Consider the following 60,948-nt stretch of genomic DNA (forward strand, 5'->3'; position numbering starts at 1 on the left):
GCAAGGTGGATGGGGTGAAATTGGTTTGGGAAGTGCAGCCCCATGCATTCCTCCTGGGTGTGCTCAGGGACCAACGGCGAGATTTCTTGTGGGCTGTTTCCAAAACTGACTTTGAGTTTTATAGCAAACAGAGCTGTTACTGTCAAGGTGAGAGGTGAAATTTTTTTTAAAAAAAAACCCTCATTTTACACTCTCTCGCATTGGATTTACGATAGGAGAGAGAGGGAGTGTGGGCAGGTAACCTGGAGTGGATGCTGAAATGAGAATTGGTTTGAGTGCCTGAACACTGAGGAAGCTTTAGGGTTGTGGGTAGGTAGCCAGAACGTCTTCGAGAGTGTGCTGGTAGTGAATCATAGAATCATAGAATGGTTTGGGTTGGAAGGGACCTCAAAGATCATTTAGTTCCAACCCCCCTGCCATGGGCAGGGACACCCTCCACTACACCAGCTTGCCCAAAGCCTCATCCAACCTGGCCTTGAACATGTCCAGGCATGGGACATCTACAACTTCTCTGGGCAACCTGTTCCAGTGCCTCACCACCCTCTGAGTGAAAAATTTCTTTCTTATATCTAACCTAAATCTCCCCTCTTTCAGTTTAAAGCCATTGCCCCTTGTCCTATCACTACACGCCCTTGTAAAAAGCCCCTCTCCAGCTTTCCTGTAGGCCCTCTTTAGGTACTGGAAAGCTGCTATAAGATCACCCCGGAGCCTTCTCTTTTCTAGGCTGAGCAGCCCCAACTGTCTCAGCCTGTCTCCATGGCAGAGGTGCTCCAGCCCTCGGATCATCTTAGTGGCCTCCTCTGGATCCGCTCCAGCAGCTCCATGTCCTTCTTGTGCTGGGGACTCCAGAGCTGAACACAGTATTCCAGGTGGGGTCTCACAAAAGCAGAGGGGCAGAATCCCCTCCCTCGCCCTGCTGCCCACGCTGCTCTGGATGCAGCCCAGGACACGGTTGGCTTTCTGGGCTGCCAGCGCACGGTGCCGGCTCATGTTGAGCTTCTCATCCACCAGCACTCCCAAGTCCTTTTCCTCAGGGCTGCTCTCCATCCATTCTCCACCCAGCCTGTACTTGTGCTTGGGATTGCCCCGACCCATGTGCAGGACCTTGCACTTGGCCTTGTTGAACTTCATGAGGTTCTCACAGGCCCACCTCTCCAGCCTGTCAAGGTCCCTCTGGATGGCATCCCTTCCCTCCAGCATGTCCACAACACCACACAACTTCTTAATTATTAGAGTTAAGGAAGGATCAGAAAACTCTACATCTTGATCTGCTGCATGCTGTGCTCTCACAGGGAGCCTAATTCAAATGCTGGTGACCTTAGCTGGAAGTAGCCATGGGAATTCGGCAAGGTGACTTACAGCGATCGGAGGGAATGCTGAACTGAACAAAAAGCCTTGACTCATACTGCTTCCTGCAACATCAGTCTTTAGTTGGTGTCTTCATTTTGGAAACCTGGTGAGTTTTGGCTAGCACTTAGAAAAGGTACAGTGCTGTCTATGGAGCTTCTTGGCTGCTCAGTAGAGACCATGAAATGATTTTTAGCATTTTAAGTACAGAGAGGAGATGCAACCAACCTGACAAAGCAGTCTTGAGATTAATAAAACATGCACACTGGCAGGCCATCCATCAGCGAAATCCAAATTCTGCTGAATTTGCAGTTCATATTGTAGCTAATTTTGTGATGTAGATGGTCGTCCACTGGGAATTGGATTGAAATAAGTCAGTCACTTGTTGCAGATGCTGACAGGGCTGAGTATAGGAGCTCAGTCAGTCTCCGCTGGATCGGATTTTGTGGCTGCAGCCAATGTTGATGTTTCAACAAGTCATAGAATGGTTTGGGTTAGAAGGGACCTTAAAGATCATCTAGTTCCAACCCCCCTGCCATGGGCAGGGAAACCCTCCACTACACCAGGTTGTCCAAAGCCTCATCCAGCCTGGCCTTGAACACTTCCAGGGATGGGGCAGCCACAGCTTCTCTGGGCAACCTGTCCCAGTGCCTCACCACCCGCTGAGTGAAAAATTTCTTCCTTAGATCTCATCAAAATCTGCCCTCTTTCAGTTTAAAGCCATTGCCCCTTGTCCTGTCACTACACGCCCTTGTAAAAAGTCCCTCTCCAGCTTTCCTGTAGGCCCCCTTTAGGTACTGGAAGGCTGCTGGAAGGTCTCCCCGGAGCCTTCTCTTCTCCACTCTGAACAGCCCCAACTCTCTCAGCCTGTCTCCATAGCAGAGGTGCTCCAGCCCTCAGATCATCTTAGTGGCCTCCTCTGGACCCTCTCCAGCAGCTCCATGTCCTTCTTGTGCTGGGGACTCCAGAGCTGAACGCAGTATTCCGGGGGGGGCTCATGAGAGAGAATGAGGTTTAAATAGGTAGCAGTGAAGGTCCATGTGTCCTCCTTGAAGCTGCTTAAGTAATTGTAGCAAGAACACAGCATAAGAAGATGCATGCATCAGAAAGACTTGTACAAAGGTGTTGAGGAATACCTTGCCTGCTATTTCTGGTCCCGTTATTAACTCCTACTCTTAATTACATAGTGCCTTAGAATAGGCCTGCTACTGTAATAAGTGATGTTCTGCTATTTCCTTTTATTCAACGGAGTAAAAATAGTTCACTTGGCTCATGGGCTTTATTTAACTGAGCGCTAGCGCAGAGTTGTGTCGTAATATATTGCAGAAACAGCAGTTCCTTTGTACCAGTCCTACAGAGCTTCCTTTTCTCTACTGACATACAGTAAGTATGGTTGGGATCCGAGTAAATGATGTGATAAAAGGCCTGGTGGTACCTCCTAAAAACAAACTGCTGCTCATTAAATTAAACAATGATGGGTTTTAATGGACTAGTGAATGCTCTGCAGTCCATTTGGTACAAGTAAGGCAGTCTAGGAACGCAAGACCTTGCCACAGTATACTCGCTACGCTTACTTCTGTACGCACTGGGATTATAAAGTAGGTACAACAGGGCTTTTTGCTAGATGGTGTGTCATGATAAACACAGAGCTGATGCTCTACCAGCAAAGGAGGCTCTACTGTGAAAGCTCCATTAGGTGGAAATCCTAAGCTACCTTATGCTTTTTCATTTTGCCTTTTAAATGAACTGCTTTTAGAGCATTGCACGTATCGTAATTGAAGGAGTAATCATTGCAAACGTGAAGCAGATTTATGAGCAGTTTTCAAATTGTTTGTCTTTACTGATGCTAAATTAGGTCTTTCAGTTCTGGGTAGCTGACTGTGCTTCCCTTGTCTCTTGATTCAGTTTGTCTACAAAAAGCTCATGTTTGATGCAGAGCTCATGCTGTCTTGGGAGAATTATTCAGTCTTCCTCTTTCCCCAGCTTTGAAGAAGAACCAAAACTTTAAAGAAGCAACGTGAAACTGAAGCAATCTTTGCGATTTCCTTTAGTTGAAAACCAGTGCCAGGATGAAAATCCTGGCTAGCAGTTAAGGGAATGTGACAGCTCTGCCAGTCGTTACATAAATACGACAGAGCCCAGGGCTTCCTGCCGTCATTAGCTGCACGGGACACAATGGAGCTATAGACAGGAGCCAGCGCTGCTCTGATGATAAATGTTTGCATTTCCAATTAGCGCCCAACTGTCGCGGCGTTTCCCCCTCAGTCTAATTGAGGCTCTTGCTAACGATGCTCGTGGTGTCTTCTTGCTCTTTAGTTTCCCAGCGAGAAAGGAGTTGGATGAGTTTTGCTCTGCAAAACATCGGTTTCCTTTTCACAGGGCTCTGTCTTGGTGTCTCTTTTCCTCAGAAAAAAACTCACCTTTTACAGGTTAATGCAAACTTTCTGCTATTTACGCGCTGTGGCTTTTTGCTAACCGCTGCGTTACGGCATCCTCTGTGCGCGTGGGATGTTGTTGGCTTGACCTGACCATGTTCTAGTTTTCTGACATCTTTCTTCCCCCCACCCCCCTTGCCAAATGGCAAACGTCAAGTCTCTCCATTTAACAAGGTATGTTTGTTTAGAATATGTTGTTTTAGAAATGATCCCACATTGGGGGATAGCAGGGCTTAATTCTGAGCCCTGCGTTCTTCTGGATTGGAAACTCTTGAATGGAAAAACAGTTAATAATTCAGCTGCTTTCAGTTGCTGGTGCTGCTAATGTGCAGTTTGGACTTAAAGCCAGGAAACTGAGGTGGAGAGTAGCGAAGAGTGTGTTTAACTGTGGGTGTTAATATATTTTTCTTTATGCTGCATCTGATCATTTCCTCTGGAACACAGATTTCCTTCAGGAAACCTGCTTATATGAGCTTTGGGTATGCTTTAACATAAGAGGCCTTTATTTTTCCCACTCTGCTTAGCAAGCTCTGACTTCAGTCACTGCTTTGACTTGTGGGGTTGAAGCTCTGCCTTCCCGTGAGCAAAAGTGGAACCAGAGCCAAGGCTGCCGCGTACCGCGCTGGAAAACGGAGCCTGTGCTGACATCTGCAACAGCGAACTCGCTTGTTGGGGCACGTAGCTGGGGGAGGGGAGACAGCACTTCTGGAGATGAGGAAATAAGGAGGATGATTTGTGAGCTGAGAAGTTTTAAAACTGATACTCTTCGTTCCTTTTTTTTTTTTTTTTTTTGGTTAAATGTGGATGCAATTTATTTCTCTCGGGCTGTTTAAAAGCGCCATTAGAATGGGGTAAGTCCTCGGTCAGAATGAGCAGGCTGCTGCCCAGGGTCTCTGCAGCTCTCAGGGCTTTACCTGCCAAACTGGAGCAGGAGTATCACAGAATGTCACAGATTGTCAGGGATTGGAAGGGACCTCAAAGGATCATCTAGTCCAGTCCCCCTGCCAGAGCAGGACCACCTAGATCAGATCACACAAGAACACGTCCAGGCGGGTTTGGAACATCTCCAGAGAAGGAGACTCCACAACCTCTCTGGGCAGCCTGTTCCAGTGCTCTGTTCCCCTTACTGGGAAGAAGTTCTTCCTCATGTTTGAGCAGAACCTCCTATGTTCCAGCTTATATCCATTTCCCCTTGTCCTATCATTGGATGCCACTGAGGAGAGCTTGGCTCCATCCTCATGGCAGTCACCCTTTCCATATTTAGAAACACTAATGAGGTCCCCATTATGGGGACTTCATCGTGTCCCCCAGGTACTTGGGCACAGCTGGCATTGACTGCGAAAGGGTTACTGTTGATGCTTGATGCTGCCAGTTATTTGTGACACGACCGGAGCTGAGTCGACGTGTGGCCATTTAACCTGGCACTGCCTCTCTTGGGCTTGACCTGCCTGCATGCCACTGAATCATAGAATCACAGAATGCTTTGGGTTGGAAGGGACCTCAAAGATCATCCAGTTCCAACCCCTCTGCCATGGGCAGGGAATTCTGAAACAAAGCAGATCCCCCTGAAACCCTCTGTGTGTTTGGGTTACCATCACAGCGGTCATGCACGGGCCCACACTGTGGAGGCTGGCGAGAGCTGGGCCTTGATTATTTAAAACAAAACATGGAGAAGCTTCCTTAACTTGAGTGAAAGGAGAACTCCGCTCTGTTGCTAGGAATTGAGCGGTTATAATTAGTCTGCTCTGCTTCAGAAGCTATCTGTGCAGTGTGATGGGTTAGTGTATCTGCCCAGGAGGAGATTTTGCAGCTCTCCTGCCCAGAAGTAGAGCCCGCTGCGGTGGTGCCCATGTTCTCCTGCAAAAATACGGGCTGCAGAATCCCACCCGGCAGTTCTTGCGTTTAGCCCAAACAGATGGGATTGAATGAAAAGCTTTTTTTTTTTTTTTTAAAGGACCCTCCAGTCTTTTGGCTTTTAAAATTCCAAGCCAAGGAATCCCCCAGCATTCCCGTTGAGTTGTAACTGGTCAATCATCCTTTATGTTCAGCACTCTGGAAATAACGCTGGCGGTGGAGCAAGACTGTAACCAGTAGCTGGCCATCTGCCACCAGAGCGTCTGCCTTCCCCCTCCTCACTCCCACCCACTCTGGCTGTGCCGGTGGGTACGTTCTCCTCTAACTGTGTACTTGGTTTTAGTGATTATTGTTTCATTTAATTTAGCAATTTCATCTGCATCTCTAGGTGCTAGCAACATCTGCAGGGGTCTAACAGGTCAATTCTAAAGATAGGTGAGCAAACACTGCTGTTTCCTAATTATTTATTAGAAATTTGTGAAAACCTGTTTTGTTTTTTTTTTTTTTTAATTCACATGCAAATGTTGGGTCTGGGCTGATGCATCGATGGCCCTTGATTTTTTGTTTGTTTGTTTAATTGGCACACTTGCACAGCACTCAGCTATGCAGTAACTGGCAGGGGAGACAGCTAGATGCTATAGTTTCTGTTTTTTTTTTTTTAATCACCTCTAAATGTGACAGTGAGCCTGTCCTCCCTCAGGGTGTGTGTATTGCTGCTGCCCTTTCCGTGACAGCATGTGTCCCAGATCCCATCCACTGTCAGGTGGAGGAAAAAGATACCTCTTGCCTCTTTTTTCAGGTGGAACACGTTTGGGGTGCCCTTCCTTCGATGTGAGACTGTGGTTGAGACTAAGTCCCACGTAAAGTAAGGAATTAAAAAAGAATGAGTGTCTTTTCTTCCTGTGTCAAAACCCAGCTGGTGAGCTCTGCCATTAATTTTCTGCTGGGATTTGGATGAGAGCGTGACACACGGGGAGGGAATCTGCTGCTTGCAATGTGTTTGAACAGAGCAGGGTACGGCCCCTGCTCCTTCCCACCGGGACGGTGCAAGGAGGAAGAAGGAGATTTTAAGTGTGATGTGCACGAGCAATCTCTGGCCATGAGATGGAAGGGTGCAGGGATGCTGGTGCGGGGTCAGGATCAGCTCAATTAAAGGTCAAGACTCCTTCTGCCTTTTGTGTGGACAAGCCACCTTTTCCTCACCCTGGCAACAGAAAAATAGCATCTTGGAAAAACGTGAGATTTCCTTCTGGGAGTAGGCAGAGAGGGAAAAACAAGTTGCTGTGCATCTCCCTCCCCCCTCCCTTGTTTGATATAGTTTATTCATCTATAAGTTGTAGTGAGTAACTTACAGCTGCTGTCTTGCCAGACTGTATGAATTATAGATGGCTCTTTTATGAGTGTTCATGTTGACTCCAGCAATTAGTATGCGTTGGACAGAGTTATCTTTACGGCATCTACTGTAGCGTAGGTTTCAGCTCCTCTGACTTTTTAATTGCTTTCTGTTTTAGCAATCAGTCATCTGCTTGTCTTGCTAAGGAATGCAGAGAAAACACAACCAGCTTGATAGAAACTTATAGTTCAGCGTGAAGCATCAGGTTTGAAATGATGTGGTTTGCCAGAAGGAAAAAGGACATAAATAGAGGATCTTTGTTCTCTCTTTTTTTTTTTTTTTTTTTCCTTTTGTGTGTGTGTGTTACAGTAGTGCCAGAAGGCTCCGCATACGTTGGGGTCCCGCTCTGCTAGAAGAATGGGAAAACTACAGGCATAAACTTAATGATTTCAACCCATATAGAAAAATAGAGGGAGGTAGATTCAGGTTGGATATTAGGAAAAAATTTTTTACCATGAGAGTTGTAGAACACTGGAACAGGTTGCCCAGAGAGGTGATGGATGCTCCATCCCTGGAGACGTTCAAGGCCAGGTTGGACGAGGCCCTGAGCAACCTGATCTAGTTGGAGATATCCCTGTTCCTTGCAGGGGGGTTGGACTAGATGACCTTTGAAGGTCCCTTCCAGCCCTAACCATTCTATGATTCTATGATTCTATGATATCTACTTAACACAGATCAGCAGACCTGTGCGGATCTTTGCACGTCTGTGTACTCTTGGGTGAGTACTCTGTGACCACCTGGATGCCACTGTTGGCACCAGTGGGTGCCACGTTCTGTTCAGGACCTCTGCTCGCTCCGTCTTGAGCTGCCGAGTGGTTTCCGGAGTCTCTTGTCCCCTTGTGCGTGGTCGTCTGTTACTCCTTCCTGTCTGCAGAAGTGGTTTGTAGGTGTGAAAGGAGAGTGTGTCAGTTCTGCTGTTGAGGCTGGGGTAATTTAATTTAGCTAATGAGCTTCAAAAGTTGATGGGGAGGGGCAGGGAGCATTTGAAGGCCTCTGTAACTTGACTTATGGCAGTCATAGGTTACAGTATGTAATAAAACTTTTATTTTCATAAGTATTGTGGGCTGAAACAACCCAAACTTTCAATACTCCCAAGCAGCTGCAGAAACAAGAGTCCTACATCATGACTGTGCCTTCCTAGTGGTGTCTGTAGGGTTTGGTTTGAGTGCTGGTATTTTAATATATGCAGTAGTTGAGAATGATTGTGAATTTGTCTGCAGCTAAAACATATTCCCTCATCTGGCTGCAGTTGAAAAGTTCATGTGCTGTTCCGTTGCTTTCACTTTTCACTTACTCACACCATGGAAACATAGAATCATAGAATGGTTAGGGTTGGAAGGGACCTTAAAGATCATCCAGTTCCAACCCCCCTGCCATGGGTAGGGACACCCTCCACTACACCAGGTTGCCCAAAGCCTCATCCAACCTGGCCTTGAACACTTCCAGGGATGGGGCAGCCACAACTTCTCTGGGCAACCTGTCTCAGTGCCTCACCACCCTCAGAGTGAAAAATTTCTTCCTTAGATCTCATCAAAATCTGCCCTCTTTCAGTTTAAATCCATTGCCCCTTGTCCTGTCACTACACGCCCTTGTCCAAAGCTCCTCTCCAGCTTTCCTGTAGGCCCCTTTAGGTACTGGAAAGCTGCTAGAAGGTCTCCCCGGAGCCTTCTCTTCTCCAGGCTGAACAGCCCCAACTCTCTCAGCCTGTCTTCGTAGCAGAGGTGCTCCAGCCCTCGGATCATCTTCGTGGCCCTCCTCTGGACTCGTTCCAGTAGCTCTAAGATGAATTTCTCAAAGCACAGTTGTGGTGGTGTGAAGAAGGAAGGAAGCTCGCTCCGGTGACGCTTTGCGTTCCCGCTAGGATGGATCGTGCTGAGCAGTGACTCACTTCGGTGTCCTGGCACTGATGTTTACTGGCCGGGGTGCTCTGAATTTGAGCAGGGCCTGCACAAGGGGGTTGTTTAAAGCCTGTTTATGTGTGAATTGGCAGGAGATTATTTTAGGCAGAAGAGAATTTGCACAGTCAGCTAGACTATGGTGAGGAAGACTGTCACCTCTGCAGCCGGCCACCTGTAACCGCTTGGTACGGCTCCGGGCTCTCGGCTGTCCTGTAAAGCTCTGGAGAGGTGGGTGTAATTCTGTTGGGACAGGGTTTCATCCACATGCTCTGATGCCAAGAGAAGTTTAAAGTATAATGATGTGGAGTTTGGGGATAGACTGTCTCTGTATGGCAGTGGGAGGATGCATGCGAGCAGATTTTTGGTTTTTCCTTTAACTATGTAGTGGGAAAAGACCTTTGAGAACTTTCTAGGATAGTACTGCTATTACAGGGGATAACTTCTGTAGAACCAGTCTATTAATTTTGCTGGTTGAAGGATTTCTCTCATCTCTCTTCTCCAAAGAGATTAAATAGCCCTTGTAACTGCAAACATAAGACTTTGATGAGGAGAAAGGTCTGGGAGCTTGAGTGATGGAGAAGAAAGGAGAAGGTGTACTGTAGTAACTGCCTGGAAGTTGCAGTTACCAAATAGGCGTAAAACAGTAGTGTTTGTTAAACTACATAACTTCTCAGCAGTTACTCGCTTGTTCAGGGAATAATGTAAGGTAAACAAGAGCTTGTGCTGCCAGTGTTTCTAGCCCTGCGGTAAAACAGCAATTCACTTGTGCTCTACCCTTTCTGGCTGAGGGATTTTAAAAAAAACTCTCTTATATTGAGGAAACTGTGAGCAAATGTCCCTGGGGTTTTGTACTGATGGAGCTGAGAGTGAGGATGCTTGACATCTTGGCATCCAGAGGTTTTTCTTATGTTTTCATGGTCCATCTTTTTTTTTTTTTTTTTTCCTGCTTGTGTTCTTTTTCCTTCCCCCAGCACTAGGCCAGCCTCTGCCTGTAATCTGGAGCGCGTTTTCTTCCTCTTCTCACTTCTTTTTCTCCAGTCTGGAGCCACATGCTGCTCTCTTCTCTTCCTTGTACCGCCCTTTGGTCTGATGTTGCAGCCGTTCTCCAATGCAGTAAACTTTACTCTGTCTCCTGCTTAATCCTGTGCCTCTGACAGCAGGTAGCAAGCACTGATTCTCACCTGCTCACCTCTCTGCTCAGTGGGATTGAGACAGTTTTCCCTGCCATCTCAGCCATGCCTGCGTCTCCAGGAAGTCTGGCCAGCGGCAAAATCTTTGGATGCACCTTTATTCAAACTCCTGTGAGATAAACCCAAGGTGCTGCAGCAGCAAACGTGATGCCCGCTCCTGGGGAGGGCCGTTTGACAGCCACAGAGCTGCTGACGCTCGTTTTCCTTCTGCTTCCCTATTTGCAGCATGTTCCCAGCACCCTTCCAGCAATTTGCTTTCTCCTGGTTAGATAAGCATCAATGCAGGGAACGCCGCTCTCGTGGCACCTCTGCTGGTGCCGTTTCAAATGCTTTAGTACCAACTGCTGACGCTGCGACGTGCAAAGCCCATCACCGAGGCCTCGGTGTCTTCATGTTACACAAGAAACGAGCGCAGCAGTGGCTGCCAAATTTTAGCAGTCGGGTTTTAGGTTAGATTTTTTGCCACTGCTTAGACAAGGGGAGCAGTTCGCTCCGCTTCGCGGCTGGCTCTCCAGCTGTCGCGTGGTTCTGCTCCATCGTGTGCTGGAGAATGGCATGAGGCTGAAGCAGGAGTCATGGGAGAGCCACAGGGCATGTGCCAGAGCACACCCAGACAAGTGCACAGCTAATTTCCCTCCGCCCCTCCCAAACACCGAAACTGTCCCACTGTTAAAGTCAGTGCCCCAAATGTCTGTCATGCAAAATTCCGTTGCGCAGTTGTGTTGGGAGGCAGCGGGGCTGGGGTCGAACCCCTTGCAAAGCTCCCCGTGTGCGAAGGCTTCTCCAGAGCCTTACGGGCTGTGCAATACTGCCAGCCCTCTGTTTAAGAGCATGTGTGAAGCAACTGAGAACCCAACAAGTGGAGGAGAAGGTGGAGCTGCAGACCAGCCACGGTTTGGCAGGTGACAGCTAGGGAACCGCTGATTTCAGCAAAGTCTAACACAGCTGAGTGCCTTCTCTGGGCAGCATTTGCCTTTCTTAATTCCCTGCAGGTGTCAGACCGGCGTGCCCCAGGGTCTAAATCTTTCCACTTAACACTAAACATCAGTAGCTTGGCCAAAGAAGACTTTGAAGACTGGTAGGGTGGTGTTGTGTGGTAGTAGGGCTGTCATGTGGTTGTGGATCTGTATGGAGAGCGATCCAGTGTGGTTCCTCTGAGTCCACCCTATGGAAAAGCAGCTCCCTGGAAGGCAGCAGCAATCTCTGCTTTGAAACCAGACTTCTCACTTGTGGAGAACAAACTGCTTTTGACTTTCTGCCACCCGATAGTTCTCCCTGAGCGAAACATCTTCCTTTACTGCTGGTGAAATGCATAAAGCTGTTGAGCTGCTTTTTCCACCCAAATAGAAAGTGTTCCTGCTTTGGTCTTTGTTCTACAGTTAACTCCCAACTTTCTTTTGAGAACAGAATGCAGATGAGTTCCAGTTTCCAGAAGAATCTTGCTGAAGCCAGGCTGTGTCCGCAGTAATGCTGATCTCATTTGGGTGGAACAAGCTCGTTGTTGCAGAATAATCTATTACCCTGTTCCAAAGCTTCCGTCTTTAAATCCGCGCAGCAGGGATTATTTACTTAAGGATTTATGTGTGTGTTGGAGATCTAGTTTTGTTTGACCCTTCCAACAGAGCAAAATGCAGTTAACCTTCCGGTGGTTTGAATCGCACCTGAAGTGTGCCTCTACCTTGGGAAAGGCTGGGGCCACCTTGGGACCAGCAAGAGCCTCTGAGATGACGTGGGTGCAGCTCTGCAGCTTTCTGGCCATCTCTGCCTCTGAACCAGCTCTTTAGCAATGGAGCCTGAGCAGCTGCATCCAAACTTTTGGAGTGCAAGCTTCAGTCTTTCTGCATCGCGCTGTGCTGGAGACTGATACAAACACTTTGATGTAGTTTTTAGTGGAACTAGTGTGGGATCTGAGAGGTCTTGCAAGCTCAGCAGCTTGTTTGCTGTTCTCGGGTATCTTTGCTACCTGGTATTTACTGCTTTTCCTCCTCACCCTACACTTCTGCTCTGTGGTTTGCTTGAGAATTAGCTGTATCCTGAAACAGGCTTTTCTTGATGATGAGTAACTCAAAACACCCCAACGTAGTCTTGTTAACAGAAAACATTTGGAGCTTAAGTGGAATTTGTCGCGCTGACACTTGGTCCGTGTCGATAGGGGGTTACAGGCTAATCTGCAAGTACCTGCGTGTGGCTTGTTTGGCAGCATGTGATTCTAGTTTGCAAGAAATAAATAAACAAATAAATAAGGCTTCTTATTTCTCTTTTCCTGTTCCTAGTAACGGCCTCCCTAGCCGAAGATGTCTAACAATGGAGTTGAAACAGAAGACAAACCACCTGCTCCTCCGATGAGAAACACCAGCACTATGATTGGATCGGGAAGCAAAGATGCTGGAACTTTAAACCATGGCTCGAAACCTTTGCCTCCCAACCCGGAAGAAAAGAAAAGGAAGGATCGATTTTACCGATCTATTTTACCAGGAGATAAAAGTACAGGTTTTTTTCTTTTCTCTGGTTGTAAACCTCCTGTCTGAACGTTGCTCTGAATGACCTTAGTTAAGCCCCTGCTGCTTAGTTATGGTTTAGGTTTTAGAAAATGTTGTGTGTTTGTTTCCTGCACAACTGTCTTGGTCATTTTTGGGTACATAAGGTGCTGGCTGTAGATCCGTTTTTTCCTAATGATTAATCCTGCCACATTTAATCCATCCCACTTGCTCTGGTTTGTGCCTTTTTTTTTTTTCTTTCTTCCCCTTAAATTATGAGAACAGTGTCCCTGAATAGTGGGACTAGCTCTGCCACTTCCCAGACTGTTAATGGTCTTGAAAAACATAAATTTTTGTACCAATTACAAGCTGGCCATTTAAAGCTGGTGTTGGCAGTTCCTTTGGTGGAGAGCAGGGACAGGTCTTTTCCTTGTTTGTTATTTTTAAACAGCAAATAATTTGAGTTAAGCAGGACTAACAGGCCATCTCCTGCCAGGCCTGTCATATGTTACTGCATGGTCACTTACTCTGTGCTAGTGTTTGGGTCAGGGCTGTTAAGGATAATCCAGTACTACAAATTCTTGCACACTTCTTGTGAACTGAAGGAATTTTCTCCTGTTATAGGCACTGTAACAGATGGAAATGGAGACAGGAACTGTGAACTGTACATGAAATTCTAATTTTTAAGATCAGGATATTTTAAAAACCTCTCTCTCCTGTGACTCTTTTGAAGTGATATAAGAAAAAAAAAAACCCATCTCCTGATATATACTGGTTTCTTTTTATATCTGACCTATTTTTTTGAGTTCCTGTTTCTAATACATCAGCTTTTTGTGGAGTCTGCATTGCAATGGTATCTAGACACTGGATAACTAAAGTCAAGCCTAGGTATCTTTAACTTCCTGGGCTTCAGGAGGGAGACTGCCTCCTTCATTTTTGTTAATGAAAAGCCTAATTGGAGTGATACTTCCACTAATTTCAATAAACAAGATCTAGGTTCATTTTCTGCAAATATTGCAGCGTTCATGATTATTATTATCTGATACCTTTGGCAACTTCGGATTGCTTTACAAATGTGGATTTCTGATTCTGCAATCCAGAAACCCATGAACTCCATGCTCAAAGTTTGCTGGATCTCGGTCAGAACTCGCTGTTATGAGTGTTAATCCTAAAGAGCTGCGGGATTTTTGTGTCAGCTTACTTAGAAGAGTGGGGTTTTTAAATCTCTGAGTTCAGCAGCTACAGAGAACAAAGAAGTCACCTGAAACTTAGGAGAGAGTAAAAGAAACAGAGCCTGAAACGCTGGTTTGAACCGAATTTTAAAGGAGAGCTGCAAAAATGAACAGTTCTGGTAAAATCAGCAGACAGACTGCCCCTGATTTGAGGGTGCCTGCGTTTAGTGAAGGTTGGCCAATGTGGCAGATGCTTTGAAACATGAGAGATTTTTGTTTAGCCAAGCCCAGCAGAGCCTTCTGTTGCAATACACCTGCCCAAACAAGAGTGGTTGCTTCTGTCCTCTAATTCCTGTCAAGCAAAAAAAGTCTTTAATGCTGTCCCCTTTGCTTTACATTGGTTGATTTTCATCTTATGAAAGCTGCTTCTCATCTCATGATGACAACTAAATTCCCAGTGCTTCCTGCTGCTTAAACGTTAATGAAATTCCCAGGTGTTCAGACAGTCTCTTTGGTTTGTGTCCGAAGCAGTTTGGGTGTTGTTTGTTAGTTTGGCTGGACTAAAAGGAGGGTTGGTTTCTATTCAGTTAGAAGAATGTAATTTTGGGCAAATCCATGACCTTTGGATCCTTACCCAGGAAAGGCAGTGCTTTGTTTTTGACCTCTGCTGGGGTTGCAAAGAGCCTGCGAAGATCTGAAATGCTCAGCAATTGGTTTTGGTAGCAAATATGGATGTGGGCTTTTATGCTGTAGCCTGAGAGCTGCTGAAGTTGATGCTGATGAACCCTTCGGAGAAACGGTACCTCTTTGCCCTGGATAGGTGCTTTAGGAAGGATGGGTGGGAAAGATGGTGAAATGGTTGTGCTTTATGCAAAGGTGCAGCTTAGAGATGTGGACTCCTGCTGTGGAGCAGGCGACAGGCCTGTTGAGAGCTTGTGGGTCCAGATCAGAGGGAAGGTCAACAAGAAGAGACATCTTGAGGGCATCTTTTACAGGTCGCTGGGTCGAAAAGGGCAATTCTACTTGAAGACACTTTAGAAAGTGTCTTTTCCATTGTGCTACCCCTGGGAGCCCTTTCTGTGGTGACAGGGGGAGCACTTACTCAACCTTACCAGTGGAGAAGACCTTTCTCATCTCAGTAGGGTTCAGGCTGGGCTCACAGGCTTACTTCATGGTGAGACATCATGCTTCCTAGTTGCAGCTCAAGTTGCCGGGGCATCATAAGGAAGACTTTATGGGTGGCTCTTGTAACAGTGTCAGATGTGTGAGGTTTTGAACGAGGTGGTAAGGTGTTTGTGGGAATACAGCACTTGGTGGTAGGTCAACCTTCTTAATAAATAAAAGAGAAATCATATATCTGATTCTTTTTTTATTTAAGATTCTTCAAGGATTTTTGATGCATTGCAAGGTAATATCTCTGTGGAGGGGGATTAAGCGTTTAGCAAGACTGGGAGTGCCTGTCTAATTCTTTTTGTCTTATACCTCCTGCTATGACATAAATGTCTGCTACAAAAAGCAGTTATGTTATTAATGGTTTAATATGTTTAGGCTTTTAGATCTGTCAGATTTTGGATCAAAAGCTTCTGAAGTTCTTTGTCCTCTGAGACTGCTGGAGGAAAATCTCTGAATTCATGTGCCAGCTTCATGTGGGTTCACATGATGATGAATTCAGCCTGGGCACTATAAAACCCGGAGTGTGGCAGGCAGGCAGATTTTAAAAAGTGTACGGAGCAATTATGGTAACATCATCACTAAGGCAAAGTGATATTAGCGTGAGTTTGTGGTAGCTGTCCCGAAGAGTCGTTGAGAGTCAGGGAAAAGGCAAAGGGCTGAGAAGCTGTAAGAAATGGTTGCAGGAAGCTAAGATAACTGGCAGAACATGAACTGCTTCAGGAGTATGAAAACAATGCAAGTCATAAATGCAGAGAAATCTCTGTGTTTCTCTGTTGCAGTGTAGCCACACTGAAACTCTCCACCTATGGGTCGAACATGGACAGAGAGCTGTGGACCGTTGGTGTGACAGAGGCCAGAATGTTATTTAGTCCATCCTTCCAGAGCTGGTTTTATTGCTCTGTGTAGCTGAGGTTCATTCAGGCCGTCATCTCCTGCTTTGGCTAAGTTAGCAGTCAGCAGCCATCTCAGTTTGCTGGTGGAATGGATGCTGGAATGGTTGGTCGCAGAGAAATTTGTTGGGATTCGAATGTGCAGCAGGGAGCTCCGGCTGAATGTAGGAATAAAAAAGAAACACCTGAGTGTATCGACTTCTGAATAGCAACTTAATGCCCTGAAGGTTTTTTTTAGGGATACATTCAAATCCACTGCAGCAGTTTTCCTGGACCGTGTGTGTGTACATCACCTGCGCAGCACTCCTGCATAGTGGTGCTGTTACAGGTGACCTCTTCTTCCTCACCTGAGTGATGGGCTTCTAGGCTGAGCTGACACCTTACTCTTTGGCTTGGAGGACCGGACTGATCTTGTAGACAGGAGTACAGAATATGGTGCCTCTGATGGCTCTCTCTGCCTCTCTTTTCCTCTTGCTTTCCATCCACCACTAATGCATGCAGCTTTTTCTGTGTACCTGCTGGATGCAGCTGCTTGTTCCTTTTCTGGCAGGCCTCTGTGCTGCAGATGCTCACCATCTGCTGACCAGCAGCTGCTTCTGTCTCCTTCTAGCTCCCCGCTCTGTAGTGGCTCCTGCAGCATCGCAGCTTTGTCTCCTCCTTCCCCTGGGCAACTCTGTCACTCTTCTGCAATACAGCTTCCCCCATCCCCTTTGTCTGAAAGAGAGATCGAAACCAATCTGTTCCATCTTTATGTCCCAAATGGAGCATCTGATCCGCTTTCTTTCTCTAAAATTACTCTGTGCAACAGTAGCTCTGTAATGACGCGGAGAACAGTGCCAGAGCTGGCGCTGGAGGAAACAGGATTTGGTCCTTTGGGGCAAGCCCTGACCATCTCTACACGATTAACCACCAGCAGTGTCTTAAATATTGAGCATTAGCCTCATAGGTTTCTGAAATCCCTGGAGTTTGGCATTCGTATTGCCGAAAATGCACTGCGGAATGTCAGCCACCAAACAAAATTCTTTTGGCTTTAGGTACCGAAGGCAACAACTGGGAAACATAAGTGGTTTAGTCACCTTCTCCTGGTTCTGCTTATTTTATAACTGCAAAGAGCAGCAAATCCAAGTAGAACGTGGTTCTTCCTTAAATCGACCTCAGTTTCTTGAATACAGTAAATATTAAAAGGAAGGTGGAGTCCTTAATACGTCATGAATATGGATGAACTTAATCCAAGGCACAACGATAATCTTGTTTAAAAGACTTGAAACTTTATCACGTGCATCTGCTTTGGTTTATTTCCTTTCCTGTTTCTTCACGAGTTCTGCTCCTCACCTGCCAGATTCTGCCCTCTTGCTCTGTGTCTTCAAAGCTTGTTATTAAAACCATGTTTAGTTCATTTTGTGAGCAGGAAAATGTAAATGGTTTTGCTCAGGTAAGAATTTGTAGAATAAATGCACGTGTTAAATTTGGTTTTCTTCATAAACTCTTGTTTGAAGGATGCAGGATGAAGGAAGCAATTTCTGAGCAATATTTGTAGTTAATTTTGTCCCTGTCTTAATAGGAGAGGCAAGTGTGTGTTTAACAGCACATTTTTTTTTTAAAAGTCACTTAAAACAATGAATAAAAAAATGTGTACAAAACTGCCTGGCTCCCACTTACTGCCACTGTAGTGCTTTTGATTCTGACCTGTATAATTTTGAGTGAATATTTTAGGTAAATAGTTCTCGTGCTGTTGAGTCTGGCCCTACTGATTGATACTTGACATACCCAAAATATCAGTTTCCTTGTCTTACCCTTGTCCTGTCTAACAGGTCTTTGATTTTTGTTATCCACTCACTGTGGCTGGTCTTAAGCGAGATACCAAAGTTTTGAAACGTGGTGTTTGTCTGCCCCAGATCAAAATCCTATAACTAGCGAAAGGGTGCTGTGGTGGGGTAGATACTTTGGAAGCTATTGGGGAGATTTTAATTCTTGATGGATTTATGGATTATTTTGTTGTTGTTGTCTCTTCCAGCCAATAAAAAGAAAGAGAAAGAGCGGCCGGAGATCTCCCTCCCTTCCGACTTTGAACACACAATTCACGTGGGGTTCGATGCAGTCACGGGAGAATTCACAGTAAGTGAATCTGAAAAAGAGAACTATGTGGTTTGGCTTATTGCTGGGAGGAGCCAGGACCCATTAATCTTTTATGTAGTAACACTGGAAAGGCTATTAACATCATCTAGTTTGATCTCCTTTGAAACTCATCTGCAGAGGTTACCCACTAATTCCTGCCGAAAGACTGTTTGTCAAAGTTGGCACATCCCAGGAGCCCTGGCTGCCAGCAAACGTTCTTCACTGAGAGGGTGGTCGATCCCTGGAACGGTCTTCCCAGGGAAGTGGTCATGGCAGCAAGCCTGTCAGAGTTCAAGGAGCATCTGGATGATGCTCTTAGTTGTAAGGTTTAGTTTTAGGTAGTCCTGTGAGGAGCAGGGAGTTGGACTCAGTGATTCTTATGGGTCCCTTCCAACTTGAGATATTCTGTGATTCTATGTGGACAGCAAAACATGGTGTATCTGTCCTCCCTTCCCCTCTCCTCCTCTTCTAGAGCTGGATTAAATCTACAGCATAGTCCATGTCTACCAAGTGGGGCTCTGAGAGTTCCCCTTTAGGAGACATACAACTGTGCATAATTATTTATGACAGAATGTGTATGTGCTGTCCTAAGGCTAAATGTCAGATATTTTTATGGTTTTTTTTTATTGATGTGCAAAATACTATGAAGACAGAGTTGTATTTCATCATATTCTTCTTAATTTTATTACAAGATAGTATTTAATAGCCGCAGAAGTTGTTTGTGAGCAAGCTGGTTTTACCCAGCTTTAATATACTTCTTTTGCAGAGACTTTGCTCTCCTAACCTGAATTGTGTTTACAGTTGAGTTTTGCATGTCAGCCTCTAGACTTAGAATCGTAGAGTCATAGAATCATGGAATGGTTGGGGTTGGAAGGGACCTCAAAGATCATCTAGTTCCAACCCCCCTGCCATGGGCCCAGTTTAACCTGGATGTACCAGTGGGGCATTACCTGAGTGGTGTACCCAGCCATCCTTTTGAACAGGGAAGGTAACTTTATTGATAACGGATCCCAGTCACTTGCCACTTTGTCTGTACAAACTGTTACTCTTGCTGGTGATGAAAGGCACCAGTCAGGTTGTTCTCCAGATGTATTTTTTTTTCCTGGCTGAAACAACGTCCTTGTAATGAAATTCTAAGCTTCGTGTGTGAGGTTAACATCTCTGCTTTCCCAGCTCTGGTTACAATAGGCACCAGAGTGCTATGATCAAAGAGTTCTAGTGCTACAAGAAGACCCAAATCATAGAATCATGGAATGGTTTGGGTTGGAAGGGACCTCAAAGATCATCCAGTTCCAACCTCCCTGCCATGGGCAAGGAAACCCTCCACTACACCAGGTTGCCCAAAGCCTCATCCGCCCTGACCTCGAACACTTCCAGGGATGAACGTTGATGTTTGTTGCACTAGATGCTATACAGTGTATGTTACTTCCATAGTCTTTCTTGGATATATGTAAATACATGAATACCTGTGCATAAAGGTTTGTGTTTTTTTCCTTGAAGCTCTTCCTGAACTGCAGCATTTGGGTCTGCTCCTTTCTGTCTTTTGACTTTTGGTCTTCAAAGGATGTTGGGTTCACCCAGAGCCCCTTGAGCAGAGTGGCATTTGCATGTCCACTGAAGGAACACGTGACTTGTAACTCAGACAGTGACTAGGAATGTATCGATCCATCGCCGCTTTTCCTTTCCTCTCCTCCGTTCTCCATGTTTCCCTCACGGCACTGAGTGACCTCAGGAGCTGCGTGGCAGAACTGCAGCAGCGGGTGTTTGTTCTGTGAACCACAAAGGTTCTGGGAGCTGACTGGGAGCTAACGAGGTCCTTCTGCCCACAGGGAATGCCGGAGCAGTGGGCACGTTTACTGCAGACTTCCAACATCACTAAGTCGGAGCAGAAGAAGAACCCCCAGGCAGTGCTGGACGTGTTGGAGTTCTATAACTCAAAGAAGATCTCGAACAGCCAGAAGTACATGAGTTTCACAGGTACACGGTGATCGTCAGATCCGGCCGCTTTGTCCAACTTTGCATTAGTCACTGCATGTGGGATTTCTTTCATTTAATCAACAAATAGATCTGTCTTTTCAAGGAAAACACGAATGAGATTCTCTGGCTGCTCAAGCACCCCTCTTCCTTTAAAATGCTGTTCCATTAATCCTGATGCCCAGCATAGCTGCAAAAGAGGAGGTCAGTCAACTGGCTAAATCCCCAAAACACATAGGTTTTCTGAAGCTTACATCTGGAAAACAGATCCCAGAGTGTTGGTGTTGCCTTCACAGTGATGAAACTCCCCAGAGAAAACAGGCAGCTCAATTTTGCCCCAGTTTCAGTTTCCACTGTGGGTGTGGATGTTGCTTCGTGCGTGCTTGGGCTGAGGGTCTGTCTGCTCCCATGTGCCGTGATTGAGGAATACACCTCAGCTGCTCGGTGCTTGATAACTGCTGGCGGGATTCCTCTAAAAATCAAAGCTTCCAAGGTTTTGTGCCTTCTTTGCATGGATTACCTGCCTACTGGAGTAGAATCATAGAATGGTTAGGGCTGGAAGGGACCTTCAAAGGCCATCTAGTCCAACCCCCCTGCAAGGAACAGGGATATCTCCAACTAGATCAGGTTGCTCAGGGCCTCGTCCAACCTGGCCTTGAACGTCTGCAGGGATGGAGCATCCACCACCTCTCTGGGCAACCTGTTCCAGTGTTCTACAACTCTCATGGTAAAAAATTTTTTCCTAAGTAGTCCTGCAACTACTACTGGTATTAATTAGGAAGGCTCCAGGCAGGGATAAAAGCACAAATCTCCCTCTTACGTGCCTGGATAGTCAGACAAGAAGCACACCAGTTGACTCGTGGGATCCTCTGTTGCTATTCCAGGAAGTTTAGGTGGCTGAGACTGAACATCTTGCAGGTCTTGGGCTAACCACAATGTGTCTGCTGGTGATTTAGCCCATTGGAAATATTTTGTGTATATGGATGGATGGGGGACAATATTCATTCAGGTGTTGCTCTGGGAAATTCCACCCTCCTGCAGTGGGGATTTGGGGCTCCTGCATTTGCCTACAGAATTTTTTACCCCCTATTCCTGTATCTGCCAGGTGTCACCTTGTTCTGGGGAGCTGAAGAGAATGCCTAGGTTTGGACATTTTTTCCAGCCCTTTCTGAAGGGAGCTTGTCCCTTTCTCTTCTCCCCATCACTGCTGCATTTACAACTCATTAATAACAGCATTACTGTCTGTCTCTTTCAGATAAATTGACGGAGGATTACAATTCATCAAACACGTTGGTAAGATTTGTATTCACTCTCTGTCCCAAGTTTGGGGCTTTAAAAACTTGCATCAAGTAGTGTTAGCTGCATGTAAACTTTTAGTTTGCTTGGTGTTTTAAAATCTGAACTATATATATTTATATAGTGAATATATGTTTATTAAAAACAGGCAAATTATCCTAAAAAGGCATGTTGCTCTCATTTTTCATTTATTTTTTTTTTTTCAACTGAGGGAGAATGAAGTAGACAGAAGAAACTATTGGTGAATAAGTGAAGTACTGAGTAGACATTACGGAATTCAGGAATATAAATAGTTCTGTTTTCATAGGAGTTGGTCTGTTCCTGTGCATAGAATTTGATAACTGTTCTGCTTTCAGGTTTTATATGTCTCTATAAACATCCTTGATCTAACAAAGTTTAATTACTAACCTGCAAGGTATGATTGACCAAAACTAATGTAGATTAGTGTTGATTAACCAAACTAATCTCCAGCAGAAAAGGAAATAAAAGGTTCTCCTCCGTTCTGCTTGACCTTTACTCTGTCCTTACCAGGGCAGGCACCACTCCTATTTCTTTTCCTAGGAGACATGAGCTGAAAAGCTCTGCAACATTTCTGCGTGTGTGCATGAGATGGAAGAAATAAAACTTTCAATTTAAGATGATTCATAAAACCCCACAATTCCCTCATCTCTTGTTTTCTCACTGCCATGCCATGATCTAGAGTTGGCTTTTTCTGCTCCCTTCCGGAGGCAGCATGTTCAGATCTGACCGTTTAGGACTCTCTGTGAAAAGATAAGGAGAATGTTTCTGCCTTGTTCATTACGACGTGTCATTGTACATCCATCCTCGGGAGCTCAGAATATCTGAGGCTGCTGGATTTTCAAGTGAATCCTGAAAAAAGCAGTAGTTACCAGTCTACTGAAATAGCCTGATGTTTTTGGAAGTCATTGGGTAGCCTTTAAATTTGAGGATGTTCAGGACATTCCCAGTACATAGGTGTGTTTTCTTGTTGCTTTTAACAGGCTAAACTTTTGTGTTATATCAAGTATACTTTAGCAGTTATACGTCAGGATGCTGTGACTTCAAGTATTTTGGGTTCAGTGAAATATTACATTGGTTTCCCTTTCTTTCAGAGAGAGTTTTTTTAATACTTTTCCCTGCCACTCTTAGGGCACTGATGATGCACAAGCAGAACTGGTCTAGTGGGTAGAAGATCTCGCCAAGTTTATTTTGAAATGTTTATAGTGTAAAGGACGTCATGAACTTCAAATGCGGTTCCGAATTTAAAAGGTTAAAAGTGACTTTGATTTCTAGTCTCAGTATTGCAAAAAATGCCAGGTAATATTTTTTAACCACTTAAATTTTTTTTAAAGAAAATCATCATTCCTATTTTCCATAAAATTTTCTTTTAGAAAGCAATTTTAAAAGGGATTTGAAGAGATTTTGCCAGATTCTGCCTCCAAAATCTCTCATTACTTAGTTCTGAGTCACAATACTGAAGCTGATGTTAACTCGACCTCTGAACTTTTAAAGAAAACATTTTGATGCAAATTAAAGCATTTAAAGGCTGAAATCTCCAGTCTGCAATCAGGGTTTGAAGCAAGCAGCAAAAAAAGAGAGGCAGCATAAATAGAGACAGATGTTTCCAAGCCCAGATGTTGTCCCCAGAATTGCTGGGTCTGCCGTGCAGGTGTTGGGAAGGCAGTGAGAGAGCCCAGGTGGGTCTCAAGTCCTTGGGAAGAAGTTTGCCGTCCCACAGGCAGGTGACAAGTTCTATCTGGACAGTCGTGTCAGGTAGTACTGGACTGCCCCTCCATTTCCCACAAAGGCTCAGGGTCGTTGGGGTTTGAATTTGGCAGATATTATAACTTACCAGCCTGTTCTGATTATTATTTTTCTGCACTTGCTTCAATTTAGTCTCTGGTAGGAGCTTCATCCAATGTTTGTGATTTTGTTTATAACAAGCCATTGGGTTTTTGGTTTTGCTATTTGTGTAACTACGTGCAGAACGTGAAGTCTGTCTCCGAGACCCCTGCAGTGCCCTCAGTGTCTGAAGATGAAGACGATGAAGATGATGCTGCTCCACCCCCCATCATAGCTCCGCGACCTGAACACACAAAATCCGTGAGCAGAAATGTTTCCTTCAGCCTCTACTGCTGCGGTCGCGGTCAGGTCTTGGCTGTGGCTCCTCATCCATGTTGCATGGCATGGTGCTGAGCCTTTCTTGGGAGGAGGAGGGAGGTTGGAGCCGTTTCTTCTGGCAGAGCACCTTCGTATTGTCACCTGCCTAGTCGTGGGGGGACAAGAGAATCCTTTCTTAGTGACCTTAGCCGTTAACGAAGTAGCTGTAGAAATGCATCCCTAACAACAGCAAGAACAATAACAAGATGAATACCAAGTGTTTGTCTTCATCTGATTTGTATTGATGTGTATGTTTTTCTCAACAAAATTAGATATACACCCGCTCTGTGGTGGACCCCCTTCCTCCTCCTACCAGAGACGCGGCGACCTCTCCTATTTCTTCTCCCTCGGAAAACAGCGCAACAATTCCTGACATGCTGGTCAGGAACATGGAGAAACAAAAGAAAAAGCCAAAAATGTCAGATGAAGAGATCTTGGAAAAATTAAGTATGTCCTTTTTTTTTTTTTTTTAAATTTTAATTAAATTCCAGGCCCTGCTGTGTTGATTTCTCAAAATCTTAATAAGCTGAAATGTTTTGACACTCCTATTTTGAGATCCCTTACTAAAGACATTGCATTGTGGCTGCGTGCCAAAATTGGGGGCAGATGTATGGGGGGAGCATAAGTGTAAGCTGAGCACTTGTGATGCCAACTGAAGTCCCTGGGGAGTTACAGATCCTCAGGATCTGCAAAACAAGTGCTGCACAAGTAACATCTACCTAACTATGACATCTGAGATTGTTCCACATCTTGATATTCTGTAGCTCTGGCGTGTGATTATATTGAAATGTTAAATGTAAGGTGAGCAGAGCTTCCTACTGTGTCTAAAAGATGGAAAGAAAATTAATGCATCCCCAAGTTCACCTTCCACAATACCATGATGTAAAGTGACTCGGTTATTTTTAAGTGCCCTGACATTGTGTGAGTACCCAAATTAGTAGTTTTTCCTGAGAAACACGTCTCTCTGTTGTGTCCTAGTGTCTTTAACAGTCCCTACCTTCACTTCATGAGTCTTCTAAAGTGCTCCTCTGCTGCCTGATGTTTTTGAGTTATGCTGTGGCATATCCAACAGCTGAACCAGCTCTTCTGTGCAACTGATCATTATCCTCAGCCTGGGCTGGTTTTTATTAGGGTAGAGCATTTCTAATTCTTTGAACAACTAATCCTGTATTAATTACATAAATGCCTTGCTTGTCAGTTGATGTAAATTGTGTTAGCATCCCTATGGTCAGGCTGGTCCCCTGAAGGTCAGTATTTTATGAAGCAAAGACTAGTAGGTAGACGAAGGCAAAATTAATCTGAGGGTATAATTTAAAAACAGATATGATAATTAAAATGACATCTGGGTACCTTATTCCTCTGAATAAAGCCAAAATTGAATTGATGGCATGTTAACTGAAACTGCTTGTTATTGGAAAACTCATACCCATTGTTTCAAAATAGCAACTTCACTCACTCAATTAGCAGGACCTTTGTGTCATTAAGGATTCGAGCCGTTTTTGTGACTAGGTAGAGCAAGCAGGGCCTGTGGTAGGAAAAAGGTGCTGTTCTAATACAAATACACCCACTTAGGCAAGGAAGAGAAATGCAAGTGCCACTCTTAGGAGTGTGGGGTGGCAGCTGCACCTCCTGACACCTCGCTTGCTCCAGCAAGTGGTGCTCAGTGCTGAGCTGATTCTTCAGCAGTGCGGGGTTTCGTTACAAATAAACGTGTGTGTGTAAAGTTCCGTGGCTGCTGTTGGGTGTCAGCTTCTAGATGTGAGTCAGAAATATGTGATCAAGTTTAATCCTGTTGTCAACTGGTGTTTTTCCACGGAGAGCAGTGGAGTTGTGCTTGTGCAAAGACATGCAACCCTTTCATGTTTTGGTTTGGCACGTGAGTAAAACGAACTAAGATCTTAGAGCCCCTATATATTTTTACACATACTGAAGATGTGCAGAGGTTAAAAGGAAGCTGCTGAATCTCCATGTCTTAGCATTAACGCAGCGTTAGTGCAAACGTTAATGAATCCTCACCGGACTTTTTGGGAGGTAGGAAACATTACCCTAGTTTACAGATGAGAGCATTTAACAGGGTGAGAATTGGCAACTGCCTCTTGTCACTGCAGCACAGTCCCATCACCTCCCTGGGGAAACGTTTGCCTGTCTCCCAGTCCGAACTTGTAGCCTGTGTTAGGCTTCAAGGGAAAGCTTGCAAACATTTGCATGTGGGTCAGGGCAATCCCAAGCACAAGGACAGGCTGGGCGGAGAATGGATTGAGAGCAGCCCTGAGGAAAAGGGCTTGGGAGTGCCGGTGGATGAGAAGCTCACCATGAGCCGGCACCGTGCGCTGGCAGCCCAGAAAGCCAACCGTGTCCTGGGCTGCATCCAGAGCAGTGTGGGCAGCAGGGCGAGGGAGGGGATTCTGCTCCTCTGCTCTGCTCTCGTGAGACCCCACCTGGAATACTGTGTTCAGCTCTGGAGTCCCCAACACAAGAAGGACATGGAGCTACTGGAACGAGTCCGGAGGAGGCCACGAAAATGATGCGAGGGCTGGAGCACCTCTGCTATGGAGACAGGCTGAGAGAGTTGGGGCTGTTCAGCCTGGAGAAGAGAAGGCTCCGGGGTGATCTTATTGCAGCTTTCCAGTACCTAAAGGGGGCCTACAGGAAAGCTGGAGAGGGACTTTTTACAAGGGCGTGTAGTGACAGGACAAGGGGCAACGGATTTAAACTGAAAGAGGGCAGATTTAGGTTAGATATAAGAAAGAAATTCTTTACATTGAGGGTGGTGAGGCACTGGAACAAGTTGCCCAGAGAAGTTGCGGATGCCCCATCCCTGGAGGTGTTCAAGGCCATGTTGGATGAGGCTTTTGGCAATGTGGTGTAGTGGAGGATTTCCCTGCCCATGGCAGGGGCTTGGAACTAGATGATCTTTGAGGTCCCTTCCAACCCTAACCATTCTATGATTCTATGATTTGTTCTGAAACACCTGTCCTCAGGGCAGACAGCAGTGGCACAGTGAGCTTTATATAGTCAGATTTCTCTTTCCACCCTCCTCTCCAAACGTGGACCATATTCCCTTCCTTTGCCTCTGTCTGCCCTAAACCCTGTGGGTTTGGCTGCTCTCCAGTGGCGTCTGAGAACAGCCTGCTTGCTACTGGATTTCTTGGCCTAACGACCGTGAGCAGTTGCTTTGCCAAGCTACATCTGCTTAGGCTCAGCCCTAGACCCTGTGAAAGCAGCACCATATGTTGGAGCTTGAGTGACTTGCAAACACCAACTCGGATGCAGCTCTGCATCCCTTGATCCTATTAGGCACCCCAGTGCTGTTGGAGAGGAGACTTGCTCCCAGCTGAGCTCTAGGAATTGTTGGCTCCGATTTCTTCAGCCCAAAAAGGATGCGATTCCTGCCTGCTGTAGGGGTGTTAGGAGTATTAATTAGTGTTTGAAGGGAGTGTTGAGTTTCAGGGATGCTCCTTTTGACAGCTTCTCCAGTTTACCCCTTGGCGACCTGCCATACGATTCGCAGGACTCCAGTGCATCCATGCAGCCTACCAACCTCCTGCCTTTGTGCTCCCCTCTTTTTGGGCTGTGTTCCTTGTGGATACCAAATCCACCTTGAGCCAGTAATACACTTTCTTCTCACTGAACAACCACGTTAGAGGAGAACGAGCTGACATTGCCACGGGTTGCTCTCCAAAACCAGAGCAATGCTGCAGTCACGTGGTAACTGCTCCCGAAACCTGCGCTGGCTGTTGGGCTCCTAGAAGAGCAGCTGAACATTGCCCAGGTCAGGCCAGGGGAGATTTGGTTCTGAAGGGTCTCTCCAGCTTCCCTCCTGAGTCTTGCAACCCAGTTGTTGGGTCAGTAACGGCTATGGCCGTGCTGGTACGGAAACGTCGTAAATGCTCGTGTTCTGCCAGAAATTGTCCTGGTGTAAGGAATTCTTTGGCTAGATTTGCAGCAGACCATTGGCTCTAAAATGAATGAGGGCCTCACCTCCAAATTCAGAGCACATTACAGAGCAGGGCATCTTAGATCATCCAGTGTGTCAAAGCCGGGGGACAACTCCAAGTTGCAGGTTTCCAGCAAATAATTGTATTCACATGTGTGAGGGCCACGTATCCCCATCCTTTGCCTAGCAGTGTGCAGTCACCAGCTCCCAGTGAAGGTTAAATGTGCTTCATGTCTGTGTTTCACCATTTCTGAAGGGAAATACCTGTGAGAGGGGGATGCTGGAGCTGGTGTGTGTGTAAATAACTGGGGACTCTCTTGGTGTTCCTGTGCCTCTGCATTTCCAACGAGTGGTTCGACAGGACTCGCTGTGGGCTGCTCTTAAAGTTCAGTTGGTTCTTACAGCTGCATAAAAAGTACTTATGAAGTTCTCTTGGTTTTGTTTGGATTTTTTTTTGTAGGAAGTATTGTGAGCGTGGGCGATCCAAAAAAGAAGTACACGTGTTTTGAGAAGATTGGACAAGGGTTAGTATACCCTCCTTCTCTCTCCTATACCTTTCCTTATACTCAGGAAGGAAGCACTGAAACCAAGCTAAGTTAGTTTGCTGGAAAAGCTGTTGGTGATGCTTTGGAGAGTTTATTTGGTTTGTTTGGGGTTTTTTTGTTTTTTTTTTTGGGTTTTGATTGTTTTGGTGGGTTCCACCTCTCACCCATCCCCAGGTCTTCTCCCTTTCTTGGCAAAGGCTTGAGTCAAAGGGACTGGGTTTTCTGTGCAATTGTGTTTTAATGTGAGAAATATGTCATTAGGTGATCAGGTTGCTAAACAGAGCTGCAAGCAGGGAAGGAACCGCTTATTTTCAGCGTGCAAGAAAATCTTCAAATTACAGATTTGCTTTCTTAATTAACTCTCCTCACTGCGGGTGTTGTGCCCCTCTTAGCAGGGTAGGGGGAAAATAGGGGTTGTGGGAGAAGCTGTAGTGAGGCCAACCAGTGCAAATCACTGAGAGATCTGCTCTCAGCTCCATGTGCTGAGGCTCAAACTCTCGTTTCCCTCACTACAAATGCCACATTTGTTTACTTTAGCTGATCCTGTCTGCTCTGAAATCACGGTGGGCAGTCTGCAAGCCAGGGCAATGCAGTCATGCCAGTTTAAATAGGATCAATTCATGGTCCTACAAGCTGTGCTAAGTTGTTGGTTTAGCAGCAAGGATTTGGATGACCATAGTGTCCCTTTTTAGGAGCTTTGTTCCCCAGAAATTCTCTGGCTTCTGTTCCAACAGCAGTCTTGGCTCAGAAATATTTATTTCAGATGATATTTACCATTGGAATTGTTGCATGAAAAGGAGTGGGACTGAGAGCACTTCAAAGAGACAAGTGGGAAGGGGCATGTGTTGAGCTCTCAGTCTTGCTATGAGGAGCTAAGAAGTGTTTTTTTTTCTTTTTTCTCTGTTGTTTAGAGCCTCAGGTACAGTTTACACGGCAATGGATGTAGCTACAGGACAGGAGGTAAGTGCTACCAGAATACCACATCAGTGGATTTTGGATTGTGTCCTAGAAGTTCAAGTTGATGCTACAGAATAAAGATGGTCTTTCAGGGCTTTGTGGCATCTTATTTTTAATGAGGTATTTGTTTCCTTGCTAATGAGGCATGGTCAAGCGGTCTGAGCAGAGAACTGGAAAAAATGATTTCGCAAATTTTGATTCCTGAATCGTTTTGTATTTGTAAAGAATCTCCCTGTGACCACAAAGGCTAGAAGCAAATTTTTGGACCTGATAGTTCCTCAGTAGAAGTTTCTCTCTTAATCCCCAAGATTCCTGCCTGTCCCCATTTCAACCCTTTTACGTGCCCTCTGCTCCTTTGCCTCCGACACTTCTACTGGTTGACTGACGTAGAAGTAGTTCCCCTCCCACCCTTTGCCCACTTGCTTTCTGCCCTTGGATTTAAAGACAAGGAATGTCTGCCTGTCGTTTTTTTCCCCTCCCGAATACTGAGAAGTGCCCTGCCTGTTGCATGAATGCATAATAAACTGGGAGTGACGGATATGCAGCATCGGTGGAAACCATTATTGCCAGACAGCGGATTTTTAAAGAGGAAAGTGTGTGCGTTATGCCGAATATATTTATGGAATTCTGCAGCAATGCGTGTCTGCGTTGCATTTGTACGACGTTAGGGTCATCCATCAGTAGATTGCATAACTGTGCTTTTTGATAAAATTCCTTCACCCCTTTTCCAGTTCCTGAAGAATTAATACAGTTTAATTGCAGCCCCTGAGGAGGGGACACTGCGTTTATTTTGAAGCAATAAGAAATTTTATAGGAGGAGGAACTCCTGTGATGGTTTTCTGCCTTCTTTCTGCACCCCTTTGGCGACTCCTATGTCAATATTTGAACCCTTATATTACAACAGACTTTTAAATCGTTCCCATTACACCAGTGTGATCTGGCCCTGGCTTTTTAAATTTGTGTTTGGGATCGCTGTAACCTTGGCATGCTGTTGACTTGTTCCTTTTTGTGAAGTGCACTGCTACCAATCCTTCTTGCTCAGCTCAGTCAATGGCAACACACTTTGGAACCCCTTTATTTTGTGCTACACAGGAGCCTTGGGCACCTCCCAGGATTAAGAATATTGAAGATTTTCACCGATGATGGCTATTTAGTGTAACTACAGCTGTTTATTTTGTGTCCTCATGCACGGGGCAGTCTTAGATAAGGAGAATGCCCCTTCATGCACTTGGACCGTGGTCCTGCCTCCGAACAGGAGCAAGGAAGTACAGGAGCCTCTCTGAAGCTCCCTCAGTATTGCTCTGGGATTTCTTTATGTGCATCAAATGCCTTCCCTCTCTTTTTCATCTTGCACTCTCCTCTCTGGTCTCACACAAAGAGCAGCATGGGGTTTTTGGTTTTGTCTTCTTTAAGTACCGTTTGGCAGCCCTCGTGAATACTGTGCAACACCAGCATGGTGTCTGTGTTCTTGCCTTCTCATGTGTTGGGATTTTTCTATAGCCTTCCCTGCTATACTGTCAAAATGCTAATTGCATCCATCTATATTGCTGCTCTGTAGCTTGTTTCTCTTAATCCTTGCTTTTGTGAGCTGGAGACTCCCCTCTATTCACCTAGGCCTCTTTCTCTGCAAGCAGCAGTTCTGTAAAGGCATAATTACATTTCATTCCTTTTGCCTAAATATTGTACCAAATACAGTTGGGTTGTAACTTCCACGGAAGTGTTTTTGCCTCCTCCTGTGCTGAGTAGTCTTGTTGATTTGAAGGCTTGCCTGAGGGCCAGGTGCTCTCGCACAGAATCACAGAATGTTAGGGACTGGAAGGGACTCACAAAGTACTGGTAGGGTGGAGAGTTGAACATAAGAGTTAAAAACATGTTGTACCTTCCTGCTTTCTGCATACATACATGCAGAGTAGGTGTCCTGAAGCAGGCACAAAGCTGCTAAGCCAAGGGGCTACAACTGATGAATCCATCCCTATTGCTCTTCAGTTAGGACTGGGAATAAAGCTGAATCCAATTCACTTCTTTTCAGCCTTTTATCTAGACTCTGGTGCTTCTTTCCCCCAGGTCTTGCTGTTACAGAAAGAAATAGAATTACCACCTCAAAGTACTAAGCTTAGGCTACGTTATTTACCCCCTCCATGCATGGCTGCCCTGCTGGAGATTTCTAGAAGCAAAAATTTTCACGGGAGCAGAAAAAAAAACCCACAAAAAACTTCCAGAAACTTCCAATCCAAAACAAAATTAATAAGAATCCTTTAAGAAAGAAAAAGTTTTTGACATATCAGTTCATGTTAGAGTAAGGGGATCTCTTCCTTGTTACCAAGAAGCTATAGATGGCCATGGCTATCCATGGCAGTGGCAGGGGGGTTGGAACTAGATGATTTTTAAGATCCCTTCCAACCCAAACCATTCTGTGATTCAAAACGTGGCATAAAGGTCCAGTATGAAAATAGTAATTCCCCTTGTCCTTTGTGGCGTTAAATATCCTCCAGCATTGTGGAAATGGACTGGCTGCAGGAACTCAGAGTTACTAAATGGCTGAGCAATTTGTTATGAAAAAGTGCTTTCCCACTTCACATGAATGTGGGACTAAAATAATGGACAGTGCTACTGGCAGGTTTCTGGGGGACTCCTGTAATAACGCTTTACTTGGTCTTTCTTCACTGCAGGTTGCAATCAAACAGATGAATTTGCAGCAGCAGCCCAAAAAAGAACTGATTATTAATGAAATCCTCGTGATGAGGGAAAACAAAAACCCCAACATTGTCAACTACTTGGACAGGTATGTCATGATTTGAAGAGTTCACAGAAGGACTCTGGAAAACCCTGCCTTGCTGCTGTCTTAAGTGATCCTGTCTCAGCTTAATGCAAGTGTAGGACAACCTTGCATTGCTTGATGCATGGGGCAGTGTTGGGGTGTGGGTGGCTTGGTGGTCTCTCTCCTTATCCTAGGAGAAACAAGTGTCTGAGTTGGTATTAATGGGGTGTCTAGGCTCTCTTTAGAGATGCTGGCAGGAAAGGCATTAGCAATATTCTGTCAGGACTCCATTTTTCAGCTCTCTCCTTTGCCAAATTCGACACAACAAGTCGTTTCCATCCTGCTACTGGAGAAGAAATAGAAATACTTTGAACTGTGTTATTTGTATTTGCTTTCCTCTTCTTTCCTCTTCCACTGAGCAATGCTGGCATTCTGCTTGCAGAAGACCAAACTCCTTCCAGGGTTAGATGGTCATCTTGTCGCTGTGGCTGTCCACTGAGGTTTTCTGCAGAGTAGCACAACAGTGACAAGGGTGAATGACATGCAACACATAACCAGGCAAGGCTGCTTTCTCGTGGGTGTGAATAAGGGAAAAAAGAGAGACCTGACACAGATTAAGAACCCTTGGGACACAGAGGGAACAGGGTCATTCCCTGCTCAAAGCTGGGCCTTGTGGGCTCATACACATGCCGTGGCACTCCTGCTCAGCCTTGAATATATTATGTCTGTATGAGACAGCTCCTCCTTGAATCCCTACGTCTCCTTACTGCAAGAGCTGCACCTAACAGCTGATCTATGTACAGACCTGCTCTTCTTGTTGTTGAGCTGATGTCCCTTGGACTGGGACGATAACAGAGCAGAAGCAAGCAGCACGGTGGCTGCTGTGCTGAGTGTAAACTGTTTTTAAAGTAAATGTGTAGCTGTGAAAATTCTGGTCACTATAGCTTAGGCAGTAAAATGCCCAAGTCTGCAAACAAACGTGGTCGTGAGAGCTCTACCCAACAAGATATTAATGCTGTACATAAGGGTGATGGTAGCAGTGCTGCCGTCATCAGCTGTTTGGAGGCTGGCTGCTTCAGAAAGAGAAACTGGTAAATGTGCTTTTTTAGGGGTAGGGAGCTGCCTTGGAAAGTGCAAGAAATTCTTACATCTCCCCTGTTTGAATTCCAGGAAACAGTCACAAACAGTGTGGAAATCTGGAGTATGCCGAAAGCCCAACAGGCGAAAACGTTGCATTGTGGCTTGAATTCACCACCAGCGTAACACTGGTGTGTTGTGTCCTTCCCCTTATGTTAAAGACACAGCTAGTTCCAGTCGAGCTGCAGCAGGATTTTCAGCCTACTGCACTCACGTCAGAATCCAGCAGTCCTGATTAAATACAGGTTTGGCTTATTGTGGGGCAAAGAGCACCTGGATAGGGTGAGCTGTGGGCTTGCACCTTGGCAGCTCAGTTTTTTGAATATGCCGTGGAGATATGTGACCTAGAATCTCTTTTGGAAATCCAAGCGAGGATTTGGACCCTTGCTCGCTCTGCAGGCATATCAAAATCTTATCAGCTGTTTCCTTAACAGGTTTCTTTAACAGGCTTTTAATGTCTTAGCCAAAAAAAGTACTTCTCATATGCGGCAGCATCGGTTGTGATGCTGAATTTATACGGTGCCGCGTTCTGTGGATAGCTGTAAAGAGCTGCTTTGTCAAAGGGGCAGAAAGTCTGCTCTCCAAATTTTGTGGAAGGGGAGTGATGCTGGGCAGACAGCCTCTTCTTACAGAGAGCGGGAGGATATTACCTGTGTAAACTGGAACAAGTGGTAAAGAAGAGTTAAGAAGTGCATCGGGGCTGAAACTGTTTATTTCTCCTGGCTGATTAGAGGCTTTGTTTTGGCAAAACTGTTGGAGACACCCATTCTTCCCATTAGAGCATCGCTGAGTACGTGCACTTGTCTTGCCTAGCCAGTACCTCCCAGCTGTAGGGTAGCTGCGCGTCCTGCTGTCTTGTTCCAACTTCCAGCAACAAAAGCTGCTGCTTTTGTCTTCCACTTTCTCTCACTAACCTTTTTCAGAGGGATTAGCTTTTGTTTGAGTGCTGCAAATGGACAGAGCAGCAATTAGGATGAACACGGGGGTTCTTGTGCCTGTTATGCCACTTCAGCTTTGCAACTGCAGGATCCTGTTGCTGGGGAGCTGCGTCCCTCCTGCCTGGCCTCATGTCCTTGTTTTGCTTCCTGAGCGCTGAATGAAGCTGATATTTGAACTCTGCTTGCTGGCTTCTGCCTGCTGCTGTCACAGAAGGAAGTATGAGGAGAGATGTTTCTTTTTTATGGTTCTGGTTTTGACAGTGTCTCCCCTTCTGAGTCCCTAATGAGAGCTGCAAGGTAGACACTGGTATAAACCAGCTCTCTTGCTTCTCCCTGATGAGGAAAGGCTGAGGGAGCTGGGTCTCTTTAGCTTGGAGAAGAGGAGACTGAGGGGGGACCTCATTAAGGTTTATAAATATGGAAAGGGTGACTGTCATGAGGATGGAGCCAGGCTCTTCTCACTGGCATCCAATGATAGGACAAGGGGAAATGGATATAAGCTGGAACACAGGAGGTTCCGCTTAAATGTGAGGAAGAACTTCTTCCCAGTAAGGGGAACAGAACACTGGGACAGGCTGCCCAGAGAGGTTGTGGAGTCTCCTTCTCTGGAGATGTTCCAAACCCGCCTGGACGCGTTCTTGTGTGATCTGATCTAGGTGGTCCTGCTCCGGCAGGGGGATTGGACTAGATGATCCTTTGAGGTCCCTTCCAATCCCTGACAATCTGTGATTCTCTTTGCCTCAGCTCCTGCCCTCATGCAAGGGTTTCCTGTGCTTTATTCCCTCTTACCTGTGTGGCTTACCTGCTCGCCAGGAGGTCTGGCTGGTTTACTGTCCCTCCAAACGTCGCTGTGCAAACAGTGCATTTCTGCTTCAGACAGCTCTTCTGCTGCGGTGGAAGCGGCCGGTGTTGTGCAGAAGTGTGCTGTGACATTTAAGGTAGTGACATGGCCTCATTCAGCTATACTTAGGAGCTGAATTTAGGAGCATCTGGCTCTGAAGACAGTGACGCTAGTCTTCCTCTGCAGACAAGCAGCCACTTGTGCTGAGTTACCTTCTGGAGATGCCAATTTCTTTTCACTGTGTGGAAGAGGCCCTTGGGATTCTGCTTCTAACCTCAGGCATCTAAACCCAGGCACCAGATGCCCAGTGCTGGGCAAAGCAAACTCCTGCCCTTTTGATTTCTTTCTTTCTGAAGAACTTTCCATAACCTAATAAACCCCACAAATCCTCACTTTAAGTGGTAGTCACTGTTACCCTCACCCCAACCCCAGACTCGACTAGGGCTGGAAGGTCAATGTATAAAGCTGAAGATGTATGACAGCCATGCTGCAAGAAAATGCTGATTTTGTTCCACTGATTTCTTCTAAAACTTCATGTTTGTGTGTTGGAGGCATGCTACTGGTGCAGAAATCTGTAATGGGTTATCTTGCTTTTCTTGGCAAAACCAAACTTCATGAAGTTTATTGATAAAAAAGGACTACGACTGGTGTGTGTTTGTGATAGGAAGGGTTTGGTTGATGCCTTCCTAAGGTATCTAAGTGGAAGCTGAGGAACATCTTGCAGGAGCAGACATTACCTGCTCTTGCAGATGAAAGAAGAGAAAGCTGTAGACCACCTCCTTCTTCCTCAAAGACTTCCATCAGCTTGTTTTCACTGCTGGCCTTGTTTTGGAAGGTGACTGTGGGTGACAAGGTGTGACACCATGCTGTGCCTGACATTGTATGAAGAGCAGCATGTAGATGTATGGACTTCTGGTGGTGTCTCCAGAACTGCTCAGCGACTGAAACTGGCCTCTGCTGCAGCAAGAGAGTGAAAAGATCCCCAAGATGGTATCACCCAGTCTTCTGAAGTGACGTTTGCTTGGCAAGGAGCCATCGTTAATTCCACCTCCTGGTGTGCTGTGTCAAATCTATCAATTATTGAGGTGCCTGGGTCTTGGCACATGCCTTTGGCTGCTCGTTGCACAGCTTCGGGTCACAGTGTTGTTGTTGGCTCGCTCCATCCCTTTTGGCTGCGGAGAGACACCAGCTTGCTCCCAGCATGTGCAACCTGAGGTTGTCGTGCAGGGGCGGTGGAGCCCGTTGTGCCCCTGTCCTTACAGTCAGGTGGGTTTGGGCTGCAGGGGGTGCTACTGGCAATGAAGGGAAGTGTTGTGATGGCCAGGGTGACACTGATTTGTTGAGAGAGTGCTGATAAAATCTGGAGAGCGCCTGGTTTGGCAGGAGTGATGAAGAAGCAGCAACAGCCCAGGGGCAGGAAGGAAGGGTGTGGATGGAGTGGCTTTCAGAGTCCATTAGAAGACCCCCAGCGTTGGCAGGAGTACTTCTGAAAGCAATTCTGCTGCTCCTCTGTCACTCCAAGGGGCTCCTGTGCAGGTGATTCTGCTTTTCTGTGATGCTGGGGAAAAAAACTGCCAGTGCATAAGCTTCTCTTCCATAGTGGAGTTGGAGACTTGACTGCTCCAGGAGCATAGCCCTGTGTCCTTGGGCTCTGTATCCTGAAAGAAACTCCAGACTCTGCCTTCCTGCGTAGTCTTCAGCATCACCAAACTGAGATACCATCTTTGACTCTGATATCAAAAGCTCTCCATAACTGTAACACTTCTGTCACATAGCTCAGACTACAGTTCTTGTTTTGGGGGAGTTTTTTCATCAGCTCAGGTGTTGGTACTGTGTCCTTTTGGGGTCACAACGTACCTCCTGCCCACTCCTGTGATGTCTCACTCATCTCTGTCTGCTTTCCCTGCTAAGTTGGGCTTAATAAATTCTTTCTCTTTCACTGCTGCTTTCTAGCTAATTGTTCCCTAGAACCTGTCCTGCTCTTTGCCTTTGACTCCTAGCGAATTCTCTGTTCACTCTTCAGCAGGATCAGTGTTTCAGATTAAAGCAAACATCTGCTGGATGAACTCTAATGCCAGCAGAAGCTTTTAATTAGATTCTCTGCCCTCTCTCTTGACTCATCTATCCACTCATTTTAAAAATGGGAGGATAGGCCTAGAAGGTGGGTTTTCAAGTTTTCAAGCTGATGATTCCTTCCTTCAGGAATGTGTCATCCTGATGTATCTGTCATGGAAGATCGTGTTGACGTTTTTCCAGATGGACTGAAAAAGGCAGAAGTGGTTGGTGGTTTGGGTTTGTTTGTTTTTTTTAAATGAGTTAATGCTGAAGTCTTCATCCCAAGTCTTCTACTTTTAGACATGAGCACACAGCTCCCAGCAGAGAAGAATATCCCAAATGGCTGAGAAAACTCGCCATCACCTCAGCTGTCTCCTCCCTGTCTTCCTACAGGACTTCTTGGACAAGATCTGCCCTTTTGGGCTTTCCTTTTTTATTTAAGTCTTTAGAATTGCTATTGCATCCAGCAAGATGTTCTCATTTGCTCTTATGAATCATTCTGAATTTTTCAGACAAAATCCAAAACCAGTTTGGTAGCAGAAAAAAAGATTGAGGTCATTTTTAAATACATGGTGCTTAAAAAAAAAAAGGTGTTCTTTCTTGGTTGTTGCCATCCATTGTGACCCCCAGGAGACACCCTGGGCCTAGGCAAGGTAGACAGTTGCTTAGGACATCAGGACAGATAGGACAAGGGGCAGTGGCTTTGAACTGGAAGAGGGGAGATTTAGATTAGATCTAAAGAAGAAATTCTTCCCTCTGAGGGTGGTCAGGCACTGGCACAGGTTGCCCAGAGAAGTTGTGGCTGCCCCATCCCTGGAAGTGTTCCAGGCCAGGTTGGATGAGGCTTTGAGCAACCTGATCAAGTGGAATGTGTCCCTGCCCATGGCAGGGGGGTTGGAACTAGATGATCTTTGAGGTCCCTTCCAAGTCTAACCATTCTATGACTCCAAGACTTTCTGCACTCACCGTTCTCTCTGCTCATTCAGGTTGTGATCAGATTCTCCCATGTACAGAGAATACCACGAGTACCTGGTGCCCCAGTGCTGTTAAATACGCTGGGCAAGCCTCATGGTTTCTCTGCACTTCTAAGAGAGCTTTACAGCCCAGTGGGTTCTGGCTAGGTAAATGGTGACGTGCTCATACTTGCTGATTTTAAAATCTGGATTTGGCTCTTCAGTTACCTTGTAGGTGAAGAGCTCTGGGTGGTCATGGAGTACTTGGCAGGAGGCTCCCTAACAGATGTTGTGACAGAGACCTGCATGGACGAAGGACAAATCGCAGCTGTGTGCCGAGAGGTAAAGTGGCACTCGTGCTCGGAGGGAGCTGTGACTGGGAAGGGGACGTGGGCTTTCCGTGACCTGTCACTGGCTCTGTAGGAATAACTGTTCCCGGCTTCTGTCATTCTTTCAGAGGGTGGATTTCATCTGGGAGGTTGCAGCATACAGTCCTAGTGCAAGGATTCAGTTGTGTTTCACCCTAGAGGGAGGACTGGAGTGCAAAATGGGCTTGGGATCCCCTTGGTCATGCCTGTTCTTCAGGACTTTTGGGACTAACCTGTCCTCCTAGGACCTGCTGATCCCAGTGGGATATCTCTCTGTAGCCCTGCACATACTGGATATGTGAAAGACTCTAAGACACTAAGCCCTTGCTACTCAAAATGCTCATTGTTAGAGTCCGTTAGTTGGCTAATTATGACTGGTGAATAATTTCATGGACAGCAAGAACATCTCTAATTATTTTATTTATTTTTTTCAGTGTCTCCAAGCTCTGGAATTCCTCCATTCGAACCAAGTTATTCACAGAGACATCAAGAGTGACAACATCCTGCTGGGAATGGATGGCTCCGTCAAACTAAGTACGTGGGGAAACAGTGGTGATAACCTGAGTTATCAGTCCAGGCCCGTTATCTGCTGTGGGCCAGGCCTGTTGGGGAGATGGGCGTCTGAGATGCTTGATGCTGCGACGATGAAGAGACTGTAGAAATGCTCCTGTTGGTATTTCTGTGGCTCTGGTTTTAATGGAGATTGGCAAGCATGAATCCTTGTGAACTGATAGCAGACTCGAAGTAAGGTTTGGGGTTTGTTTATCTTTGGGCCATCTGTTTTTGTGGACTAAAATAACGTTATTTTAATGCCACTCCTGTCTAGAAAGCTGAGTGTGAAGGTGTAGGGCCAGAAGTCTTTATCCGTGAGCGATCTCTTCGGTCTGGAAAATACTGCAGGTACTTGGGGGACAGGAGGAGTGGAAGGAGAACTGAAAACTGGGTAAATAGAAAACATTTAATCTTACAATGCCAACCCAGACTGGACTCTAAACGTTGTTTCCTCCTTGTGTTATCACCAGTAATGAAGACCTTCTGCCCCTTGGGTGCTAAGGTCGCTGTTCTGCATGTCATTGTCCTTGCAGAGATAAGTCTGGAGACTACTGAATGATTATCTTCCACCTATAGCTTTAACAGAATTGTGCTTCCTTTCTCTCCCTCGCCGTTCTGTTGGCTACCACCCAACAGGCATAAATAAATCTATTTTTGTCAGCAGTGACAGCAGATCTGACTCAAAATTCACACAGTGCAGATATGCTGAGTAAGAAGGTGGTTGTTTTTTTTTTTTTTTTGCATATAATTGGTTTTTAGACTAAAGCTGTGCTTTGGTACAGTCAGACCTCTGGAGTGTTAGTGATGAATAGCTGATCCAGGGCCAAAGTGCTCTCTTCTTGTGGAATAACTTCTCCAAGCACAGTATGCAGGTACTGGGCTGTAGTTTAAAGTTGGAGAAGTCCCTGTGGATATGATGCAGTAACCTTCTGGACCTGAGCCATTATTGGCTCTGCTGGAAATTTGCTCTGTTTATGAACCGTATGTACCTTTCCTGGTTGTTACCCTTGATGAAAACTGAGCTAGGGATCAGCTTAATTTTCATCATTCTGCCTAAAATTAGACCCGCGGTGCCCTAGGGGGTCAGGATGGGCAGTGCCTCTTGCTGTGCTGATTCTGCTGGGCTCACAAGTACGGAATTAATTTTCTGTCGGTAAGTCAAATATGGATAAGACGTAGGACCCAGAAATCTTTGTGTGAATGCTCTCCATCTTTCTGTATATTCGAAGAAAATAATCAGTATAAATTTAGGTACTTTAAATTTATTGTGAACGCTGTTCGCTCTGTAAAGCAAATCCTGTTTGAGGGATGATGTATCTGCTGGGGCAGTAATATCTCTGGGGCTGAATATATCACCAGACAATATAGTGTATGGGTTGGGGGGGGTTGTATCTAGATCAGACTGTGCATTAACTTCTATTTTCACCTGCCCAGGAACAGTCTTTAGACCATATATTACATAGTGTATTACAGCTGCATAATGCTGCAAACACAGTCAAGTGTTTCAGCATCCATATGTGGTTATTCAGTGATCCCCATCGTTCACACAGACAAGTCAGCAGCTCTGTAATCCTCATGGCCTCAGTTGGTCAGATTTAGAAACTTACCTCTCAACACCATCTTCTGTGTTAGCCACAAAACCACCCCTCCTTTCACAGTTGCAGCAGCAACATCCAGACAGAGGTAACATGTACTACAGCTCTGGCATCAGTAAGCATTATTTTTTGGAGAAACTTGCTGATTTCTGTGTCCGTGTCTTTCCTCACCCTCTTTTCCAGCTGACTTCGGCTTCTGTGCCCAGATCACTCCTGAGCAGAGCAAACGCAGCACCATGGTGGGCACCCCGTACTGGATGGCACCTGAAGTGGTGACGCGGAAAGCGTATGGGCCCAAAGTGGATATCTGGTCGCTGGGGATAATGGCCATCGAGATGATCGAAGGGGAGCCCCCCTACCTCAATGAGAACCCCCTGAGAGTAAGCGAGTGTCTTTTGCCCTCAAGTCTTTGCTAAGTCTGCTGGTGAAACTAGACTCCGAGGGAGGCAGGTGAATCCTCCAGTGCAGCTTCACCACCTGCAGCCCTGTATCTCCTTAGATGTCATAATGAGAAGATTGAGATAGTTTTAGTTAAAAGCCATAGTTGGCTCTGGGTAGCAGAGGTGTGGGTTCTTCCTGTGCAGACCCTCTGGTTAGCTGTGAGTTAAACCATGCACATTCATAATGTCCCACTTTCTGGAGATGCTGATATAGGCAGAAAGAGTGCCTGATGGCACCAAAGCAGCTGACTTCCTGTGAGTGGAGAAGAGTTCTCCTTAAGTTCAAAAAATAGGACATGTTACTATGCTATAAATGGACCTTTTCCCTACTGGCAGATTGTTCCTCCTTGTGTGCTCCTGATAAACCTTTAGACAGGGCTTAAGCCTCCTGATGTCTTTCCCTTGTGTAGTTTTTAATGGAAGAGAGATGCTGTCGGTTCGTAGGGACGTAACTGCTCTTAATATAAGCTGGGTATATGGTGTCTCCCTCAGCTACACAGGATGAGGGGGTCTAGAAAAACTCTGTTTAGCTTTTGTCTCCATCCCTTGCCCTGGAAGTGATTTTTGGGAGAGGAGAACGGCAGCAAAGAAGAGTGAAAGGAAAGAAACCGGGTGTTGAGTTAAATGAGAGTGGCTGAGTAACAGCACTTTGGCCTCACTTAACTCAACTTGTGCCAATTCCCAGGCTGCCAGACCGCTCCCATGGGATGCGCTGAGTGATGTGCTCAATGGGTCGGCGTATTAACAAGTCTCTGAGAGATTTCTGTTTCCTTTGAGAAATCCATCCAGCAAGTTTCTTGCATGAAGTCCTGAAACGGATGGTTTCTGAGTCCCTCGATTCTCAGAGGGTCGCGTCTGTGAATCCTTCATCCCCAAGCAGCAGCAGAACTCCTTGTTTCTGCAGGATGTTAAAAGCTGCTCGAGGGTCTGCTGGGACATCTTCTGTAAGGAGCCAGCTGCATCTTTACAGTAGTGACTTTTTAGGCCTTGTCCACTCAGGCAAAGTACCGACAGAGCAAAATCTATTTATTCAGGGCTACCTTCCCATGAGGATATAGTTGTTACAGGAGTCTAGCACTGGTAGAGTCAGGCCAGTTAACTTCCCTATGTAAACACGGTCTGGAATGTTGTTTTTGTCCTCCTAATCCCTTGAGAGGGCTGCAGGATCCAAACCCAGATTACGAGGGTAAAACAATAAAGGATTGGATCCCATCCACATAAAAATAGGGCTGGCAGCTATTCTGTTTGCTGCAACTTAAACATTGATTAGTCGCCCTGATAAGGTGGGGATTTTTTCCTCTCCATTGAACTGGAGGGAGGGAGAGGAGAAATGGGTGTCTCTGTCTTCCAGAGATAGAATCTAACCTTCATAATCTCCTGTTTCTTTGGTGCTTGTTTTTGCTTTAGGCTCTGTATCTCATTGCCACTAACGGGACTCCGGAACTGCAGAATCCAGAAAAACTTTCACCCATATTCCGAGACTTCCTAAATCGCTGTCTTGAAATGGATGTGGAAAAGAGAGGTTCTGCGAAAGAGCTGCTGCAGGTAGGTGATGGGGACCAGGGCTGAGTCAATGTAGTTGTGCAGCCCCAAGCGAGGCCGGGCTTGTGGTGAGATCTTGTTTGAGGTCTTAAATACTGCATCAGCTGAAGGCACGAGCACAGCTGAGGTACCCTGCCAGGAAAACAAACAAAACCAACCCCAAAATGTGAAGCTATAATAAAATGTTAACAGGTTACTCCCTTTTTATGCTACACTTGCTACTAGCAGCAGCTGTGCAGCGTGTTCTGTAGCCAACCTCAAATAGTAGCTGTGCCCCAGCCTGCCAAACGCTGAGCCCCTTAATTCCCATGGCTTCTTCACACAGCTGGCCCTGACATCTGTCCGTGTTGTCATGGTCTGGGCATGCTTGTTCCGATTCGGACAGCAGGAGGGTTGCTAGTTATGGGATGTTCTGGTTCTCTCCCTGCTGGTGGAGGGCTCACAAAGCTCTTTGGAATATGCATGACATGGCTTGCATTAACTGCAGCAGTTTGGCCTTAGAAGGTTTTACCAGATACTACTCCTTACAGAGGTGATGGAACAAAGCTTGTGAGGTATCTTAATCACAGAATGGTTTGGGTTGGAAAGGACCTTTAAAGATCATCTAGTCCAGCCCCCCTGCAATAGGCAGGAAGACCTTCCACTAGATCAGCTTGCTCACAGCCCTGTCCAACCTGACCTTGAACACTTCCAGTGATGAGGCATCCACAACTACTGTGGGCAACTTCTTGCAGGATCTCGTCACCCTATCGTCAGTTATTTTACTGAAAGCCTGGTGTCTTAGTCTGAACTCCTGGTGGAAAGGGAGGGCCAAGCTGCCAGGCTTTTTACCGACATGAATGAGAGCAGTGGTTTGTGTGTTCCTCTGTCAAATTTGCCATGGAGATGGAAAATATAGCTCTTTGTAAAATAAATCTGTGACCAGGGGCACTAAGACCTCAACTATGAGATGGTTCCCTTTTATGTTTTCCTTTCTTCTCACTAGTTTGTCTAGTGGATTCCATTTTGGATGTGTTGCTGCCTTCTGAGACTGTAATGAAGCATTAATCACTGGCAGAATGGAGTAGTTGAAAGATCACTTTTTCTTCTGGACTTTCCGGCCCTGAAATACCACAGAGCAGTGATGTTCTGTTTCTTGGAGCAGGAGAACATTTTGACTGTAACATTTCTGGCTGGTTTTAACTCCCTTTTAGCTTCCGATATTTTTTTTTTCCATCTCTGAAGTATGTTGCCTTGGGTGATTGATCCCTTCTGAGGCTCAAAAATCCTGTGGGATATAGTTGCTTTTTGTTTTCAGAATAGCTTGTGGACTTGCTCTACATACCTCCAGTCTCATCTGAGAGCTGTTTTGATAACCAATATTGTTTTACTTAACAGAACACCCTGTATAGGAGACTGACTGAATGGTTCCATCTTGCAAGCTTTGTGCTGCGCTCCTAAACTCCAGCTGTTTTGCAAGTTTCTAATATCTGTAGGCGGCCAAGAAAACGTGGAAATGTTTTCAGCAGACCTGTGATAACAAGGAAGGGAGAAATGAGAGGTGATTCCTGCAGGAAGCCCTGTGCCTTGTGTTTGAACCACACAGGTTGTTTTTAGTACACCTTCCTTCCACACAGAATTTCACTATAGATTTTGGAAGAATTTCTGGTTCCCCAGGGGAACTCGCTGAGTTTTGCTTGGTCTCGAACATGTACAAACGTCGGTGAATTTAGCAGGTGTTGGGTGCAGCTCTGTTCATCGCTTCAGGCAAACCCCAAAAGTTTGTGTTGGTAACAGACCTTTTGGTTTCACCTGTTCAGAGATTAGAGTAGGTTGTTTGACTTCTTGTGGGTCTAAGTGCCAATATTTTGAGTAGCCACCAGACTTCTTGGGCATGTTCTGAAAAATTTAACCCTTTTTCTTTTTACTTCTTCCTAGCACCAGTTCCTGAAAATTGCAAAGCCTCTATCTAGTCTCACTCCTCTGATTATGGCAGCTAAAGAGGCAGCCAAGAACAACCATTAAAGTGATGGAGTCAACACAGTCACCGTGTGAAGACTTTTAGATGTTCGTTTCAGAGACTGTATTACCTGCCCTTCTCCCCTTCTGCTCCTTCTTCACAGGGGTGTTCTTAAACTTTGATCTGCCCTGGAGGGTGGCAGAGGTATTCCACTGAACGGGGAAGGGCACGCAACAGGGACGTTGCTGGTTTTACGTAGCGAGCTGTCTTCCCATCCTCGTGATGGGGGCGAGAGGGGAAGAGTATTTTGTGTGGGTGAGAAGATCTTTCTGAGAACATCTGAACCTGACCTACAGGTAGCGAAGCCAGTTTGTTTTCATGTTTCTTACTGTGTTTATTTTTAAAAATAACGTGGAGCCTTAGACCATTTTATTGTAATAAATTAAATCTTTTGCTGGCTGGACTTCTCCTGCTTCTGCCAAGCTGCTATTACACCACCGGGGCTGCTCTGTGCTTTGGATGACTCGAGCAGGGAAGGAGGCAGGTGGCAGAAATGTGAACAGCTGTAACAACTGAACGGGGAACGAGGGTGTCCATACGCATCCCTCCTACAGCACTGCTGGATGCTTCGAGGGAGCATGGAGAAAGCTTCCGTGAGCTTCCTGCAGCCGTTGGAGAACTTAATTCATGGATGATCTTTTTGTCAGATTGTGTGAATTGGGATCCCCCCCCCCTCCCCCTTTAGTTTCAAGTCAGCTAGTTAAACAATCTCAAATATTTCTGATGTTCTAGAAGGTAAATCACAGGAAAAATTGACAGAGAGCTCTATTAGGGTTATTTTATCAGCGCCGTGAAGCTTCTTGGAGACCTTTGCCCTGTACGATAAAGCAAACAGAGCAATTACTGTTATGAAGATAAGATTTGCCTGCAAAATGACATTGAAAACTCTTGTTTCTCAGAGCAAGTCCAATGGAAAACCAACTGATCATGGATGCTGCTTTCTTGGAGACGTGGGGACGTCAACTTCTGAAATGATAGTGGTTTCTTTGTGCTACTGATTCCTTTGGTTGCTAATAGTCTGTAAAACGACAGGAAACTTGGAACTACTAGAGGGCTAGTGTAAACACTGGGCTTATGTTCAACTGTACACTGATTTTTAATAAAATGACTGCTGCATTTCTTAACTTGGGGCTGAGGGAGGACTGGAGACTTCACTGCCACCAGGCAAGTCTGTCGAATGGGATTATGGTTTATATTGTCACCAGCTACTTGAATGCATTGGATGAAGTGATAAAACCTTGTGTTTTACCCCTTAGTCTGTAGTCCTTTGGGATAGCAAGTGGCTCTCAAGGGAGTGACTTTAGAAACAGAGAAAATTGATAAAAGATCTGTGTTGTAACTGGGGGAGCTGCTTTCTCTGTACTGTTGTGGTCATTTATGGGGTGAGTTTAAACTGATTCTGGAGTAACCTCTCATCTCTCTCCAAAGCACTTGTGTCGCACAGAAGCTCGTTCCTGTTTGTTGCTGAGACCTGCTGCTGGCTCAGCCCTTTCTTCCCTGCTGCTGGGTTTGAATTTAAATGTATTTTTCCTATTCACTCCACAATACAGGACAGCTCTTACACTAGTTTTACCAGGTGTAGATAGAGTTTGTGAGGTCTTTTGCTTCTATGGTGCCTTCTCCCATCCTTTTTGCTCCAGGGTGGTCACTGTTTGACACAAGGCTGAGGTCTGAAGTCCATTGTCAAAATCTGCAGCCTCTCTCCCTTTGTGTATATATATATATTTCATCTTCTTGTAATATTAAGAGTTTCCCCTCGCAAAGCTTGTATCCAAGAATATCCTTGGGCAAAACGGTAGAGCTGCCAGCCTGGAGAGGGATATGATCTATTGATGAGCTCCTCTGCTTGGAGCTCAGGTGGAGATTGTGAAATGGAAGGCCACTGCCCTTGAATAATTCCCTTTCATAAGGACTTTGTTTATATTTCCTCTGTAAGATTCAAGATGGCATATATGGGAAGAAAGGAATTAGGGGCTAGATCTCACTTGATCTAAAATCTCATTTGGCTCTGGTCTTACAGATTTGGCAATTGACTTTTTTTGGCAGCACAGGATTAAATCCGATCCACAAATGTCTCTGACTTCTCTTTAACTCCCCTCCTCACTCCATCCTCTGCATCCCATTGAGACGAGAACCTTACTGCAGATATGCCCTATCTGCGAGCACGCACATGAGCTTATTTTTCTGCAGGAGCATTTCTGCTACATTTCCCCAAAGAAGGTAGACGGGGTTATTTGTATGTGTTTAAGTCCCTCCTCTGGATTCTCTATTGCATAATGGAAAGGAATCAACACAAATGACTGTTTATTCCTCTTCTTACGCTGGTGATGTGCTTCTGTCTCATTGACTTCCAATTTGAATTGGTCCTGCCTGGTTTCTGTTAGCTGCTTGAGAGGGGTTTGCCAAAAAAGCCTTTGGTTCTCCACTGGGAGGCTGCAAGGCTGTGACCGTAGACGTGTGTCATCTTGTCCCAGGCTCCTTTTTTTTTTCTTCCCACCTGTGATGGGTTGGGGGAAGGAGGCGACTGCTACAGTGTGCTTGGACCTAGTTTCCAGTTAACAGGCACGTCATGTTTTTATGTTCTCAGAAAATCTTAAAAAATTTTGTAACTACCTTAAGCTTAGGAGGATGGGATTTTTTTGTTGTTGTTTTTCTGAGATGCATCCTTTCCTCCACCATCTCCTCATCTGTGTGTCCCCTGGTGTCAGCACCTGTGTTAGCTTTCGTGTAGCCATTTACAGCACCTTCCTGTCTAAAGAGAGCTCTTAAATAGCAACTCTGAAAAATTAACCTCTGGGGCTTGTATTTGTGCAAACATCTTGACTCTGTTGTGATTTGAAAGCGACTACAACTAGAAAACTTCTTTGGTGGCTTTGTTGGGTTTTTTTTTTACATACTCTATGAACTGATTTGCCTAAGTTGAAACCATTTTTTAATCACAGCCCTTAGTTATTTATTTGCCTATAAGATTAAAGTCTCTCTTCTATATTAGAACATAAAATATTCTATTGTTTGAGTATCCTTTCAGAAAATTGACTTCCTTTTTGAAGGATCTCAAGCAATCCTATGCCATAAATGATACAACATGCTACAACCTACAAAGGGCTCGGTGGACAGAGAGGCTAAAACTCATCTCTTCTTGTCTGAAACACCAAATTCTGTCTTATTTAAGAAGCTACTGGTAGCTTTGACAAGACACTTCCTATATTTCAAGAATGGGCATTGAGTTGTATTATTTTAGCAGAAGTTGCTAGTTTAATTGCAGCCATGATACCACACCTTTAGCCATCCCTAAAATGTCTTAATTGAATGGACATGTTTTTAAAGGACATAAATCTGGCTGATTAGTCATCTGAGGCTCTTCTCTAGACAGCCATTGTTCTCCTACCAAACTGTGTTCCCCTTTTAAACAAAAAGAGTGCATGGTTTTCTCCAGCAAGGAGGCTCCTTGAGAAAGGAGGTTTCCATGGAGACACTTGCTTGACTTAAACAATCTGGTTAGGGCTTGAGAAGAGGCTAGGGGGCTAAATACCACATCGACACAAAACCCACGATTTTGTGAGGCAACTGGAGTTGAGGCAGTGTTTTGTTTCCAACTTCATGCCCCTTTCCAGGGGCCTGGTTTTGAGAAAGTGCCAGAAATGTTGCCTGGTCAGAAATGTGAGGCGTGTAAAAGGCTGTCGCTTCTTAGCCGAGATCTCTGTGAGAATCCTAATCCATCTGTCTCTCAAAATGTCGCAGGTTGGTGTAAGTAGGGCACGTTTTGCAGCAAAGTACTGTGCAAGAGCGGACTGCGATGGCCTGTAAGTAGGTACTTGCTTCCTTAAAGCCTACCATCCTTAGCTGACAGTAAATTGGTCCAGACCAAAGTCCAGGAATAATATTTGTTTGAACCTCATTCCTAATTAAGTGCTTGCATAATCCATTTCTACAGTGGATGATGACATCTTCAATGCTAATTTTGTTAAAGGTGAAGTCTGATTCCCCATTCTTCTTCCCACCATAAAATGCCAAGACTTTTTAATGGCTTCTTATTTCAACAGTAATAGAAAGCCCGTGGATGTATTTTGGGGTTGTAAGCCCAACTGGGTCGAACGTATGGAGAACTAATGCTCTAGGATGTCATCATTTGTTGCTAATGACAGCTCACAATGTCAAAGATGGCATCTTGGAGAAGCAGCTGCCAACTTTGACAGGGAGTAACCAACAGTAACAGACAGCAATATGGATGGGAGCTGGACAGAAACTCGCTGCCAAAATGGGTGCCTGCAGAGAAGTGGTGAGAAGAACTTCAGAAGAAGATGGAGTTGGTCCAAGAGGTGCTGGCGTAGGAAGAAGCAAAGATTAAAACTTCAGTTACACAATTGCTGCGGAAACTCAGAGAGTGCCACAGCAGCCTGCTGCATCTCAAGGCAGCAACATCTCTGAAGGAGGAGAACAGAAAGGAGGCTGGGAAAGGAAGAGGTGCTCCAAGTGGAGCCTGGAGCAGCAATATGGCTTTGAGTCACAGCCCATGCTATGAGATATGGAGCTAATCCAGGAGGTTTGCAAAAATGACAAAATTCAGCTGAAAAGGCAAAGTGGGAGCTAGAGCGGAGGAGATGGTCTTGATGTGCCAAGGAACTGAAGAGAGAGGCCAGATTTCACGGGTGTGTGAAATGGCAGAAGCAAATTTAACGTAGGCTTCTGTTGGTGGCAAGCAGCTCATTCCCTCTTGCCTCGTGGCATCGGTACAGCATCTTTTCACCATCAGCACTGCTTTGGGATCACGTCAGCAGCCGCCAGCCTTTGGGCTCGTGTTTGTAAAGAAGACTTTTTGCTCTGCGTCTACTGGTTTCTGACTGCAGCTTTCATCTGTTGGCGGATGTCTTTGTGCCATGTCCCACCTGGAAATACAGGAGCTGTTGCCATTTTAAAATCAGCTGGGTGGTGTGTTTCTCTTCGTACCGCCTTGGCGTAGCTCCCCTGTAGTGCTGGGTTGGTTTCATGTGTGAGGTCAGCTCGGCCATTTCAAAAGTGAAATTGAAAGCTTAAATAAAACCTGAATGAATTACCTGGTTCTCCTTCACTCGCTGTTTCCATGACCCTTGCAGTGACCGTGGAGCTGAGTGGGCGTGCTTAAAGGAAGGGTTGTGTTTCTCTGACCTACCTTAGATGAATCGGCTCTTACTTGATGGAGCAAAGTGACTGTGCTAAAAGCTCTTGCAGCAAGTGTGATTTTTACCACTCAGATCTAGTTAATGCTCTGACAAACATCAGTTTGGAAGCAGGATCTAGACCGTGGCTTGAAGAGGAAGAAGTGGCCGGTGAGGGAAATTTTTGCCTCTTGGATGCTCATTTTCTCCCCAGGTAGAGCTTGGTGTCTGAGTCTCCTAGTATGGAGGAGGAAATTGGGAGGGTTTGGGATAGGTACCTACAACTGCCTTCCCCAGCATCACTTTTTCTTGCAGGGTTGGTAGGATGAGGCTGATGACAAGAGCAGGAGCTGATCATCCTACATACTTGTTTGCACAAGTGCCTCATTGCAGCAGGGAGCAGGAACATCATGATTTGAGGAGGACACCTGTGCCACCACAACCCTCCTTCTGCAGTTCATCTCCTGTTTGGAAAACCTGACCTGGATGTTTTACTCTGAAGTCCTAGAAACCCAACGCAGTGCTGAGAGGGCTTTCTGAGGTCAGCCTCTGGGGAACGTGGGGGTGAGGAGCAGTGAGAAGCTCTACTCAAGTCAGCTGAGTGCTGAGCCAGATTTTAGAGAGGGCACTGGAAGAGAAGGGAACACCTTACTGTAACCAACTAAAAGAAGGTAATTGCATGTTACTTTATAAAATCCCCTCTGCCCAGAACGGATGCTGCAGCTGAAAATTGCTTTCCAACAGCTCTTTTTCAGGAAAGCCAGAGAAAAGACCCGTTTCTCTGTTTTTTACAAAGATGAGGAGCCCCATCACTAGAGCAAGAGGAACATAGCAGCACGACTGACTGGGCTGATTCTTTTTGCTGTGATGTGGTAGCATCCCACGTTGGATGTCCTTGTCCCATTAGAGAAACGAAGTCTAACTGGGTCGCCACCACCTTGTCCTCCTATGAAACTTCGCAAGGCAGGATACCAAGCAAATTTGTGCTCCTGATAACGTACCCCGGAAAGTGCCCCTAAAAATACTGCTAGGTTGGTGTTTGGTGGCTCTGCCTCCTGCCCCGTGGAGAATGCACCATCTATTCCTAACTAGCTACCATTTTCCATGATTTCTGGGGGGATCTTTCTGTCTCGGAGGCCTCTTTCCTTGAGATGAGCTTGATTGAATTGCCTAGAAGTTGCTGGAGGTGGGAGATGTTGGACAATGAATGATTTCAAGGCTTTAAGAAACGCTTGATGTTGATTTCAGTGAAGTATAACTCATCTGAAGGCTCTTCAGAGCCTTAGGGAGCTTTTCTCAAAAATAAATTCATAACCGAATTTAAAAATGAATCATGACCAGAGGTTTTTTTGACAGCTTTATCTGTTTTGGAGTCAGATAAATAATTCTGAAGACTTCAGCCTTTAACCAAGCATCTCTATGAAACTGAGGTCTCAACACTTCTCCACTTAGGAAGCTCCTGATGGAGTTGGCCCCGGCACAGGTCACCCTTTCAAACCTTGGTGCCTGTCCATTGTGGGTGCATTCTGAGGTCCAAAACAGCAGAATATGATGTTTAGCAGTGCTCTCCTCAGCTGCTCGTGTGTGTGCAGCAGGTCTGTGGTGGCACCTTTTAAATAGAGAGAAGGAAGGACCCATTCAGCTGCGTGTGGGAAGGCAGACCCATGGTTAGGAGATGAGCAGCAGTCCTGGTCAAGATATCCTGACTGCAAAATACATCCCAGCCATGGTTCTCTATTCCCAATGCCTCATTTTCTTCCATCTGCACCCCTGTGTGATCTCAGAGGGTTGTCCTGAGGCTACGGGTGCAATTATTGCTATTTCTCTGGCACCTCCCCAGATCTTTAAAGTTTTACTTCTTCTTTCCCAAATTTAGTGCCTTGTCCTTATAGCTCCTGTGTTACTCTGGGGTCAGGCTAACAGGGAGGGGTGATGCCTTGTGTTAGACTACAGAGGGGGAGAAGGGGACAAAACATGAGGAGAAGCTTTGGGGAACACACAGCTTCAAGTCTGAGCCAGACACAGGGAACTGGCAGCTAAATCCTAGTGGGACCAGTTGTTCTGCGTGTAACTGCAGGATATTAGTTTATTTGGGAGCGAAATGGGGGAAATGAGGTGGGAGAAGCGATGCGCTGGTGGATACAACAGAGAAGAGATGTTCCTTGTCACGCACTGCAGGGAAAACTGCAGCACCCTGTGCAGATGATGCCTTTACCAAGTCCCTGCTTTTCAGAAGCACCCAGAAGACTTCCAAGTTTCGGTTCTGAAGCTCATCTTTTTGGAGGATCTGTAGCTTGAACATGGTGAGCAGGGAGCTTGCTGGGCTTTCCTGGCAGGTCCTTCTCCATTCCTGGGGCTGTAATGCCCTCTCCTGGCTGCTGCACTGGGGATTCGTTTCCTTTTATGTCTCTCAGTTTCCATGAGCAATGTAAAAAGAAGCTTTTGATGTTTCTTTTGGAGGCTGCCTTCGGTGTGCACCAGCAGAGATAAGGAGATGGTTGTGACATGGGATTTGGTGCCCCAGTGTGTCCGTTCCCCTGCAGTCACCCCATCTCCAGCACTGCTTTTGTCTCATTTTTGGGTTACTATTTACACTTACATGTTGTAGGAGCCTCCTAAGCAAAACGTGTCCCTCCCAGGCCCACGGTTACATGTGAGCCGTCAAGGACAGGTTCTCTGCTCCCGTCACATTGCAGGTCCACGATGCTGGGTCCTCTGCGTACATCAACAAGGTGGGTGTTTGTAGACACCCCCATGCTTGCCCCAAGTCTAGTGGGGCTTTCTGGTGGGCCAGGTCCACGTCGATGTACTGGTTTAAGCCCTGATAAGGGAGAAGGGACATGTCACCACTGTGCCGTGAAGGCTGGCAGGGCTGCGAGAGGCTGCGAGGCACTGCTGAGCAGAGGCTTGTCCCCTCTGAACACAGCCATGGGCGAAATGAATCGGGAACTGTCCCCCATCCCACATCTTGTGCCTCGAAACCCACTACTCTGCTTAAATCTGGGGCTGGTGGCTCTGCTGACAGTCAAGGCCAGGGTTCTGCTGGCCCTGTGCACAGCTATAATGGTGTCCAGGACTCAGGTGTGCCTGGATCAGGCCCTGAAGGTCTGCGGGCAGGTAACAACCCTCTGGTTTCTCACTGATGCTGAGCTGAAATGCTCAAAGGCTTCTCCTGGGATCTGGGCTGGCGCAGGAGGGCAGTGAGCCCCACTTCTTTTCATTCCCCAAGCTCATGGCTGCATGGATGATGGTGCCCTAGGGAGGCAGGATCCACCTTTTTCTTCTATTCCTCATGCTTCCTAAACACCTCAGGCTTTCACCCCACCTCTCACCCAAGGTCTTTCTGTTTTGTAGGCACCCTGGAGAACTCCAGGCTTTGGGACCAGCCCAACCCAGGGACGCTATAGGTTGCCCCATCACCTTTGCCACCATGAAGAATCCAGCAGGAAGGTCCCAGCACAGAGAGGACCAGTGTGAGATCAGTGGCACTGCTGAGCAGAAAGAGATGGTGGTGTCTCCACACTGGGCACCATCTATCTCTGCTTTCCCCTTGCACCAGGAACAGTGGGCTGGGTGTGCCCAGGTCGGTGCGAGAGCTTTAGGCAATGCCACCGCCTGCGTTGGTGTGCTGAGAAAAGGACATCTCATCACCGGTGGCTCCCTCTGGCCAGCCTGGCTTTCCTTGCCTGGGCCACCCACCTGTGAGAAGCACCTGATGAGGTCTCTGGGCTCATCCTGGTGATGACAAGTGTCACCCAAGAGCCTCCATGGTGACAAAGCTGCAGTGTAGGCATTGTGGCCGAGGCTGGGAGACATGGAGCACAGCACAGGTTTAAGAGCCCGGGTGGTGGGAAACACCTTTGCTGACCTAAAACAGAGCATCAATTCTGAGTCCCCACAAAACTCATTGAGGCTCAGGAGCATCACATGCTGCGTGGTTCCCTGAAGGGTGACCTGAGTGGTTTATAACCCTGGGGTAGTGGGGGACCTTGCTGTGACATCCCTCCTGAAGAGCAGCAGGGTGTCCCCACCACTCAGGGGACAATCAAGGAAGAAATGTTTCCCTCTGAGGGTGGTGAGGCACTGGAACCGTTTGCCCAGAGAAGTTGTGGCTGCCCCATCCCTGGAAGTGTTCAAGGCCACGTTGGATGAGGCTTTGAGCAACCTGGTGTAGTGGAGGATGACCTTGCCCATGGCAGGGGATTGGAACTAGATGATCTTTGAGATCTTTCTAGTACCTAAAGGGGGCCTACAGGAAAGCTGGAGAGGGACTTTTTACAAGGATGTGTAGTGATAGGACAAGGGGCAATGGCTTTAAACTGAAAGAAGGGAGATTTAGATTAGATCTAAGGAAGAAATTTTTTACATTGAGGGTGGTGAGGCAGTGGAACAGGTTGCCCAGAGAAGTTGTGGCTGCCCCATCCCTGGAAGTGTTCAAGGCCAGGTTAGATGAGGCTTTGGGCAAGCTGGTGTAGTGGAGGATTTCTCTGCCCATGGCAGGGGCGTTGGAACTAGATGATCTTTAAGGTCCCTTCCAACCCAAACCGTTCCATGATTCTATGGTCCTCCAGATTCACCCACCAAAGAGGAGGCGAAAGTAGGAGGAGGCAGCACAGAGCAGCTGCCCTGGCACCCACAAAACAAATCCCCGATGTGCTTCACTCCTGGCATCCATCACGGTCCCCCCTCACCCTTTCCCACATTGCATTGCTTGGGTGCAGAAACGTTTGCCCAACGTTTATCAGACCATCTTTGTCCTTACGTCCCTGCATCTGCATTTCCCCCGTCGGAGTAACTCAAGTTGCATCCTCCCTGGTGCACTGCAACCCTCTCGTTTCTGCCAGGAAAGAACAAAATGACGCCGTTTTGTAAAGGACAGACGTAAAATATGGAGGAAGAAGGGTGAGGACCGTCTCTCTCCCTCTTTATATCAGCTGGTCCGTGGCACTGGCAGCAGCAGCCCCACTGCGGGAGAGCGGGCGGCAGCGCTGCTGCAGCAACGGCTGCGAGAGGCAGAGAAGTTTTGAAGGGTGATGTGAAAGCTCCTGTGGCCGCTGGGAGTTGATTTTTTTTGAGTTTGAATTCCAACACTTGGGTTAAGTTTTGCACCTGGATGGTTACACGCTCCAGAAAAAACTGCCAGGTCTTTGGCACATCTTCGTGGGCTTTGCACCGTTATTCAGGGCCGCTGCCATCACTCGGGAAGGGATGGCAGCATTTCCCGGGAGCAAGTGGGCTTTAAGATAACTCTGATCAATCCAAGCAGCCTGAGAAATGGCGATGAAGGCGATATCCTGGGATGCAGGGTTAGGGCCTGGCTTCCCTGGAGGCTTGTCAGCTCCACGCAAAAGCAGCTGCTCCCCGTTTACATGGTGCCTTTGCTTTGCCCTGGGTTTTCCTGCCCCGACGCTTTGGGGGGCTGATGCTCTCCCTGATTTTTGGTGTTTCAGAGCTGTGTGTCAAAGGGTTCATGCTGGGATATGGGGATAGAGACCCCACTGCAGCCTTGTCCCCTGGGGCTCAGCGTGAAGCTGGCTGTCAGCGTCTTTATACTTGGACATGCCACCCATTGCAGGTCTGGAGGCATCTCTGCTCTCTAATGATGGAGCTCGGAGCCATCCAAAGTCCCTGTCTCCCTCCAGCCCATCCTCTGTGCCTCCATCAGCTGATGCTTGTGCCTTTGGGTGGGACACCTCTTGCTGTGAAAGGCAGACACTGCTCGCTCATGGCCACAGGGACTGTGCCAGAACGCTGCCATCCCCCGAGAGAGTGAGGGATGAAGTTTGGGTCAGTTCAAGTCACCTCCTCCTTCTCCCCCACCTCCCTTGTCATTCCTGGAAACACCAATGCCATAAATGGTGCCATTTCTCAAATTAATCTCATGGGGACATCGTTACCTGTGTGTCACCTGCTCTCAAGGCTCTGCAGCAGCACGTTGTGCAACCGTGGGGTGGGGGGACGACGTGCGAGCACAGCCCGGAGCGGGGGACACACGCTGGACCCTTTGTGCTGCCAAGGCAGAGCGTTGTGAGATAAATGTCCCAAATGGGGCAGGACGTGGGGCGGGAGGAATGGACAGATGTCTTTCCCAAGGAAATACTCCGCATCGTGGCCAGCAGCTCGGCAACCATCCCTGCTCCCTGTTTGCGCCGTTCCCCACCTTGTTTAAACCTTCTCCAGGCACAAACAGAGGCAAAACTTGCCGAGGTTCAAGGCTGACCTGCCCCGCTGATATCCTCGGGGCGACTTCGGACGGCACCAGTCCCTCCCAGACATTTTCTTTATGGGCTCATAAACTCCCAGGCTGGGCTCGCCGTGGCAGGGCTCCAGCAGCTCCTCGCGTGCCTTCGTCGCCGGCTGCCGGCAGGGCTGGGACACCGGCTGGGACACCGGGTGAGGGTTTGGAGGTTGAGATAAGCTGATGAACTCTGAGCTGAAGATACCGAAGCCAAAGCAGCCTCTGCCCGGCCAGTGAGTCCTTCGCCAGTTGTTCGCAGAGCAAAGCGCGGCGCTGAAGGCTTTGTGTCTCTATACCCAGGAGAAAGCAAAATCATGGCATTATTTTAGGGCAGAGAACAGGGATATTTGGGGTTTTTTTTCACTTGTTAGGAGGTTGGGCTGTGGTTGTGTTTTAAATGACTTTTTTCCTTTTTTCAGAGCTCTTCCCTCCACTGCAGGCAGCTTTTTTGCACTGATGTTGCTTAACCCTGTCCCCTTATCTCCCACCTACCCCTTGGACTCCATCCACACCATGAGGATGCAGCAACTGGAAGTAAAACAGCTCATGGAAAGGATAACGGAGAAGCTCCTTCAGAAGGTATTTTGGGGAGTGCTGACCTTTTCACTGCCTTTAAAAGCAGAGTAAAGCTCTGGGGCTTTCTGGGCTCTCCATCAGTTTGCAAACTTGCTGGGTCACCCCCATGCCATGCCCCCTCTAGGCATGGACCTTCAGGATCTTAGCACGGCCCTGGGATGAAGCTGGGCTCATCACGGCCACAAACATATAAGGAGAAAAATCCAGTGGATCAACTTGGGAGATTAAAACTGCAAGGTGCCTGGAAAAGCTGCCGTTGCCACTCCCTACATCTCATCAGTGTCATCACCTTTCTTAGCCTCACCCTTTCCTGCCCTATTTCTCAGATTTCCAGGAATCAGACTGTAAAGCATATTTCTAGAGGCTCACACACAATCTCATGCCTCCTTACTCTGGCCAGCTGAGCATTATCTAGAAGATGATCAGCAATAAAAGCAGCTGCTTCAACCTTCATACCTTGCAGTTCCCTCGTTCGTTTAATATTCAAATTCCAAAGAGGGATCATAGTATTTTAGAACCTAGTGCTAAGTAAGGATTAGCAACACTGCTTTTAAAGTGGAACTCCTATATGCCTTCTGCTTGTCATTAAGTTTCAGAGTGAACCAGGCTGTCATCTCTGTAGCTCATCTTCTAATTAAAAGTTTCCCTTTGTAGAGTGAGCTGTCCCCAAACTGCTGGGCCATCATTTCTGCCCTCTTCTTCCCCTCTCTCTTTGCAAGGACAGATTGCTGATTTCGCTTTTGAGGGACCCTCTGATCTGTTTTTTCATCCAGCAAGAAAAATCTCAATGTGAGTGATGACAGAGATGAAAAAAACCGTGCCGGTGGTGTTTCAGAGAGCCCTCCGGGGCTGGAGGGGATGTTTCTTTAGCTTCTCATGCAGCGTGGAGCTTTTTAGGAGCAGGAGGAGCTCCACGAGGTTGTGCAGCTTCCTAGCCTGAGGAACTGTACAGATGCCTTTCTGACAGTGCAGGGCACATAGGAGGTTACAAAATACAACTGCACAAACTGCTTTTGTTGTGCTGACCTGCCCCCTCTCCCCCTCAGAAGGAAGTTATGTCTCTAATAGGATTTAGATATTGAAACCCAAAGCTGTTGCAAAAAAGAAGTGAAATAAGGAGTTTTTGCAGCCGGAGTTGCTCAGAAATGTGGTGCAGCGGATTCCTGCCTGGGGCTTACAGCTGTGGGAAACATTCTCCTGGAGGAGGTTCAGGAGTTTTAATTCTGAGGGTCAGCGACGACTCATCTTGCCCAAATATCCTTTGGGATATTTCCTCAAACCCCATCCTTTGGACACCTAACTCTGCCAAAGCGGGATTTGAACACCAGCCTCTCCTGTTCTGGGTGGACAAAGGAGGATGAATCGAACCCAGGTCCACCTGCAAGTCCCCAGCGTCTCCCAGAGCCGGCTGAGCCCGCGTCCCGTGATGAGATTTTAATTTTTCCAGCCTTCGGGACTGAATTTATTAAGCCCGGCGTGGCCCCTCCTACCGTGGGAGGGACGGCTCCAGCAGCCTCTCTAATACCGGGTGTCACACAGCGGTGCCACCATTCGGGTCCCGGAGTGTCACAAGCAAAGGACACCGCAACCCAAGTGCAGCAGAAAGCAAAAACAACCCCTCCACGTGCGTCCCGGCGAGGTAAGTGGCTTCTTCTGTCCTAACTCCGAAAGATGCTCCTGCCTGGTGAAATACATCCCTGCCTGCTCGAAAAGTTAGAACTGGGGAGGGGGAGATTTCTTTGACTTTCCTTTTTTTGTTTTTTTTCTTTGGACTTTTGAGCGTGTTGGTTGGGATGAAACAGCGGGTGATTGACCCGGCTCCTGCCTGGATTGCGGCGAGAAACAAAGCTCGGAGAGCCAGAGAATGGGGAGAACTGGTAACAAAAGGGGGTGGTTTGTGAGTGGGGGGGGTTCTGATGGCTCTTTGGAGAGGAGAAGGTGCTCAGCAGTCCAGCTTCGCTCTCAGGGTCCGTGCTGGACCAGTTGGCTGTGACCTGTGGAGGGGAGAAACGGGGGCTGGGGTGAGACGTGAGCGGTGGGTGGCTGGTGGGGTTGCTGGAGCCGGAGCGGCGGTGGGAGGGAAACAGCGGCCGAGTGTTTGCAATGCTTGGGATAAAGGGCTGTTTCCATAGTAAAAGGGAGAAAGGAGCCTCTCTCTTTCTTCCCCTGAGCTCGCCTGGCGTGTGAATGGGGAGGTCGGCTCGGGAGCAAATAGCCCGTGAAAGGGTAACATCTGGGAACAGCTGTAAATAATCAGGACCTGGTTGGAAAGGCTGGAAGCAGCCCTCTGGCCCAACATTTGCCCCACCACTTCGTGTTGCCCTGGGAGTTTTGATGGGCAACTCTTTGGAGAGCAGCTCAGTTCGCATCTGAAAGTAGGATTGTGTCCCTGGCTTGAGTCTGCTGTTGTTCTCCAAATACTTCCACATTATTTGTAGGCATAACCATAATTAGCATTGAAAAGTGGGAATTTTCACTTCTGGGAAAGAGTGAATTTTAATTCATGGTCAGGCACTGAGCTGATATGAACCTGGGGACCAGCCCCAGGCCAACTTTGAGTTGGATAGTGCAAACTTTGATTAGCTGGAGGGCCAGTCCGTGGTGTACAGCATCTCCTCTTCACTTCCACGCTTTCTTTGGGAATCCTGATCACACAGTATAGCATCTCTCAGGACTTATCCTCCAGCACGTGATACCAGGTGGAAGGGCAAGAGAGAACGGAAATAATTTCCTACAGCTGCTGAAAGCTTTTAAATTGCATTTAACCAAAAAAAAAAAAAAGTAGAATGTACCATGGGACCAGCTGGATTTTAATTAAAAAAATGTTCTGAATGTGGAGGGAGCCAAAGCTCTTGCTTCCTTTCCAACTTTGCTATTGAAATGTTGAAAAGGTATGCAAGATTTCCAGGGGCAATCTGAAGTCTTTGCAGGAAAATACAAAGCTGGGTTTCACAACCAGTCCTGTGGCTTTCTTATGCCATGACATCGGACGAAGGAGGTGACCAAATGATGTCTTTTGAGCTCTAAGTGTTGTTTCTGGTGGTGAAAATGGAGTTCTTTAAACTGGGTGATGGTAGCTTGTTGTGAGACTACTTGCTGCTTACAAAGTGCCTCTGTGCAAGTTGTACAGTGGTGTTCATTGAGATGAAGTATCAACAAAAATATAAGAAAAAATGTGTTTTTTTTAAAAAGTTTGTGGCCCTTTGACAATGTGCACTTCATTTCCTTGCTGTGTGAGAGCCCAGAAGCCCTTGTTCAGGCAAACATTTGTCCTTGCACACAAATGGCTTCAGAAGTTACCACCCATCGGCTGAGACGCGGGTGCTCCTGCCTCCTCGCAGCACGGAGCGGGTCCTGCCCAGTAGCAAAGTCCCAGCTGGGTGGCTTTGTGTGGGGGACAAGCTGTAGGGAGCTCTGCCATGGTTGCTCCCTGCAGATTGCAACGCTGGGCAGGCAGCAATAGCCTGGCTTTGGTCCAAACCTGACTCCGGGTCTTGGGATATTTCGAAGGAGGAGGTCTGTATGTCTCTTTGGAGTGGCCACCTATGGTTTGGCATGGAGCACTGCCCCAGAGACCTCTGTGGTGTGTGATATATGAGGGTCTTGGGCTATTTTGAGAAAGAGCAAATAGGATAAGAAGTTGGGAAGATCCTTGGGGCTCCAGATCTTACTGGAAGGACAGAAAGGGAGCTGGCATGGGTAGAGCAGGTTGGAGACATGACCTGTGATGCAGCCTGGGCCATGCCTCCATGGCAGGCTGAGCCCTGAGGGCAGAACAAGCTTGGCTCCACATTGCAACCTCTGCTCCAGCTCCCGACCCTTTGTGTGGGAGGTCTGAGCAGCCTGCCCACAGGTACTCGTATCTTCAGCATCTTGTCCTCATCCTATTCTTCACGTGCTAGACTCTGTCTCCCAATAACGTTCAAGGAGGAGCCAAGGCTGGCTGCTTTTTGGTGGCTGAGGGGTTGGCATTTGATAAGATCCCAGCAAACAGAGGGTGGCATTGGCTTATGATCCCTGTGACTCTCCCCACCAGCAGGACATTGGCATCTGCTGTGTTTCAACCTTTTCTTGTTCTCTCCAGGAAAAAGGAGGGAAGGAGAAAGAGTGATACTTTAGAGGGCTGAACAGACTGAACATGCCCATGTCCCGATTTCATACTGGTCTTATTCTCCTGTCATTGTTTGCCTTGCAAACCTTTGTGGTGTCTGCAGGGAAGATGCTGTGTTAATCATGATGAGGACCTGCTTTCAGGGTCAGGATGGACTCTCCATCCTCCTGGCCCAGGTCATTTCTGGTGGTCTGGCAGCTGTAGTCTACGTGAGTGCTCACGACACTGTAGCAGGAGAGAAATGAGGAAACCTGTCCTGGGACTTGTCCTCTGCAGGTCTGGTGCCAAGGGAAGGCTTTTGGGGCCATCACAGCACACCAATTCTTTTCTTTAGTCAACCCTCGCACGGAAAGAAGAACCCTTGAGAAGGGCAAGAAGTTACCCGTGATGGTGGTGCACTGTTGGAGCAGCAGGCAGGGAGGTAGGGGAGGGCTGGGTGGGGGGAATGTGTACGTGTGTGAACGAGGTTGGGGCTGCTGCCCATGGTGGCAGTTTTGATCTCAACTCTGCTGTTGGGTGCAAGAAGAAGGAAGAGCACATCTGCAAGCAGGGCCCAGCATGGGAGCAGCTGGAAGCATCACCGCATGCCTGCAGGCTCAAGCTGGAGTCTCACTGCTTGTGTAGAAAATGCTTTGGAGTCAGCCCCTTCCCTACTCTCCCGCTTCCTTTCTTTTGTTCTCCAATGTAACTGTGAGCAATTCCTTGTTTCTCCAGCCTCCATCTGCTCGAATTAGGCTGGAAGCTGCTGGAAAGTTCTCAATTCCTGAGACATTTGTACAGCACCGAGCCCTTGTGACTCTAACGAGTCCAGTCTTCTGCTCACGCCGCCACTGATTTAGTCTGGTCCTTTTTGGCAGCTGCTCTTAATCACTGAACTGATTTTGGATGGTCTCCCAA

The 60,948-nt window shown here is 46.7% G+C and overlaps 1 protein-coding gene across 7 annotated transcripts; it reads left to right on the forward strand.

Annotated features, from left to right (window-relative positions):
- The first annotated feature begins 12,411 nt into the window (after positions 1-12,411).
- Positions 12,412-43,996, forward strand: PAK1 (p21 (RAC1) activated kinase 1). 7 transcript variants are annotated; one of them, XM_086614900.1, is made up of 15 exons: positions 12,412-12,601; positions 17,844-17,944; positions 18,751-18,758; positions 19,758-19,921; positions 21,174-21,211; positions 23,201-23,317; positions 23,647-23,821; positions 27,772-27,835; positions 28,768-28,816; positions 31,483-31,595; positions 37,720-37,837; positions 38,298-38,397; positions 40,194-40,390; positions 41,858-41,995; positions 43,910-43,996. In XM_086614900.1, exons 1-15 carry the CDS (start codon positions 12,412-12,414, stop codon positions 43,994-43,996), a joined length of 1,659 nt encoding a protein of 552 aa, XP_086471026.1. The 7 variants fall into 7 exon arrangements, with proteins under 7 accessions (XP_086471026.1, XP_009989613.1, XP_086471054.1 ...); XM_009991311.2 differs by lacking the exon at positions 18,751-18,758 and having other exon boundaries at positions 19,774-19,921; XM_086614928.1 differs by lacking the exons at positions 18,751-18,758; positions 41,858-41,995 and having other exon boundaries at positions 19,774-19,921; positions 23,647-23,825; positions 27,785-27,835.
- The last annotated feature ends 16,952 nt before the right edge of the window (positions 43,997-60,948 follow it).

The sequence above is a fragment of the Tauraco erythrolophus genome, chromosome 1 (assembly GCF_009769465.1).
Source record: "Tauraco erythrolophus isolate bTauEry1 chromosome 1, bTauEry1.pri, whole genome shotgun sequence".
Taxonomy (NCBI): Eukaryota; Metazoa; Chordata; class Aves; order Musophagiformes; family Musophagidae; genus Tauraco; species Tauraco erythrolophus.

Bases quoted from the DNA above. Each gene is read 5' to 3' on its own strand.
- PAK1 (XM_086614900.1), top strand. From the start codon at position 12,412: ATGTCTAACAATGGAGTTGAAACAGAAGACAAACCACCTGCTCCTCCG. The intron at 23,822-27,771 runs GTATGTCCTTTT...TTTTTTTTGTAG, and splicing joins AGAGATCTTGGAAAAATTAA to GAAGTATTGTGAGCGTGGGC. The intron at 27,836-28,767 runs GTTAGTATACCC...TCTGTTGTTTAG, and splicing joins TTTGAGAAGATTGGACAAGG to AGCCTCAGGTACAGTTTACA.